This window comes from Enoplosus armatus, chromosome 4 (assembly GCF_043641665.1).
Source record: "Enoplosus armatus isolate fEnoArm2 chromosome 4, fEnoArm2.hap1, whole genome shotgun sequence".
In the NCBI taxonomy this organism is placed as follows: Eukaryota; Metazoa; Chordata; class Actinopteri; order Centrarchiformes; family Enoplosidae; genus Enoplosus; species Enoplosus armatus.
This window is the reverse complement of record NC_092183.1, coordinates 16,398,188-16,470,276: the sequence shown is the minus strand read 5'-3', so window position 1 is coordinate 16,470,276 and position 72,089 is coordinate 16,398,188. Positions and strand designations below refer to the sequence as shown.

The window sequence follows — 72,089 nt, the reverse complement described above, 5'->3', positions numbered from 1 at the left end:
AAGGAGTCATTTTGCAGTTTTTTGTCTGCCATTTGATGTGTATCTAGTTCAACATCTCTATGGAAAGTAATGAATGGTTAACTATGGGATATACTACATTTGTTTACAGGTGCATTGTGACTATTGATACTGATGCATCGCTTAATGCAGACCCAGAAAGCATTCATATTTTCAGTAGGGATTTCAGACACAAGATCACATCAGTCTCTCTCTCTCTTCTTTCTATAGCTGTGGCCTTTAGTTGCCTCTGCAGTTCATGTCCTTAGCTTTACCTTATCTCTGGTCACTGTATTCACTTCCTTCCCGATCTCCATCCTCATTTCCATATCTGATTCTGTCTCTTCCTCAACTTGCTTCTCACACCCCACCTTGACGTCATGTCCAGCCAGGCCCTTGACCTAAGCACCTAGCTCATCTTCATCCCTATAATCCTCTAACTGACTCAGTACTCACTTCCTAAGATAATTAAAGTAATCTTTCACTTTGCTGGAGCATTAGCTGCACTGGTACATGTGGCCTCCTTATGAGTCAACCAGCAACTGTGAGCTACACAGAATCTCTGGATATTTTAATGCAAATTTTAATTTTTTTTCCACTCTCCATTTGCTTCCAATTTCAGAGAACCTGTTATAGTGTGAAACCCATACATCTAGTACATTCAACACAGTATGAACTGTGCTCAAACAGGACACTACCTCCCTTAACAAAAGGGAAACGCCTCAGGTTTTAAAGATATGCTTGGTTTCAAATGTGCTAATTTTCCAGCAAAGTGAACTATCACTTTAAGAGTTTGGACCAGCAGCTGAAGAGAGCCTTAATAAGATTAGCCCTGCCACTTGACAGCCACAGCATAAGAGGCACCTCTACTGACCTGTGTGCCTCTATCCAGCTGAGAGTGTGTATGTGTATTTGTTTGTGCATGTTTGTGCGTGATTTTGAAATTGTGTTTGTTAAAGGGGGGAGCCTGTTTGTTTGCGCCTGTGTATATGCCTGTATGTTTTTTTTTTTTTGTGTGTATGTTTGTCTTTATGTGTCTATACATGAACTTGGGCACATGCCTGTGCAACCTCAGTCCCCTCACATCAGAATGCAGACACTATATTATGACTTCCATGGCTGACTGCCTCCGCTATGCACAGTTTGTCTTTATCACAGAAGATTTGTGCCACTCAAGAATTTAGAGCATTCACTCAACCCTTCAACCTCTCAAAACCTTGTCTATCCTCAGACGGTCTCATGTCTTAGGCTGTGATTTTGGATGAAACAGGTTTAAAACTACAGGCATGGATTTTAAACCAACAAGAAAACAATGAAAGTGTTTCCTACTTAGCACTCAGAGATGTTTAACTACTGTTGGCACTTGAGGCCATGCCAAGAAAACCTTAGCCATAAGAAAGCTGGGTTAACTTAAAATGGGTATGAGCTGATGGTGGCAGATGTGCTGTTGTCAGCGGTGGTTGGGTGTGCCGGATGCCACATGACTCTAAATTGGCCGTTTTGGCAGTCTGAGGGCAGCTAGTTAGGGACAGTTAATATGCAGCACTGTGTTCTTGTTCATCCCAGGCACCGCTTTGCAAAAGCCAGGCACCTCACTGTGACACATTTAAGTTGGCATTAATATCATAATCAGAGGTCTGTTTATTCTCAGGCGGACAGCAGGCAGTTAAACACAGAGACGAAGCAGTGATGCCTTTCTCCTTCACTCATCCCACCCTCACTCCTTCCCTTCTGTTCAGCTATTCCCACCTCTATCCAGACTTTCCCCCAGGACCTCAAGCCACTTTACATTCCCGACATATTCCACCGTCACAGCCCATCATCACCAGCACAGACTTGACCTGATCATACATCAGTATTATAGTCAGGGGGCCACTTATCTGCAGCCAGGGAGTCAGACTCACGAACTGACCGACGTTCCACATTCTGTGGCAATGAGGGGATAATACCTGGTGACAGGTATGTTGACAGAAAGTGTTTTAACTCTTATCTCTCTTAACTCTGTTTGGGATGTTGGACACACTTTAATAGCTCATAAATTTAAATCATACCTCATTCTGCTTCATGACGTTTTCTCATTTTATGAAGGCAGCTTATAGATATGATTTCTGCTAGATGGCTGATGTTTTAAAAGTACACAATAAATTACATATGCATTCAGAATCATGATTAGAGACAATTCATTTGCATATTCTGACTCAATATTACCTCTCCCTGTACACACCTCACACATACCTTTAAGGTCAAATTCATATTTTATATATTTTATAAAACAATTGCTGCCTTGACTTTTCACTAAATGTGGTCATTAGATAAAAAGAAGAACAAATAATTGTGAATTTTAAAATAAAAAAATGGCTAATTGGTTCATTTTATTGCACAGTACAGTTTGGAGGTCTCTGGTTCGCCAAAATCATGCAGAAATGAAGGCAATACCAACAAAACATGAGGGTTAGTTACCTGGTATAATTAAAAATGGTCTTCTACATGAAAGAAATGAAGCCTACCTATCTGTTATCTGTTACAAGGCATAAAACATAAGGATATATGTCTGCACAAATCAACATTTAAGAAATAGTACATTCAATAGCTTCTGACTAATGTGCTGAGCCTTTTCCTCCATTGTAGTTTTTTTCTTTTTCTGTGGAGAGCAGTTGAGTGATATGTCTTCATTAGGATATAATGAGGCCACAACAGCTGGTCACACACACAGTTGTCCAACTGAATGTAGATAAGACAATCTACTGATAACTTAGCAAGTAAACAATATCCCCAGCCTCTCTCTCTCGCACTCTGTCTGTCTGTCTGTCTCTTTCTGTACTTTCTCTCAGGCCTTATCTAGCGTTGAATGTTTTTCACTTAAACTCACACTCTGCTAACATGTCCATCACCCATCGCCAAATAGGCCGGCTGTTACAAAACACACTCTGTTTCATGCCAGGGTGCCGGCTCTGGCAACACATCTCTGCCACCTCTCCATGTCAAAGTGTGTGTGTGTGTGTGTGTGTGTGTATGTGTGTCTGTGAGAAACAGAGAGAGGCAGATTAAGAGTGGGAAGTCAGAGATTGCCATAGATGTATGTGTATTTCTGTGCATTTGTGAGTTTTTCACTGTTTTTCTACCACTGATCTTTTAGGAATGCCAGATTTCCCACAAACTCGTTTGACTTAAGCCTCCAGTCATATCGTTCTCACCCTTGACCTTTGACCTCTGAATTTTCTTTCCAAAGATTCAAACTTGTTTTTGCATTTTTTCGTGTCCCTCTGCAAAACAAAAATGCGTGCCAAAAGTCATCCTGCCAAAGAAAGCTAATAGTCTCATACTGTAGGTCTACATACATACATGTGGTATGTAATGTTTGTTTATGTGTGTGCGTGTGTGTGTGCGTGTCAGGGCTGAAGGTAGAATTTAATCTTTGATACTGTTATCAGTTCCATGGTGCTAGAGGACTGTTTGGAAGACCCACTGCAGCTCTGACCTACTTGTGTCAGTGTACGGGGCTGCATGTAGACTGTTTTTCTTTGAGTGTGTGTTGCATGTGTGTGTGTTTATTAGAGCTTGGGACGGTGTGTGTTTGAGGCGAACTCTCTGTGGATGCGGGGAGTGTGAGAAGCTGCGTGTTTTGACAGCTTTAGAACAGTTCCAGTACAGTGCTGGGGCAGGGGGTGTGTGGGCCTGTTGGGTATTTGGGCGAGCTGTAGGGGTGAGAATAGGGTCAGTGTAGGAGTGGACAGGAGGGGATGACATGAGGCGAAGAGTTTCATTCCAAGATTCTCTACGGCCATACAAATGATACCTGATAGCTATTGCTTAACATTAAATAAACTCACGATGTCATCTGAAGTCTGAGCCCTAATGTATTCACTTGCACCATAATGTAAGCATGTAGAAAATTTTACTGAAACACCAGCGGTTATTTGGTTAGAACTGGTGTCACATTATTAAAATGGTGGGCGGTTGATTGCAAAATGAAGCCCTTCCTGAATGTGTGATAAAAAGTGAGATGAAGGCATTTGCAGAGGTAAAATGAAAGTATTGTAAAAGGGAAAAGGGTATCCTCAGGATACCAAATAATACATTCAATCTTCTGATTTTTCTTCGAATGTACTACTGAAGAGTTAATACTTGTTAACTGAAATTGTGATTTACTGAAGTTGAACGAAATGTTTTCATCTCAATAAAGGAATGTAAACGTGTCAATCCTTCAGTAAAACTTGAGGAACATTGGATGGCGTTGAATATACTGCCGACTAAACTGAGTATTTGTCCGAACAGCAGGACCCTCCTAGTTGAAATAGTCATGCCAAAGAATGATCTCAGCTCATTCTCCCAACTTTAATCTCACCAAAGTGTAAACGCTATGGGAGTAGACTTCCCACACACTTAATAAAAGAGCGATAAAGCTCGTAAACAAAGCCACACAGTCCTTTTCGCATAACTGTAGCTGAAAAGGCCAGACATCACCTCAGCCTGTGCTGCTTGAGAGTTCTCTCACAAGTACACCTCTCCAACAAAGGGGCTGCCTCTCCACATTTCTAAGCCCTCTCAGTGCCAGTGCTGTTGAACCCCTGCTTTCCCCAGCAGCATTCCAGCCCATCTTTCATGCTGTTTCATTCTGGCCATGCCAGCCAGGTCAGGGGGCAGTGTTTTCTCAGGGCTTCAAGACAACTCTGGACAAATAGATATAAAAAAAATCTCCACTAGTTGCACATTGAACTCCTGTCCGCTTAATTGTGTTGTTGGTGTTGTGTTATTGCATGTTGTGTGCAACAACGTACATGAAAACACACATCTTTATGAGTCTGCAGGGACATAGGTATAGACTGAGGAGCACAAGGGCCAAGTAATAGATGTTTGGTTTGCTATAGCGTAATCCTGCTTCATTAAACACTTTCAGTCCATGCATATAGTCTGAGAGCCACTGCTGATCTACACTGGGATCTTTCACAAAGATGTAAGCTCTGGGTGCAGTGGCCCTGTGTGATAGCACTGACATAATGTTGCAGCGAGAGTTTATACCTACTTTGTTTCAGAGAGGTCAGTACCATATTCTACCAGTAGATGTCCATCTTCAGTCTTCCACGGTCATGAGAGAAAATTGGTAGATTAGACTGTCCAGGTTCCCTACATGGCCAAATGCTGCAAAATGTCCCCAAGGAATTGTTAGATAAAATGTGATCTAATAGAAATTCCACTTTCACCTATTATCTTGAATTGCAGGCTATATTGCTATAATGAAAGACAGAAGGATCCTGTCTTAAAAACATGTCTGGGCAAAGTCTTCAGTTGGGTAACGTCACAAAGCAATTTAAGTATATATCAAAAATAGTCTTGCTGCCAGAATAGCAAGGCATTTTTGCCTCTTGGCGACATGGCAGAATTCTTCTTCTCTGGTACAGCTTAACATTCCAGAAATGAATTCCCAGACATCAAGATCTTGGAAAAAAATATGAGGGTAAAAGGCTGGGTACTTTCCACAGGAATCCATGATCTGACTTTTTTTTTTCTTGGCTCATGTATTGGCTTTTGTAGAAATACTCAAGTGTTGCTATGTGATAGCTAGTTGCTATGCCTGAACACCCAGAATAACCATAGACGAAAAATTCTCTCCATTGTCCATGAGTAATAACTACACTATTGCATTGTTTATCTGGATTTTAGCTTTGACAGGGGATGCTTTATATGTATGAGTAGGGATTAAAGGAGAAATTAAGCTTAAACCAGATGGATATTTATAATGTTTCACAGTTAATAAGTGTTTTTTATTCATTTTGGTAAATGTTTCCCATGCTTTTTTAAAAAAGTGCCTTATCCCTCGTCTCTGAGTAATAATGAGAGCTGAGGGTCATAATGGGACTGAGAGTCTACAACCAGCACAGCGGTGGATGCGAGTGCTCCACCAACTAAAGGCAGCATGCTCTGCGGGATGTTTTGAGTTAACAGGATGGAAAGAGCACAGTTTCGGGGCGGGTCTACTACCAGTTTTGCAGGATTTGATTGGCTCTTGTGTTCTAATCTCTGGCGACACCTTAAATTGCTTCTCATCAGCTCCAACATCCTACATCTAAAGTCTGAAATGTCTGAAATGGAGTATCCAGCCGCTTTTGCTTTGTAATATTCATGGTGAAGAAAGCTATTTGATGGCCGTTCTTAATTTTAGAAGTCACACAGCACAGCAAAACTGAAGAGAAAATGCTAACGCCACTGGTCGGATTTGATTAAAATTAATGAATCAGTTAACGCACAACACAAACGTTGTATGATATCAATTATTTTTTTTACCATGAATTTCTTTTATGTTTGTAGGCTAATCCCAAATATATCACAGCAGTGCAGCTGGGGTATCGATTACGGTGATTGCAGTTTAGGGGCGCCGTTCTGCTCCAAAGTTTCTCTTTTTATGACAGCACCTGAACGCAGCACAAGATGAGTTTGGTGACTTGTGTCGTGACGCGCAGTCGTGGAGGCGTGCCTCACATGAAATCAGCTGGGGAAACAACAACAGAAAGGGGGGTGGCTCAGACTAGAAACATCTTTATGCCAGATATGTTTAGATTTCATCCTAAAAAGCGTCCGTTTAAAACCAGAAGCGCAGTATATCAGGTCTGCAGCAGCGAGCCGAGACTTGTTGAGGACTGCGAGGCGCTGGATTAAGGAGGCAGCGAGGGGAAGTGAGAGGAGGATGTGACAGGGCAGAGGTCCCGTGCGACGCTCGCAGTTATATGTGCTCTTTGACAAACAACGGGACCACCGCGAGCACGTCTTCATTCTCCGCGCGCCTTTGTCCGGTTTGAGTGACCGGCTGGACCACAAGCAGAGTGGCATGTGGGTCAATTCCGGAACCGTCGGAAGGTAGGGACCCCTCCTGCAGGTCTACTGGGTCACATGCTCCCAGTGCAATTCTTGCAGTGCAACGAAACAATCCACACACCGCTTTACATCCTTTACTCCAAAGATTCATCAGCTGTAGGCTCTTCACATCATGGTGACCTTATTGCACTTAATGGGGTTCTAATCTCCTCTTATCTGTGTATATCTGTGTAATGTCCCTAATAGTCCCAAAGGCTCTTATATTTCACATGCATTAAAGTATTCCAGCAAGAGATGTTACAATGAGAGATTATTGTTATTTTTAAGACTGCTGTTATTAGAGCATTTCGATTCAGTGTTGTAGTGCAGCGGATGGGCTTGGCACATTACGCAAGACTCAACAGCGCATCATTTGGGATGTAGGCTTTCACCTACCTGCCTTTTACAACATCGATAACATGTGAAAGGCATCTTACCACCGCGCTGAATGCGGTGTGTATCCTGTATTTGATCTCCCCAGACACGGATGACAATACAGTAGATTGCCTGGTTTGTTGAATCGGCTTCCCAAAAAAAAAAAAAAAAAAAATATGAATGAGCCAGGTGGTTATGAATGGCTGCGGGGAGAGGGAGCACACGAGGTGCTTTTCATTGATGAGTGTGGTGATGCTACAGTATTTACTGGAACCACATGCGGATCAAAACTGAGACAATAGATAACGTGCAGAACCTCAGTTTGTGAGAGCGCACTCGCACGCACGCACACACACACACACACACACACTGTAATGCTGATCCTGTGGCTATGACGTCACCAGAGGGCTTGTGTTACGCAGGTAGCTGTGGCTGGTGAAGAGGCCTCTCACTTCTACCTGGAAATGAATAAAGAGAGATCTGACCATATTTTCATTTTCAGTCATCAGTAATTAATCATATCTGCTGGATGTCTTTGCGTAACCAATTTGGCACACTTCTCTTCTGTATTGTAAATTATTTGTCTTTTGGCCCATATATTATTTTCCTGTAAAGATGTCTGTTAATGGGCAGCCTGTGAGAGTGGTTTTGTGGAAACTGTTATTATTATTTATTATGCTATTTAATTACTTATTATGGCATTATTAAACATTCTGTTCTATGAAAGTATCTCTCCACAGCCTGGTAAAAAATATTTATTGGTTTTGCTTTTAGACCTTCTATCACTACTGTTGAGAATCAATGATGGGGCATTATGTACCGCGTCAGATGGATCTGGAACAGAGCTACTTATTGTCCTGGTTAGGCACTATGCCCAACGCTTTGACTGTGTCATCAGCTTTGAGATAACATAGTGCAGCACTGACAGACCCACATGGAAGAGTCAGCCAGCATTTTATGACTTGCCTGAATGTTCTGACCCCTGTATCAGGCTGTAGTGGAAGGTACACAGAGGTAATAGACCTTGCATGTGTGTATATGTGTTATGCTTTACTTATGTGTGTGTGTCCTCGTCGGTCTGAAACCAGTCTGTTATAACATGGACGGTAGGGCTTTGGTGAGAAAAAGTATTTTGTACTTTTAACCATGTTCAGCACTGTTAGTGGTATGGTTGTAAACTATACAGTGTATATTAGTTTGATCATTGGGGTCCAGACTATTTTTGAGTTGTAAGGACCAAGGGTTTATATTCTAGCCCATTTTTAAAACTGATTTTACATTATGTTTAAATCCCCTGTTACATTCCCAAAGGAGATATGTGGCCTGGAATATCGTCTTCCAGACAAACCTAATCCACCTCTCCATTGACAAAGTTGCAATAATATTTGGGTCACTGACTGAGTCCTTTGGCTCAGTCTTACAGTAATTCATAATTGATTTGACTCAATTTCGGATAAAAACACAAAATACACTCGAATTTTTATAGTTCTATATACATACATATCTTGAAAATTGTATCATTGTTGCATTTTGAGTATGCAGTGGTGCTAATATGAAGCTGTATTATCAAAACAGGTGAGTTGACTTTGTATGTAAACATAGCATTTTGTGTATGAAGGTAACTACAGTGTTTAGCAAGAATGTTTTGCTCTTTGAATTAAGACTTGCACTCAAAACAGAGTCAAAGCAATCACAAATGACTGTAATGGTCAATGATGAATGGCAAAGGAATTGACAGCTCATCTGTTTATTTTATTAGAAACGAAAATAGTAAAAATGGGTGAGAAAGCGGGAGAGGTCACAGAGGAAAATGTTAAAGACAGACATACTGGGAGATGCTATATAAAAAAATATTCTATATTGTAGTGGATACTGGAAAGTATAAGGGCGTGAAATAGAAACAAGATAAAGAGAAACGATGTAAGACAGCAAGACAGATGGAGAGAAAGAGTAGGTGGAAAGTATGGACAGGGGAGGAGGAGGAGGAGGAGGAGGAGGAAGATGGGGAGGGAGCGCGGAAATGAGGGCATCAAGAGGAGCCTTCCTGTGTTTACAAAGCATTATCGCAGCAGAGAGAAGAGAGGAGGATGGCTCTCTCATGCAGGCAGACATGCTGCTCCAAAAGACCCTCTCATTCATTAGGATAGATGCGTACACCGTCTGCCACGGGCTGTGCAGTAACACCAGCACCATCTGTGGTGGGTGAGGCAAGTACGTGCCGGCATGCATGTGTGTATGCATGTCTGCGCTAGTGTGTGTGTGAGTCTGAGGTCTACTGTCAGCCATCCAGGGAGCCAAGCAGAGGCTACAGACCAGATTATGTAACCAGTCTGTGCCAGCTGCGCCTGTGGCAGTCGCTGTCTCAAACACCCACATAACACACACACACTTTCACTCCCACACACACACACAAGAGCATACACACTTGAAAAGCATGCACAAGTACGAATGAGTAGACATTCTCTTTCATGAGAGCAAAAAATAGTTTATAACGAATTAGGTTGCATACATCATTGCACATGTGGCCATCATGGACACTTAAACTATGCAGTCAAGCCTGTGACAGTGTAGACCCCATAGCTCTGTGTGAGTGTTGGCCCATGTATAAATGGGTGGTTATTGGGGTCATTCTTTTTTTACAGGGCTGGGTGGGGGAGCAGAGAGGCAGGCGGCTTCATTATGATGTTGGGGTGAACTCTAGCCCCAAGGAAGAGGACAAAAAAAGAGGCGGATGGGGGCTATGGAGGGTTTTGGGATGAGCAGTTGCTGCCAGTGGATCGCTAAAGGTGTTACATAACAGACAGAGGGAGACAGAGGGGGAACTGGGTGTGGGAGGGCTGTCTGCTTAATGCTGCTCCTTGATTGCTATCCAGAAAAGTGTGAGGCCATAGATAGATGGATAGATAATAAAAGGAGTGGAGGGGGCTTGATGTCAGATGTGAGAGAAAAACTGGGAGAGGACATGGAAGAGGGACGGTGGAGAGAGGTTACTAAAAGACACTGAGTGAAGTGAAGTGAAGGATGGAATAACTGAGCTGGAGCATTACATTTGGAGAATGAATACTGAATGGGAAAGTGAGTGAGGGAGTTTGTCAGCAGGTCAGAAGGTGTGGTCGAGTCGGCACAGCTGGGACCAAACCAGACAGCTAGACAGACAGAGGGATAAATGAAAGGATTTAGAAAGGAAGCAACGAGTGTGTATAAAAAAACAAGAGGTAAAGATGCCAATGACTCTGTAATGAGATCTGTAATCCATCTCCTTATGAAACCCCCCTCTGGCCTTAAAGCAAAGCCATACTGTGAGACGCGCACGCTGTCCAAATTATGCATGAGCTTCTTTGTCTGTCTGGTCCTCCTGCACCGAACACACACACACACTGACTCAATCTGTGACATTCCAGAGTAAACCAGAAGGTCGGGGTTTGTGTGTTGAGTGGGTGTTTGAGTTCCTGTCACAGTGTTCCTATCACTGTGGTCTTGCCTACATCCATCAATATGTCACAATACTACATGCACAAAAACTGGGGCAGAATCTCATTCTCTCTTTCACACACAAATTTTATTGTTACAGTCCAACACTTCTTTGTCCTTGCAGCCTCATTCGCTGCCTTGTTGGGAAGATGACGCTGGCCAGCAGATGAAGTGTAGACGTCTGCGTGCAGTTCACTATAGGTCGTTGTCTAAAAATGAAACCTGAGCTTCACAGCTTCTCTTTCCGCTCCTCTGAGCTGCACTGCTCTGCTCTCACAGTCTCCGGCTTCTGCTCATCCTGGAGTCATGCAATTATAAATAATTGTTGAAGTTTGCAAAAACTCATGCAGTTTAAATGTAAACCTTAGAGCAGGTGCACATCTATCAAGTGCAGTGATGTGTTAGGAGACAGCTTTGTTATGCGCGTTGACCGACGCATGACCAGTCTCTCGCTCGGAGCCCGATGCAGAGCCTCAGATGGAGGATGATGTCTGGGAGCCGGGTACTCTTGATCCCCCTGAGAAAATGTCCACACCACCACCAACGCCGCCTCCTGGTTACATCACTGCTCGCATCATTCCAGGCCTCACAGACTGGCCCTAAGCTCATTACCACACGCACAAGCATGCACGCTCACATGCACATACATGCACTGACTTCTATTCTCCCATGGGTCAGAAGTAGAGGATCTTAAACTGTACTCTGGTCGCTACCTTGTCCTTTTCTCTTAGAGAACCTCACATTTGACAGTAGAGAGAAGCATCAGCAGGAAAATCTGTGCCGCCTTGGTTATTGTTGGTCTTGCCCTCTTGATCCCTGTGGCATGACTGAGCGATTCTAATGCTGGGCTGATAGTCCCTCTCTTTCTCTCTAAGACTCTAATAATCCCCTTCCTGCCATGTCTCTCTTGCAATCCCTTTTGCTTATCTACTGTTGCATTGGAAATGCTGGGAATAAACAATGCATCCTCTCCCCCTCTCCTTCTGTCTGTCTATGTCATTTTTGTCTGGTTCTGCTCATATGTCCTTTGCCACATATTGTGGATGTTGCAGAACCACTTGTGTAGTATGTCAGGCGTCACACTCGGCCCTTCATCCCTCTTTTCCTAATATAGCACTAAGAGGACTGCTGCTTTGGCAGCTGCCATAACCATTAGGCAGATAGCTGTTAGATAAGTACAAGGTTGTGGCAACTTTTTATTGCTTCTTCTATCTCACTCCTCTACCTGTAGTACGTGCCTCTGAAGGTGTCGCAGTCAGACAGGTGGCAAGGGAAAAAAAAGGGTATTTATAACTCTGAAAGGCACAGTTCTATCTGTTCCATATGGACCATTCAGGAAACAGCCTCTTTGACAGATACTTTTCTTCAACTCAGATAGACAAAAGGTAGGCTCTCTGTGCTGTGCTTTTTTGACAGGAAAGATGTTTTTGTTGTTGTTGACAAGGGAAATCAACGTCTGGTTTCTCTGGGGAAGAAATACGTTCTGTATAGCAGCAGTGGTATCATGAACAGGCTGGAGGTGTGTTAGGATATGGAGAGAAGGTCATGGCTGAATAGCAGGGTGCACACATGGCTCATGTGTCCGATGAATAGATGCCATTTTTAGCTGCTGGTGTCTGTCAGTGCTGGATTGAAGCGTTGCACTGGCATCCATGTCAATGGAAAAACAAGTGAAGGTCTTAATGAATGTTTCAGATGCTCTATTTACGTGGGCCTTGGGGTGGGTCTTTGAACTAGTTGCAAGGGCGGATGGACTGATTAGCTGACTACAGGTCTAACTGTGTGTTTGTGTGTGTGGGGGCTGGTTATGCAATAGAGCAGATTCTTCTAGGAATATTTAAAAAAAAAAGGGCATTAACATGTGTTTTGACATGTCAGAAATGTTTGTAAGCAGTTTATGGAAAGGGGATTTTGATAAGCCTTTCACAGTGATGTGTAGTTTTAAAAGAGGAAGTCTGTTGAGCTGTGTACAAAACCACCTCCATCTTGTGCTAAGGTTAACTCCGGAGTTCACAGTTGGTCAAACATGCAACCTCACTATTTTTTCTCCCTCTGTGTAAGCCTACAGTAAATATGTTTGACCCCAAAAGATGATGCACAGTCCCCTGTGGGCTCCTGACTGACCTAAAAAGTTAATTACAAATGCCTTTATGAAGGATTTTATTGTCTATCTTTTTGTGCTGCCAAGGTAGATGTTTCATCATGTTGCATTATGCCTTCTCTGAAGCGAAGATGCTATCAATGCATCAAAAGGGGAACAGATAGGGGGAATGACAGACAAGGGGAGAAAAGGACAGTGAGCTCAAGGGAAGTGTCTCTTTGTGTCTCTCTGTCTTTCTCTCTCTCTCTCTCTCTCTCTCTCTCTCTCTGTGCTGTTACAGAAATAGCTCTGCGGTCCCTCTATTCCTCAGCCTGCGAACCATGTGTTCTGTTGAGGAGTTTGGCAGAAGCCTCTGTACACTGGTCAGTATAGCTACGGGGGCTTAGAGCCTTAACAAAGCTTATCTAGCCTAGACAGGGTGAAAGTTAGAAGCTACTGTGCCTGATGCCAGTTGCTTTCGTTGTCAAAATGCAGTGTCATTCCTCCTGGGATGCTTTATCAATGTGATTTTAATTTTTCCATGAATATTAAATTAACCTCTTCTCTCTCTCTCTCTCTCTCTCTCTCTCTCTCTCTCTCAGGGCTCTCTCCATGGATATAGACACAGACTATGAGCGGCCCAATGTGGAAACCATTAAATGTGTGGTGGTAGGGGATAATGCAGTAGGCAAGACCAGGCTAATCTGTGCCCGGGCCTGCAATGCCACCCTCACACAGTATCAGCTGCTTGCCACCCACGTGCCAACCGTCTGGGCCATCGACCAGTACCGTGTATGCCAGGAGGTGGGCACACACACATACACATATACACATAGGCACACACAGTTTGGAAAGAGCCACATATAGACATTTTTGGGCATGATACTGAGGCTAATTCTATTTATTTTGCATTTGTAATATAGGTAAAAACATGTCTTTTTAGGCCTATGAAAAACAACTTATTCCTAAAACTGTTGACCATGCAGTTTGATGTTTTTTTCCCTTTAGCCTAGTGATTGCATAATCCTTCAATTCCACTAAAAACACAAACATCACAATGAAGTTACGACCTTTTGACCTGATTACAGGGATATGTGTCTGTGTTGCAGGTGTTAGAGAGATCTCGTGATGTAGTGGATGAGGTCAGTGTGTCCCTGAGGCTCTGGGACACATTCGGGGATCATCACAAAGACAGACGATTTGCCTATGGCAGGTGAGTAGATATGTATACAGAAACAGGCACACACACACAGTTTCAGACATTCTAGCTGCCAGAACCTAGTTACTGACCCAGTAACACAATTAGGCTGCTGGCTGACCACAAGGTTAACTACCTTGCAACATGTTCCATTTTCACAATTGGTGCAGCCAAGAGATTGCTTTGTTTTGGCTGCAGAATTTATGAGGCATTGACACGATTTTCTGGGACCAAATTCATCGTTGGCCAGTTCAGGAGAACGTAACTTACAATGAGAATGTAACTAATCTGTCACACCCACATAAACATGCCCACATAACATTTACTTACCCAAAAGTTGTTTCTTGTGTAATCCAGTTGCCACGCTTTCTAGTTGAACTCTGCCCTCAAGCTGTTACATCCTTCCTCCACCGGACATGATTGGATCACCGCTCTATCCTCTTACTCCCCATCCCTCTATCAAAGCTGCTTTATTGGCATGAAATGCAAAAGTACTTATTGCTAAAGCAAAATCAGCAAACATTAATTCAAATGACAGTGACCAAGAAAAGTTAAGACAGATACATTCTGTATATAGATTCATTATTAATCCACATATTTATCTAAATACACACATTTTTTTCAATTTGTGTTTTATTTTTTCACTTTTGTGACACAATGCTGAGACATTTGTCACCACTCTGGAATGAACTGTAATTATATGTATCTTTCTCTCCACCCATCCATGTTGCAATTTTATCTATTTTATTCACATCTTTCATCAGTTAATGTGTCCCTTATATTGTCCTAAGCCACAACCAGGCACTAAGACTTCACACAGATGCATGTACACATCGCACTGTGCAATCTGTGAGTTATCTCAAGGGTGGGTGGCTGCACCTTGTGTAAGATGTCACCCTGTCACCTTTTTGCAAGTGTATCTGTCTGACAGACTGTGGGGTTTGTTGCTCATATTTCCTCCCTTCTGTTGTGGTCTTCCACTCTCTCAATCTGTACATTATTTGCACGGCGATCTGCTTCTGTTTGTGTGTGTTTTGTTGTTGTGTGTACGTGTCTGTCAGAGAGTCCTGTATGCTTTGTCAGCCTGCAGTCAGCTGATAAAGACACAGTGCCAGCTCAGCTGTTTTCTGCCTGCCTGCCTGCCTCCCTGGCGTCTACGGCTCCAGGCATCAACCTCCCCTCCTACTCCTCCCCCTCCTCTTCCAGCTCTGTTCATCCGCTCGTTCATCTGTGCCGTGCCCTCTCCTCCAACTCCAATCCAGACTCCTCTCCTCACCCCCTCTGCCTCACCTCCCCTCTCCCTCATTACCCTGTTACTCAACTCCCATCACCATTCTCCTCTATGAGCTTATCCTTCACCCTCTCCACACCTTCCCTCCCCCCTGTAGCCTTTTGTTGATATCAAAACTCAAAACATCACATTGTCAGACAATACCCAGACTGTCACATGCTTTGTTAAGAGAGGAACAGTCTGGTTGGGAAAACAATCTCAGCCTGAAAATAGGCTAAGCCAAACTTAACCTGAGCCAACCTCAACTTAATTTTTTTTTCAGTCAGCAGAAATTCATTTGATAATAATCTAATTTTGCTCTTTGACTAAATAAGCAAAACAATGTCGTATTGACATGTAAGCATTGTTCTTGTTAGCAGTTTTAGTAGCACGTTATCAACTTTTGTAATACTGTTGTGACAGACTTAATGACTGATGAGAGGTGTCGTGCCAGGCTGTGTGATTGCAGAGTGATACATGTGCCTGCATGAGACCAATTCATTCCTTTATTGCAACAGAACATCTTATGATTTGGGGCATCCCTGCTGTGTTTGTGTATGTGAGTGCCTGTGTGTCTCGTCTTACATAATCTGGCACTGATGACCTTTGTGGTTTGGATCCACCACACACACACACACACACACACACACACACACACACACACACACACACACACACACACACACACACACACACACACAGAAAACACTAAATAACCAATCACTGGTGGAGCCAGTTATTATACATTAGTGGTAAATTATTAGTGATGCCACAGTAGACTTGTTTGACTTATCATTTGACTCACATGTGCTTTCTCATTCAGATGTACATACATACACACTGGCTGGTGCTCCAAACTTCAATGCACAGTTCCTATTCATTATATTCGTTAAGCAATGCACATTATGTTTTCAGTGTTGCAAACATCTAATGCCAGGCCAAACAGGTTATCCTGACCCACATGCACAGAAGTGCAATGGTAAAGACATCGCACTCTGTATGCTCATGCACAAGTAAACAAGTGGAATGAGACTACTTTAAATAATACTATTAATAATTCTCATTTTGTATAACTTCTCCCTCGCCCTGGTGTCACAGAACAACCATGTATACTTGAGTACAATATGTAGGTCATCTGGGTTGACCTGCAGGTTAAACCTTTAAATAGCTCAGCACAAAGCAGCAGTACTAATGGGTTATTCTGGTTCTAATTCTTAATGTTCACCTTCCCTCACTGACTTTAAAATAGCTGCTTTTGAAAGATAGGTCAAGACAGGTTCAAAACCTTTGGGGCTCATATATGCATCCCCTCACTCTCTACAATGTTGTGACGAGTACAGTGTTACGCTAATATAAAGGTATACTGGCCCAAACAATGGCAGTAAGCCTATGTTGTAAAAAAAAATATTTTCCTCTAACCACGAGAGCAAAGGCACGTAACACATAACGTGACCTCAAACAGACTAAGCCATGGTAATGATCCTTTGACAAAGTGCTAATGGGAATTCCTATGTGTGTGTGTGTGTGTGTATGTGTGTGTGTGTGTGTATGTGTGTGTGTGCGTGTGTGAGCTGTGATGTAATGCTTTGATCATGTATATATTGTCCTTGGGAGTATGGGAGCTTTTCAGAGATTACATTAGTGAAAGTAAAGATGGACTATGGAACCTGTGTCTACACTGCAAAAAATGTCCTTTGTAGAAAGTCATTGGATGTAGTGCTGTGTGCTTTCATAAATAATTCAACTTTTTTAAGATTTTAACACTTGAAACGGTTGAAATTTCATTCATAACAGGTGGAATTACCTCTCTTTGCTGACCTATTTAATTGATTTGCACAAAGTAAAGTCAGACTTTAAGGTTAAATACTAGATAAAACAAGTAGATAAGATTGATTTTTCTTTTTTTACTGTGCAGCATTTTTCTGCTCAGTAAATAGGCTGTGTTTGCTGCAGCACAGGTATTTTGCCCCAGGGAAATAAGAGTTTAAGTGGTGTGTAATGCTGCAGGATGTGGTTTACCACTTCACCTCTTCTGGTGAAAATGGTATGCCTGACAAATGTCAAAAACAGGAATGTGTATTTCATTATCTGCAGGCATTTCATTATCAACAATGGCTAATTTAGCATGCAAGTTACATAAGTTGTGCTAGTGCAGAATAGGCCTGGTCTTGTGCTGCTGGGGTCAAAAAGTGACCTGTGTTGTTTTAAGAAGTAGATCATTTAGGAATTGCAGATTCTTGCGCTGTCAGCATTGTACTGGTGCTAAATGATCCATCTCACTGACATGGAGAAACACACACACATGCACTAACATGCCACAGAAATATCAGCAACAGAGAACAGCTGTAAGTGCTGCTGTCTGCCGGCTCAAACACATCGGTTGAGGAAATGAATTTGTGTGTGTATCCTGATCTATTCTTAGCCTTCTCTTTGTGGTCCATAGCCTTGGAGGGCTTAGGGAGATTTACGTAAGAGAGAGAGAGAGAGAGAGAGAGAGAGAGAGAGAGAGAGAGATGGGCCACGCAGATCACCAGCCCAGAGGCTCAGACTCATACACACACACACACACACACGCGTCTTGTGACCCCAGCTTTCTCGATGGCACTGTCCATACACCCACAATGCCTTGCAGCAGCTCAACAAGCGTCTTCCATACACATATCACACATGTTTTAACATAAACTGACAAGATGTTCAGTGACTCAGCACTGACCCCTTTTTTCTTTCTCTCTTTTCTGCCTCCTTCACTCCATCAAAGACCGCATGTCTTCTCTCTGCTCACATCTCTCGCTCTCTTACTGACACAACAAATCAACTCTCCTCTGCCATCTTTTTCCCATCTTATCTATGATCTCTGTTATGTCGTAAGTACATGAAATGAAGACGTTTTCCCTCCTCCTTTCCCTGTAGGTCTGACGTGGTGGTGCTTTGCTTCTCTCTGGCTAATCCCAATTCTCTGCGCCATGTACGCACCATGTGGTTCCCGGAGATCAAGCACTTTTGTCCCCGGACGCCCATCATTCTGGTTGGCTGCCAGCTGGATCTGCGCTATGCCGACCTGGATGCAGTTAACCGTGCACGACGACCCCTGGCCAAGTGAGACACCTTCTACATCAGACTTTCACAGACAATTCAGATAGAACATGCACCACGGTGGCTTTTAGTGAGGGTTGCATGTGGGGTTAATCCAGTGATCAGTAATAGCAACGTAATGGTAGCTGAATTACTGTAAATAAGGCATTGACAATTGCTCTACCTATCATTGATGTTGTGAAGAAAAACCTGTAAAGTGTTTAGAGTCATTTTTGGCTGCTATACATTTCATTCATTAACTGTAATCTCAATTGTTCCTTCATAGTGCAGATAAATGAAGACATTGCAGTTTAGCAATTTCTAGAAGTATTGAGATACTCAACTTTCTACTTCCTCTTTACTCATCTGAACACTGTCATCATTAACATCATTACCTCTTCCTGTCCCACAGACCCATCAAACCTACAGATATCCTTCCCCCAGAGAGAGGACACGAGGTGGCAAAGGAACTTGGGATTCCCTACTATGAGACCAGCATTGTTGCCCAGTTTGGAGTCAAAGATGTTTTTGACAATGCCATCCGAGCCGCCCTAATCTCCCGTCGTCACCTGCAGTTCTGGAAGTCCCACCTGAAAAAGGTCCAGAGGCCCCTTCTCCAGGCACCTTTCCTGCCTCCTCGCCCACCTCGCCCCATAGTGGGCATCCCAGACCCCCCTCCCACAGACGGCGAGGGCCCTGATTCCCTTTTCTGCCAGCCACTGTGTGCAGATGTTCTTTTCCTTCTGCAGGGTGGTACCACTCGCGTCTTTGCACACAAAGTCTATCTGGCTACTTCCTGCTCCAAGTTCTATGACCTCTTCACCCTTGATCTTGGTGGATCATGTCTGGGGCCACGTTGGGAGGAACAGGAGAATAAGGAAAACTTGGAGAGTGGGGAGGAAGATGAGCAGAGCAGGAGAGGAGCCAGGGAGCAAGCTGGGCGCACTAAGAGCCTGGACATTGATAAAGATGGGGTTGATGGAGGAGTGCGGGGCCTGAATCGACCCCAGCTTCTCCAGCAGGGCTCTTTGAGGACTTCCCAGAGTGATAATGCACTCCCCTCTCGAGCCCTGTACTCCCTGGGACCACTAGGGACTGGTCGAGCACTTTCAGGATGGGGAAGGGGGTTCCTGAGTGTGTGTCTGGAGCATGTTGATGATCCCATGACAGGACGACCACGCCTCATGACTGTTGTAGCCATGGATGCGCTTATACAAGAAGAACCATTCAAGGTGAGGGACTTAAAAGCAACAAGTTTACTAAAAAATATATTTCACAGGGGAAAATAACATAATTCTGTTGATGGGAATATTAGAAATGTTCTGCATCATTACTGCAGGCTACAATCTTAGCATCATTTGAAAAATAGCTTTTTGGTTGTCATAGTTGTTCCAAAGTCGTATGTTGACCTCTCGGTTTGCTCTGGTTTCAGGCGGTGCTTCAGTACCTGTACACAGGCAGTCTGGACGAGGGCCGAGGGGATCTGATGCAGGTGGCCACTATTGCAGAGCTACTGGAGGTGTTCGACCTGCGGATGATGGTGGCCAATGTTCTCAACAGAGAGAGCTTCATGAACCAGGAGATCACCAAGGCTTTCCACGTCCGTAGAGCCAACCGCATCAAGGAGGGTCTCAATAAGGGGACCTTTGCTGGTAAACCACTGTGCCAACCATTCAGTGCCTCAACACTTTCAATAGCATTGGCGTCATTGTAGATGTTTTCCATATATGCATAAGTAGTCTGTAAGTGTGTGCATGTGTGTGTGGGTGTATGTTTGTGTATGTGAGAGTGGGAGTAGTAGAGGATGAGTTGGTGAGGAGAATGTGTGAGTAATTTCCAGCATTTCTCTTTCAGTCTCTGGAAATGTACACTCTGTGTACATTTGATCATATACTTGCGATTGAATATTTGCTATAAAATATGCATTTTGTATGTTGTGGTTTATCTGTTTTCTGAAGTCCTTTTAAAGTCATCAATTGATTTGATGGCTGTCGTTTCAGTGTGCTTGGTTGTCTTGTGTTCGCTCTTGTGTGCTTCCTGTTTCTTGTGTTTGTGTGGTGTTGTGTGTCCCCCTAAGCTGTTTTGTATGCATGCTGTCACAGCATTTTGCAGCCAGCGCCAGACATCTGCTGTCCCTGAACAAAGCCTGTCTCACATTCACTCCTTTCTATACTTTCTCTGTTGTCCTCGTGATTAAAACAATGGGAATATTTCTTAAAAATGCTTATAAGAAATTATATTGACACATTGTATAAACAGATCTGCTTCATCCCATTTATTAGTCAAGATTGAATTAAAGATAGATGAAATGCTGTGCTTTCAGATGTAGTCCATTACAACATTATTATACCAACATAGTTGTTGTGTTCCCTATCAACACTTTCTCTACCAAAGTCAGAGTCCACACAGGATTTACTCCATGATCTTCTACCTTGCGTCTGCTCTCCTTCCCTTACTCTGTGTCAAACGCTGTTCTGTCCTTCTGTCAATTTATCTCTCTGTCTGTCTACCTGTGTCTATGTCTCTGTGTGTGTCTGTCTGGAACTTCTGTCTGCCTGTGTGTGTGTGTGTCTGGGCGTCTGCCTTGTCTGTCTTTCCCCCTCTGTAGCTTGGGCTTCTGTGGCACTCCACGAGATGAATGCTCTTTTCCCACCCCGGTTTTAGATGTGGTGTTCCGACTGGACGATGGCTGCCTCCCGGCCCACAAGCCCCTGCTCATCTCCAGCTGCAACTGGATGGCTGCCATGTTCCGTGGCTCTTTCATGGAAAGCTATATTGAGGAGGTGAGTGAAGACATGCAGGGAAGAGCTTAAGGATGGAGTTGCCTTTAAGTTTTGACTTTTAGTTTCTGTGCCCTGAATTCTTGGAAATTTACAACAGTTAACTCAGGTCAGCCTTCAGGGGCAACCTAATCGCACATCTGTACTCAATGTCAACAACAGCAGTAACATCTGATAAAAGAATCAATAAATGAGGTAAAGATAAATGATTTACTTGGATAAGGTTTATTACTTTGGAGATCACTGTGTGCTAGTATGTGAAGGTTCACAGCTCATGATGCTTGAGGCCTGTTATCAGATTGACCTACAAACTTGTTTGCCACCCATGTGCAAATGTGGTTGAATCTCTGCAATTACCAGACCCCTGGAGGCCTTGCTCTCATAATGAGCACATATAGAATGTACCTGCATGAAAATGTACAGGCACACACAAACACACACACACACACACACACACACACACACACACACACACACACACGATGAGGATGTTTCACTAACCTGTCTCTGTACTGAAAGTAAGCCCTGATGAGTCACTCTTTCGAGGTCAGCCTTCCCAAAGTGGCGGGTCTGGTTACTTCAGGTGTGCTCTCACCTGAGGTTCAGTTTCTGGTCGCTTGGTGCGCCTCCGGGGGTAGGGCATGTGCACTGGACCTGACCTTACCAGAGAGGAAGTTCATGCCTCTGGCCGTCTTTAAGTCGACGCTCCCCGGACTGTGTTGCAGAACCAGATCCCCTGGGTTACGGTTACTTTCAAGGTCAGCAGGGTTAGGTTACGTAGATTCAGGCCCTCAGAAGGATTGGAGGTAATCCATAGAAATGAACAGAGAGAGATAGACAAGGAATAAAAAATGTGCATTCACTTTGTGTGTAAAGCTTAAAGTTATAAAGGTTATGTTATATGAAAACTAATGTAAAAAAGAAAACCATTTCGTTTTTTTGTGTTTACATGCGGACAGCCTGGATTTTATTCCACAACACACCATATGAGTGGGTGTGAAAAAAGCCATCGCAGCTATTGTGGACGATGGTGAAAACAGGACATCAGCATCACTGAGGGGGCACAGTGTTTGCTGCTGGTGGGCTGCCGGTGTCTATGGTTACTCTAAACGGTTCATGTTAGTGACTATTGTGGCATTGTTTATGGCATGAAGCTGGCACAGCAAAGAAGGCAGGTGCCCTGGAGACAAAGACTCAAAGGCTGACTGCACAATGAAGCTGTCAGCATTTATGTTTATGAGTGTATTTATATTTGCATGTAAATGCATTTTCTTGCTGAAAAGCCTTGCAGCCCTAATTGGTGAATTTGATTTTATGCGTTAAGGGGAAGCTGCAGTTTCCAGATTGTCTGCTAGCTTTCAAAGTTACTCCTTTTCTCCTCGGACAGGAAAAGATGTAGCCAGTAAAGCGTTGCTAATGTACAGATTGCATTTTCAGAATTGCCATGCCATTGGCTGACTATATATCTTATTCACTTTGAGGCACACATCTTCATGGATAAATGCTAGTTTGAGAAGCTGTGTCAGTAGAAGTGAGCTGAAATGCTTGCTAAAACACTTACCACTGGTCTTTTAATAGAAGCAGAGCTTTTCCAGCAGGACACAATAACACAATTGCACAACCTTGACACAACAGAGGGTCTAGTTCTATTCCATTAATCTAAAAGTGAATCAATACTGGAGAAAGTATTGTAGACAGTATAGAGTAGTACAGGGGAACATTCTTAGACCTATTCAAAATATACTAATACATTGATTCCCACAAAATTGATCAAATTTCACTGAGAAATTTCATTTTCGGTCATTTCAGGACACAACAACATGGAAATGAAAAAAAATGGTTCATGGGTTATGTATATAAACAGACTATATCATCATATTACAACTGTTGTCTTAGGTTTGGGAAGAACAAAATATAAATCCATTATATGATAATTCATGGAACCTGTAACTATAACTGTGAGAGGAGCATGTGATCAGCCAATGCTGTTCTATTTTCATGCTCATGTCACACTTCCTTCTCAGTATTTTTAGGCTGCATGCTGTTGTGTGATAGCGTGACTATTCTACTTTTTCCTGCAGAACAGTATTAAGATATGTTTTTCAAACCTATTTATTAATATTATTTGTAGTATTGTTGATGTTAGCAACATTACAGGCATTTCATACAATAAGCATGTTAGTGAAAAACTCTACCATCAAATGTACCATCAGTCATAGTTAAAAAGGTTTTATCTATAGTGTAGTAAACAAAAGCCATGAGTCAAAAGACCTGTCTTAAGTGTTGCTGTCTGTGCAGGCAGTTATACAAACTTACTGCCGAGTGTGTCATGGTACACCCCTGGATTGGGTTCTAGATGTGTGTCTGTGGTTTTGTGTTCGCCAAGTGAGTGTGAGCATTCAAGTGGAGTATTACACGTTGTGAAGCCCAGCCTGTAAAATGTGAGAGCCTGTTAAGGTCCAGCCTCACTTACAAAAAAAGCAGAAATTATTATTTTCAGAAAGCTTTTTTCACTGTAGAGGAAGAATGACCTCAATTTTCTTACTTTTCTGTTAAACTTTTTTAAGTGACTCACTGCTTTTTCTTCACCCACACATTATTTTGAGTTTTGACTATAATGTATTTTACACTCATTACGTCTTTACGTTTTCAATTCCCTTGAGGTGAGGTGTTTTTTAAGCCCTTCGGGGACTGATATCTCATTACATGCTTTAGTTATTGCAGCAATATTTCTTTTCCTTTTAACCACCAAGATTTTATCATTGTTTTTCACTCTGACTCTAATCTTTATGTGTTTGCAAATAACATAAACTAAACTAAACTATGAATTGACCTCTAGGACGGTAGACTGAGGAAGCAAAAGAACACCTGTCAGTCCATATATATATCCATAAATGTCCTGTCACTGTGAATGTGTCCACTCATTAATGCTTCCTGGCTCCAGCTGGGGCTTTAAGCTTTAGAGACCACCCTTGTCTTGGTGTTGTGACTTTTTAGTCATAACGAGAGGTCGCACCAAGCTGACATTCTGCTAATTGGTTACGGGAGTGGAGGTTGAAGAGCGCCTCAGTGGGTACACTCAGAGAGCTCCTGAAGGGGTCAGGTCATCTCTCTCATCATCGTTTGCCTTCCTTCCGTCCTTCCTGGGCTTAGACTGCACTACCTGCCGCTGAATTGCTGTTGGTCTGACTAACAGTAATTAGGACCACAAAAAGGTCTTTCTTACTTATATAAATTTATTCATTTAACTACCCAAAGTGGAGTGCTGGGCTACACTGAAAAGCAGCATGACCAGTGCCTTTGGTGTAGCTACAGTCTAATTGATGATATGGCGACATCTAGAGGCCGTTGCAGGTGATTGTTTTTTATAGTGGACTTTGGTTTAGCAATAAAGTTTTGCCCCACTATAAAACATTACAAACATGTTTAATTGTGTATGTCAGAGTGGTCCAGCCATCACTAATCCTAAACTTGTTGAGTGTATTTGTAATGATGTCCTACATTCATAGATTATTTGATTATAGGAGTATATTGTGTATAATGTGATGCACTACCTGAGTGTTTCATTTGTCAAAAGGGTATGAATCTGTATGTTGCCCTGATGCACATTAAGGTTGGGCTTGCCTCTCACTGTGCTTCAGGGTCTTTAGTGTTAGCTATATTGCTCACATCACTAGTCCTCAGACAGCACTTTCATCTGGGCCTACATCAAAGAGAATGGCCAGAACAGCATGTCCTCTGCCCTTTACCTAAAAATACCCACTGTACTGCTTTCAATGATATTACTGTCTTTTTTGGACCCCACCCATTTCTAGCCATTACACTTTATATAGAATATATGAATTTGGAAACATATTATTTTGCATCTCAACAGAAGTGTGAAAGTGCAGGAGAAGATACACACATGCAATGTTTATTCATGTAGATCCATAACGATGTTCAAAAACGTTCAACATTTTCATGAAAATGAATGCTTGTATTTAAGTCTATTCATTTTCTTTCATTCATTCATCAGCTCCTCGTTTCTCATGTTTTTTTTTTTCTCTTGATCTGGTCATTTTCCAGGTATCCATTCCTAACACCAGCACGGCCTGCATGCGCGGGGTGTTGGAGTTCCTGTACTGCGGCCTGCTGACACCCTGTCCTGGTCTGGAGCCCATGGAACTAATTGTTCTGGCCAACCGTCTCTGTTTGCCACGCCTTGTCGCCCTCACAGGTAGAGACTCTCTCTGCGGTGTTAGAAATGTTGCTAAGAGAACTACATATTTACTTGAATGAATATGTGGCAGAATGTGGTTTTGACAGTGTTTTATCTGGACACAAACTGCCTTTTTATCAATGACTCAGGTGCAAGGTGCAATCAAGATTGTAGGTGCAGTGAGTTGTGTTTAATGCAGACTGCCAGACAGACTAAGAATTCAAGACTGGGAGATAGAAATGCGGGCCCATGTCAGTGGTGCATGTAACCAGTAAATACTGACATGACTATGTACATTTTGTGCATCTTCAGAACAGCACGCAGTGGATGAGCTTCTCCTGTTGGCAGTGAAAGGAGGTGACATCGATGGACAGGTGTTGGCTTACCTCGAGCTTGCACAGGTCGGTCCTTGCATTGTCTTTGTCCTTTAAATAACAATTTATGTATAATTTATTAATGATTAATTCCAAGTTGTATTTTTTTAAATGAGGAGTAGTTGTACACCATAGCTTCATTTGCTAAAAGTTGATGTTAATCTGTTATTTTTTGTCTCTTATCTCACCTTTTAACTTTTATCTTGCCTGTTCTTTCACAGCTGCAATATCTTCTCATTTCTCCATTGTTTTTACTTTTGCAGTTCCACAATGCCAAGCAACTTTCAACTTGGTGTCTCCATCACATCTGCACTAATTATAATAGCATCTGCCGCAAGTTTCCCAAAGACATGAAGGTCATGTCTCAAGGTACAGACACCTCGCCTCTCTCAAACCCCTTTCCTACATGCAACTTTGCTTTGCAGTACTAGTTTGAACAAAAACAACAAGATGTTCTCTGGTTGAAGCACACTACTAAGGAATTGTAGCGTGCTGCGACTTGTTCAGAGCAAGTATTTGGTTAGAGTGGAAGGGCTTAATTTATTTTTTGTCTGGAAAAACAGACTATACAGATAATAGTAGGAGAAACACATGAGCCCTTCATGGGCATCATGTACATTAAAAGCAACATCCATCCTCACCTTTCATAAAGGTGTGAATACATTTTACACACATCTTATAAATAGTAGGTTGTAATGTGACCACAGGAAACCACAACTGCTTCTAGAAAGTTTGACACTATGATCTCATGGGTTTTATGTGTAAAATAACCACAGGGACATCTCTTGCTTCATTTCCTCGCTCACTCTTCACACCTTTATTGCTGTTGGCTGTTTCCTTTTGTCACCTTTTTAATGAAATTATTATTCCACAATCTGAATATTGTCTTTGTTGATTCGTCCTGTTTAAAAAAAACGTGGCTCTCTCGTGCACTCTTTCATTGCCTAAGTGCTTATCTGAAAGGACATCTGAAATGTTTCAGCTTTTGGCATTTGAAATCTTTCATCTTCTTTTTTTATCCCGTTTTCTGTGCATTTCTTTGTCTCCCTCTTTGTAGAAAACCAGAGGCACTTTGAGAAGCAGCGCTGGCCTCCTGTGTGGTTCCTGAAGGAGGAGGACCGCTATCTGCGCTCTCAGAAGGAGCGCGAGCGTGAGGAGGAGATCCTGCGCAAGCAACACACCAAACGGGGCTGGTGTTTCTGGAGACACCCGTCCTCCTCTCCGCACGTCTCCTAAAGGGTTCCCTCCACTGACTTCTTCCTCCTGACCTGGGTCATCCCAGCCAGGATAACTAACCCCCCCCCCCGTAACACATATAGAGGAGGTCGGCTTTGAGCCCTCTATTAGTGGAGGAATGACTCTCAGTGCTTCTATGCCTGAATGTCAGCATGTTTGGGGGAATGTATGTGCCTCTTTATAACTGTGGGTGACTTCATGAGTGCATTTTGGTATGCTTGTGTGACAAGTGTGGACTTAACTGAAGGGTATGTGCGTGGATGTGTGAGTGTATGTTTTCGTTTATTATGATTGAGAGATGCTTCCGAGTTGAGTGCTTCCCAGACGCCCTGATCTATAAGGGCCTGTGGCGTTGCAGTGCAGCCCCTTGTCCCCTCCACAAGAGCTCTGTCCCTCCACCAGCACTCACAGTGTCCCAGCCTTTGAGTGATTGGACTGGGAGCAAGGGCTCTCTATCTCTCTCAGTCTCCATCCTTCGCATTGACCTTAATGACTATTACACGTTGACCACTGCAGCTCCTCTCGGGGAGCTTACCTCTGCCTTCACTTCTACGCAGACTGTTAGCTTGCCCACACAGACCCGTGCAAAAGATCCACCCCTCTAAAACCAGCACTGGATTCCCAGGAACTGACACTTATAATGTAATTATTATTATCTTGATATTATTTGACCTTTTTATATATTTCTTGCGCCTTTTGGGACACTCTTATCAGGGGAAATGGCGCACATTACTCCCAGGAAGTGTTGAGGACCTTGATTGCCATTGGAACCACAAAGATGGGACTGTTATTGTAGAGCCCTGGTTTGAGTATAAGGGCAACCTTAAAACCGTCAACAAGTTAGGATCATAGCTATTAGCCTCCAGTCTAGTACTGACGTGGTCCTTGGTGTCCATCATCCGCCCCTGCACCTCCCACCGCCTCCTCCTGCACACCACAGGTGCGACAAAAGCAAAATGAGTTGGATTAACCAAGCTGCACTTCAGAGACATTCAAAGTGACCACTCAATAGCAATCATGGGGGTAAAGAGGGCTAGCCTTACTTGATACCTCTTCCATAGAGGAATGATGGATACAGTATTAAACAAATGAGCTTGTAACGTCCATGACCACCGGGTGGCGTTGAAGCACCTCAGCCAGCCTGCCTTTACACCCCTACACCAATAGGGGCAGCACTGCTCAGGGCCCCTGCACTAACCTTCACTCTAACAGGAGTTTTTATGCCTGTGGTTTCTTCACTCTATTTTCAATTATTAAAATCATCAGTATAACTTAACAGTGTTAGAAGAAAGCTAAAGCACATGAACAGTGTTATTAGTGCATTTAAAAACTGACTATTGATTTCCACCTAATTCTGAATACCAAAGCTGTGATTCTTTTGATCTCTTTCTTCCTCACTTTCTTCATTTCTGCTTCCTGGCTTCCGTTAGTGGCAAGGTGGAGGAGAAAAAATAAAGCGGCTTGTAGGAGAAGGATGCAGTGTGATATTATAATTGAATCCCTCCTCGTGGTGGTGTTTTCAGTCTGTGGTGTCAGGAGAAAAGTGTCATTGCCTTCCATTCCTCTTGCTGGAATTGAAAATGGTGCTTAAGACACAATAAGACAGTGTCCACATGAACACACAGACACACACGTGCGATTTTATGTTCACGGTTCAAGCGTCCGTCTAGTTATTTAGTATTTACCTGCGATGAACGTGCAGAAATGCAATGACGCATTTTTAAACCTTAATTTTTCTTCTTTAAGAGGTCATAATAGGTCATTGCTTTTAGAATGTGTAGATTTCGGATTTTACATACAGTGGTTACAACCTTGTCATGTCTTTTGCTGCTTTTGTATTAAAAAAACAGTGTGATCTCTTTGGCTTCCTTGTTAACCAGGAAAATAATATTACTTTAGATTGAATTTGCAGTCGTGAGTGTTGTCTCAACGGTGTGATATATAACTGCGTATGAGCACAAATCTGATTTTCTCGTTAAGGGTGCTAATTTCTTTGGGCTTTCAGACCGAATGTGAAAACGAGACTTTGTGGTGATGAGTTTCTATTAGCACCTTGTTCTATTTGTGGGTCTGCGCCCCTCAGCTTTACCCAGGCAACTATAAGAGAGGGATGGATTGTGTGAGACATGTGGTGTGTTCTGCCGTTCTCCACGGGAGGCGTGTTAAAGTCATTGTCAGCTACCGAAATAGAAGTCAGATAGGATCTCACGAGACCCAAGTGAGAATTGAGCTGATTCCTCTCTAAAAAGAGTGAAAGTGGAGTAAAAGTGAACAAGTCTCAGTCAGCATTACGTGCAACCTACATATTTTGGAATGACATCACGGATATTTAAACCCATCCCAGTGCAGGGCTTTGGGAATTTGGAAATGAGACCTACAGAGGAAAAAGTTGGAGGACAGTTTTTGATGGACTTCCATGGCCTCTTTTTTAGTTCCCCATAGAAGGGATGGCTATTAGATTTGTCTTATTAATGGTTGGTGTGACCCATTAATCTTCTTCTCTTGGTCCGTGTGCCTTATAGTTGGACAAAACTAAAAAGTAGTTTGGGATTTTAGCAACATCTTAGGTCAAGACTGCAGACAGGTTCTGCAGTGGTTGACATGGTGGATACAGCAGACAATGACTATGATGATGTTCTAACTGTAAAATGGGTTATGGTGTTGCTTTATGCACTCACAGCCATTATCCTTCTTGAGGGGATTTTTGAGCCAACTCTAGCCATGCCTGTGGAGAATCTTTAGGCCTACTGCTTGTTTTTATGCTGACAAATTGCCTTGAATTTAACTCTTTATAGAGTGTATTACAGTAGGTTGGTCTAATTGTATGGCCTTTGGTTAGTATGTCTTCTAGATTGGTAATTATTTGGATGTAGAAGGACTCGGATCATCGCTACCTCTCAGTCACTGACCAAGTGGTGGTGAGAGGTAGCGATAAAACGTTGATTCCTGTATTGTGACTTCAAAACCACTGATTTTGAGTAAGCAAAGCGTTTTAATGAGCACTGGCTGGCCTGTGTGCTGGGAGGGTGCAACCACTTTTGGAATGTGGTTCATTTGCATGGTGGCTTTGTCATTATAATGACACTTGGTGTTGGAATGCACTTTCTTCTTTTTTGTCTCTGACTATCCCTTTCTGTGCTTAGCATGAATTGTTCCTTATGTAAGATTGTTTTTAAACCTGATGATTGTAGCACGATATTTTTTTCCCCACAACTTGCTCAGTGAGGAGCTGAATAACATGACTTGCTTCTTGTGTAAGGTCTAGTTGGCACTGAACCCCACAGTAGCTCTCTTCTTGCTATGTGGCTTTATGCACAATTCAGTTTTACTATATTAGCTCAGCACAGCTTAAGGTAGCATCACTAAATATACAACTTTGAGTAATATGCTGGGACACTCTACAGACATTTGCTTGAAAACTAATGCAGAGGATGTATTGCTGCTGTGCAGTGTTACAGCTGTCCCTTTTATGCTGTAGTTAATGCAATCAATCAAACTTATTCTTGTGATTTTTCAGATATTGGGTACAGGGCATAAAACTGAAAAGCATAAAAAGCTAAATTTCAACTGAAATCAAGTATTGAAATGCATATATTTTAAGAATGTCCAAAATGGCTGGAAGCCAAGTGTTAATGTTTGGGTTTAACCTGCGTGTAATGATGGAGGAATTGGGTACAGCATGATGCATGCTTCTGTATATATGGCAGAGTTTCTTAACCTTGGGGTCCGGACCCTCTCTGGGGTCACTTGGTATGCATATGGCGTCGTGGGAAATTTCTAAAACTGAAATAATTATATAAGATAAATGAAATACCATAGGTTTCAAATGTTTGTTATGATCGCTGTGATATTCATTTGGATATTTGGATACCTCCAATTCACGACAACTTGAGTATTTTCTAGTTGTTGGGGTGAAAATTCAGAATCGCAGGAAATAGGAATGGAGTCTCGGGCAAGAAAAGGTTGAGAAACCCTGATATACAGAGAGGGAGAGATGGAGATGCAAAACTTGTTAGCTTTATTCAGCCCTTAATTTTTGCTCCACACTGACCTCCAAAGTTACATCTGCTCACATTCTGATGTTGGATGTAGGGTTGTGGTATTCATTTGGATTGTCTTGTTCTATCACATCCTTTTTACTGTGACATTCTCCTCATTTATTTTACGGAGAGCTTTTTTTCCTTGGCCTGATCTTCCTTTTTAAACGTGGGGCCTCGTGACTGAGAGAACACCTTGTTTTTAGTCTTTGGTCTCCTCTCCCGTGCCTTCAGTGAAATCTCACTCTTTTGGCACTGCACCTGCAGCCTTCTGGGCTCAAAAGAAATAAACAAGAGATACACACATGTGAGCACAGAAATAAAAGTAGGCAGCTTTCTTTTATGTACAGTATCTTAGCATAGTTACTGGCTGTTGTGGTCATAATGATAACTTCCATTTATAACGTAGATCAGAGCTTTACTAGTTCGGTATGTAAAAAGCTACGCAACAGACTTAAATTATGAAATGACCAAGAAACCCAGCAAACCAGCAGTTTTAAAATAATGTTTTCGCACTCTTTCAGGTGCCTGCACTTTCTATTATGTAGCCTAATACAACTTTTTTGATAAGTACGCTTTATATTTACCAGTTTTCTTGATCAAAATTAAAATATCTTATTACTTTTCCTCTTTCTCATGACCTCTTTTTCTCTAAGCCAAATTCAATAGTAAACCCTATTGCTTCCACTATATAGCTGCAATTTACTGCCTTGCAATCATGCATAAAGTCAGTGTATTCTAAGTTGGGGAACAGCATCTGTGAACTACTGGTTGGATATTAGCTATGACAACTATATATATTATGCTTTAATGAAGATAGTTGTTATCCAAAGTACAGTACAGTGTTGTAAATTTGATATGAGTCCCAGCTGGAATTAACCTCTCACCTTATAACTGTTTACCACACTGTATCTATTCACTAAGCTGGTGTATACATAGTTCATAGGATTGTATGCACAGAGAGGCCCAGGACAGGGGGAGTGTTTATATAGACAGACATCGTGTGATTAACCCCTGGTCTATTCTGTAATTTTTAGGTGGATCATATATACTGTATAGTATTGTTATGCACTTTTGTTTCCATTGACTCATGTGAGTTTTATTAACATTTACTGGTCATGTTATTGTGTGTATTTCAATAAAAGGCAAAAGAAAGAGCACACCACACTCACAAACTATTAAGGGCTTTCAAGCAAATATAAAACAATCAGAATGTTTTGCTGCTGTTGCAAAAAATGTTTTGAAACTAAAAATTTGTAATATTTTTGAACCACTGTGATTTGTACAAAATTTCAAAAAACAAAAGTAGAAAAAAAGTTTTTTTTTTCTTTTTTGCCATTTCAGTATTTGGATGTTTGACATGGATTTTATTAAAACTGTTAATCTTTTGAACTTGTCTCTCATGTTTGTTATTGTGTGTTATTTTCTTTGTAATTCACTTTTCTGATATCTGATTTTGTTCTTTGTTCCACTTGATGTTACTCAATTTCAAAATACAACGCCAGGTAGGAAGAATCCAAAATAGGAAGAAGGATGCAGCTGCCCATTAAAACTACTTTTAACATCTAGATGCACATTATAATGTTATTTAATTGTTTTGTATTTATTTAATCTATTCAGTCATCTTATTTGAATCACCAGTTTGAAACTAAGGAGAAGGAGGAAATCCAAGGAGGATTACCCCATAACCAGCATCAAATAATCTGATTATTATGCATGAGGTTTGGTGGTGGGATGGGAGTCACAGCAAATTAAGTATAACTCACACTGCACTCACTTTATTGCCTTTGAAATGCAAAGAGATGGTCACCTAGTTTGAAATCATTAAGGAGAAAATATCCACTGAAAGTTCTGCGTGAAAAAGTAATTAAATAAGATCTGCAAAATATCAATGTTCTATATAAATATTTGAAGAACTAATTTGCAGAAACAGATAAATGGCACTCTTAATCATGTTTTTTAAAAGATTTAAGAAAATTGAGATATCTGTTTTTGCAAATTAACTATTTGAATGTAAACTGAGATTAGTTACAGAGCAACCAACACAGAAAATGTGGCTTTTAACAAGTCAAAATATTAAAGTCTAAAGAATGAAAACGAAAACAAAAAAAACACAGTTGATTCCATTCTGTCTGTGTTTTTCTTTTGTCTTTCTCACCCCTTTGTCTTACACAATGCATGCAAACTCGCTCACACTGCAAGTTTGATGCAGCTGTGCCACCTAGTGGAAAAAACAACTGTGCAACCTTACAGTGTGAAATACAGAAATGAATTGAATTGAAGCACAGACAAACTATCTCTTTATTTTGTTTTTGTGATTAAAAGTAATCACGTATCATACAGAATTGAAGACAGGCTTCGCTACCCTGGGTCCAGCAGCACAGGTCCTATGGCAGAGGTAGAGTGGGGCCCCTGGACACGCCAAGGATCATAGATATTTACTGTTTTAGGGCCACAACTGAGCTGCTGTCAGGAGGTCCCTGCACTAACTCCTGCTGAGCAGCGAACTGAAATTTGCATGTACCGGTTCTGTCAACCAGGATGACCCCAGCAAACTGTGAACTCAATGCACTGCAATATAATGCTGAGTTGAAGTTAGTAGACTCAGTAACTCTGTTGCACCGTGTCAAAAAGAATTGAACATTAGAAGCTAACATTTACTTCAGGACAGTATTAGAATGCATCACATGTGCAGCTGTTGACAGCTGAGACACTAATAGAAAATACACCCTAAACTTTTGTCTTGATTGGAATTCCAATGAAACACCCCCTCAGCTTTTACTAAACATCATCATCTTCTGTCACATCATTAATGCTTTATATAAAAAGTCTTCCACGTCATACGTATATTTTCTATTTACATTTTCTTGAAACTTTGGATGAAGAGAGACTGAGTCAGCAGCTCTCGCCATGTGGCTCCCTGAGCAAACGCATCATCAAGATCAACATGCTGTGAGCTGAGACTTTTCATAGAGTAAGTCTGGTAAAGGATCACAGAAAGCCACAGAACATGGGGGGGGAGTGTTGCCATGGTGATGTTTAGTGATGTGGCTGATGATGTGTAACATTAGAAGAGTGACGAGGGAAGGTGGCGGTTGCGGGTTGTAGAATATCTGTGTGCATATGCCATCTTGACGTATGTGTGCGTGTGTGTTACATTCACACTTTTCTAGGAAAACACACCAGTAAAGCTACCAACCAAGAAACTCTTAACAACCAATGACGTACACCAGTTTTCCTTTCATTCTCTAGTAAAAGGAGGAATTTACTAGCATGTGTTTGTAGCAGCAACCTCAGCGGCATCCATGGTCACAAGCAAGGGTTTGAACACTGATTACAGACCTTTATGCTGCGTCAGCTACTTGCTCCGTGGGCTGTGTTCAGACCATCCTTGCCCCTGCTCTCGCACCGCAGCCTCGCACAAAATGACTTGAGAGTCACAGACACGCGCTGACATCACCACATCTGGCTCTCATTTTCCAGGGTTCTCTCGGAAGCAGATAAGACGATCCGATTTTGAAAGCAAAAAGATAAAACACTGTCCTACAGTTTAGAATAGCACGATGTGAATGCGTTGGGGACCATACAGGTATTCTTAGAAGCTGAAATAGTTGGCTAGATTAATCTTTCTGATGATTGAGGCCTTGAAGAATATGACAGAGGAGTGGGAGGAAGCTTTAAATGTCGGACTTGATCAAACCTTCGGCAGCACTTTTTAGTGTCCACAGTCTAAGCTGATCAAGGGCAAGAATGTATTTTCAGAGCTGCAAAGCTTTTAAGGATACAGCAACACACGCACATATAAGCATGCACATGCCATAGACATTTATATAGAAATGTGGACCAAACGTTCAAAGGAGGTCCATTGGTTGAGAGGTGACAGCACATTCCTCTGTATATTTCACCCTCCTCTAAGTATGTCTCATCTACATGTTGTTGGTCCAGACCTCCCCAAGGTCTGCTTTATAAACAAAACTGTCTGCCCCCCCCCACACGCACACATACATACACCTCTAAATCAGGCCCTCTCGAAGCAAAGTTTATGAATACTTTATCATCCTGACACCATGGTCTAATTTAAGGGCTATTTTGTATGGGAAAGCAGACGCAGAGCTCCTTTTTTAACAGAGGTTTGTGGTCTCTTTTTATTTCCTCATAACCTTGCCATTTGTTTATGCTTGTCATATTTCACTGAAGCAAGGCAACCTCAAAACAAGGAGGAAAAAAGCTTATTTTTATTCAGTTTGAATGACTCAAAGGGAGACAAAGCAGAGAGAGAGAGAGAGAGAGAGAGAGAGACGCAGCAATTTTGAAAACCTTGTCTTTCAGTACTCGTGTTTGTGTTTACAGAGGTAAGAATGTGATTTAAAATTGCACACAGAGACTCACACACACACACACACACACACACACACACACACACGCACACGCTCATGTACACACTGAAGCTCCAGGGGAAGATATCTCAGGGTTGAAGGCGCATAGCTGAGCAGTGACCTCACCTGGAAGCCTGATGAGAAGACACCCAGATTCACAGAGAATGTGTAGATCTCTCTCTCTCTCTCACGCACACACACACACGCACACACACACACACACACACACACACACACACACACACACACGCACACAAGCAAAGGGTATGTTTGACTATGATGTGCATGTATCTTTTCTTTCTCTTTCCAACCACTGCCTTTTGTTTCCAACTTTGCCACATATCTCTGATGTTTCTTCCTCTTATCACGTCTGTGTGGCACCTCGATTTACTTCAATTGTCTTTTCATGCTCAGCCATGAAAGACCAGCTGCTGGTATGTTTGAGAGTTCAGCTGTCAGATATTATATGTGTACGCCACTGCCGTATCACTTGTGACTAACTTCCACTGAGTTGTATCATTGCCACTAGTGAGCCTCTCCCACATGCACCTCATTATCTACCTCCAGGAGAGCAATAACACGACTCCTCCACTGAGCTCAGCATTACCATGACAGGAAGAGGTGAGACGGAGATGGCACAGTGTCTTAAGTCTGCTGATGTAAAAAACACATGTATTCTGTCTTTGAAACAAGTAATATAGAAAATTGAAAATGCACTTAAGGCGTCTGTAACAGTCCACGTGGACACCAAAAATACTGTTGCAGCTGTGAAACATTTGTCAGACAAGAACGCAGCGTCTTAGATACGTTACATTGTAAACACCAGACATTTGTCTTCTGTCCAAATATTGAAACATCTGCCATAAAAATAATGCCCTTCCTAAAACACAGCTCAGTTTTGTGGTTGAAATCATTTCAAAACAGAAATGAAAGATTTAATTTAATATCACCATATAATGAACAATAAAACATGAAATGGTCTTCAATCTCACCTAAATCACATAACTACCAATCTTTTTTCTTCAGGGAGACCATTACAGCAGCTCATACTGTAAAACAATAAATTCACAACACAGTGGGATAGTGTCATAGAAAAAGCTATATTTATGACAACATGAACAGAAGATTACAACCATTGCCAACTGTTCGTACACGCACAAATATGACAACACATGCTCACACATAAGGAGGCAGGTAAGTCCTGGCCTCTCAAAGCATGCAGAGAAGAGCAAAGGAAAACATATTGTTAGTGGAGTGCAGGACAACAGGAGGACAAAGCTCAAGCTGTGACCCCTGAGCCCAAACACATCTCTGACCTTTTAACACCACTCATCAGGTCTGGGAACACACAAACCTGCCAGGCAAGCCTTGATACGCCCCCCAGGAAAACAGGATTTGAACAAATCCATGCCTACAAGGAAGTGGTTTGTTTGGTGGCTGAATGTGTTATACAAAGCCTCACATCATCAGATGGTGAGAACAGTCACATGTACAAGGACTTGTTCAAAAATCAATGAATTAGCTAAGAGACTTGAATGGATTCAGAATTTAAGAGGTGCTCTAGGAGACGCACTCTTAAAGAGGATGTTGCATGTGACTGGACCCCTCAACACTCTGTCACCCACACGCTGTTAGTTTAGACTATGTCAGGAAGGCAGGAAGCTGAACAAAAAGCTTGTGACAATTAGAGAAGGAGTTTAAGTAAGAGAAAATCCCCATTAGCGCACACACACACACACACATGTCCAAATCCCCACTGGACATACAATCATTCCCACATTTAGACCCCATCTCCAACAACAGCTGCCACCGCACCCCAGCAGAGGAAATGCCAAAGTCCTCTGAAGTGGAGCATAACAGCACTGCAGTTCACATCCACAGCGAAGGGCTGAGAGGCTGGAAGGGCAGGAGAGCCTCTAATAGCAGGAAGTTGTAAGAATAATAATGGCATGGGGATGTCATGCCCCCTGTCCTTCTGGCATGCAAGCTTTTGGCCAAAACTGTGTGTCTTGCCTGCTTGATTATACAACCAATGCAACATTTCTTCACACAACTTACAGTTGGTCTACCAGATGTGGGCTTTTTGGGGAGAAATGTACACTTTTCCAAACATAAATTGATTCAGTGAGGATTAACAGTTACACAGTATATTGCCAGTTTTGTGTCACTACTTTTTAGTACGTTTTTAAATTATGGCAAAGCTTTTTAAACGCCGGAGACATCCTTTATTTTTCAGTGCCTCGCTCTCCTCTAATCTAAATACTGAGTGTTGAATTATTAAAAACTGCTTTGTATTTGCAGCGCGACCTATTAATTACTTCCCTGACTCTGGCGTCATTTAAAAACAGCTGCAACCCTGACAGTGAAAAATGGACCCAAGGAAGAGGAACACAACGATGGAGATGGAAACTCTTTGCCTTAATAGGAAGTGGTTATTTTCACGAGTGATTGTGTCGGGTGACTGTGTCAATCCAATATTCACCAGAGGATTACTCATTAGCAACTGTGAACTGTTTCCAGGACAAATCTTAGCGGTGAAAAGCATGGCATGGCGTATTAAATGTTAGGAAAAGTGACCTGCAAATCAAATTTCATGAGGTCAAATCCAGCCTGAGCTTGACGCATCAGAAAATAAAAACCTGTGACTTTTATCCTCTACATCTGTCCTGGATTATCTAAGAATGGCTGCTAAGTAAATTACAGAGCTCAGGAACATTCCCATAATCCAAGATCTTAACCCCCGTGCCACTGACCCACAGTCAAATACCAGTGCATGTGTGTGTATGTGTGAATTGCATGTCTGGAGGGAGTTTGTCAAGAGTTCACAGCTTGTGTGTGAGCCTGTGCATGGCAGTGTTTGTGTGTGTGCATGATGGTGTGGTCAGTGTGTGTGTGTGTGTACCAGTGTTGGGCAGCCATTGAACAGACCCCCAGCCGTCCTTAAACACTGAAACAGCCTCCCCTGCTCTTTTTTTATGTGCTGCCTGCTTCAGACTCAGTTCCCATGAAATTGGTCCTTCTTTGGCTCGTTCAGAGATCGCCTGCACTGTAAATGGCTTCTCTGGAGTCTGCCAAGGGCCAGTGGGGGCCCATTCAAAGACAAAAAGAGACAAAAGAGAGACTGACAGATCTAAAGCTGCCGCACTTCCACTGTAGCCCCTCTGAACCACATCAACAATTCCTATTCTGGATTTTTGCTCAAAAGAGAGTTCAGCCATCACAATTATTTAAAAAAAAATAACAATAAGTTCCAAAATAAATAATTTTATTGGATTGTTCTGTGCTGTTGGCCCTCAGCTATCATTCATTTGCTGTCAGTATTGTGTAAATAGTGATGTGGCGCAATAACTCAACTATTCTGATTTGTTTTAACACAGAAAAGTGTCTGTTAATTCCAGTGTGAGACAATTGAAGGGCGGGTAAGTTGCCATATAGAAGACAAGTGTTACCAAGTGAATATCAAGATAAGGAGGATGCACAAGACCCTTGTGATCTGTAGGCTACGTGTAGCTGAGTGGTTTCTTCCAAGTGACCCAGCTAGTGAAGTCATTATGCTTTCCACTCTCTCAACGGGAGGTGGGGCTTTTTAGTGAAAACTTATTCTACCCCGCTGCACAAAGACCAGTGTGCAGTCGCAGTCTCCTCCACGCTGTGAGTGCGCAGCGCCCGCACAGATCTCCTCAATTTGGAACTTAAACCCACACTGCATGAACCCGCGTACTTTTGCTGCTGTTTTCTCGGCCGTCAACGACCCTCAGTGCTCCGCTGTGGCTGTTCTCCAGCAGATACTCGAGCCCGAAAAGCGTCGGGACCAGTGAAGAGAGAAGCTGCGGGAGTGGTCTGGAAACTTTTGCCATCATGAGCACGCGAACGGTCAACCTTGATACCTACAGCTTGTCACTGCTCACGGCCAAAGAGGACATCCTCAACCCCCGTTCCTCCACCAACTGGTAACATAGTGCTCTTAATATTGCATCTGCCTGTCACAGCAGACTCCTTTTGTCTGCATCATAACATAAAGGATTAAATATCTCCTCTATAAGTCTTATGATGATGAGAAAATTACGAAGACAAGTAGAATCAGTAACTTTCATGAAACTTTGATGTTCTCCATCTTGTTTTACTGAGTCGTAGCCGTTTGCGCAGACCCAGGATGGCTGTTGCGTAAGCCGAGGCTTGATTTTAATTAATCCAATGAGGGAGGTGGGCCCACACAGGGACAGCACGCGACCTGGACTATATTTATTACAGGTCCAGCAATGACAAATGCATGCAGGCTAGCTCAGTGACACAGGGATGTATTGACTGTATTGAGCAGAGATGTGAGGTGTGGATTGCCGTCCATTCCGCACGTCAGGCGGCTGGTGTGGCTCAGAGCGCGGCACCTGGCCGGCGGCCCGCTGCCCTCACCTCTTTGCTATTCTCCAGAAGCATTCTTTGTGCTGAGGATCGTGTTTCTGATCTCTGATAGGGGCTGTCTTTCGGGGAGAGGCTCTTTAATCTGACAGACAGCATAGTAGGCATGCATGAGTACCATCCACAAGACTAACCAATAACAATAATTCAAATGTTGAGCAATAAGATGTGTACAATAAATAGATATTAGAAACAAAATATTAAAGACCAACCTGCAGAGTGGCCTTGAAACATGAATACAGAACCAGTATTCAGACTACAATTCAAGTATAAGCCAACACCAGAACAACTAGCTCATGATTCTTTAACACATTGGAGTAACACGTTGAAATGATTTGTTTCATTCATTCTGCTCTGGCATATGTGAGACCAGTCATGCTGTAACCCGACCACGCGACACTTGGCTCTTTATGTCCTTTTGTCACAGGGTTTGCTTAGTCTGTAACTATGGTGACCCATCCATCTTTTCCAAACAATACCTATCTACAACTCTGTCTGCCTGTCTCATCTTCTTTCTCCCTTTTCTTTACTGTGTGTGTGTGTGTGTGTGTGTGGTATTGTCATCTCCAGCTACAGACATGCTGTCAGGGAAAATTAGATATACTATGACCCTGCTCTTTCCATGTATCCACACTATGAAGTGAAGTTTAGAGAAGCAGACCAAGGCCCAAGCCCACACGTGCTCATGTGGAAGTAGAGGACTGATTCTGTCCATCTCTGTTTCATCTTCCTCCACCTCACGTGTCTCTCTGCCTCCAGGTTTTCCTGCCCACTTTATCCCTACCTTCTTCCTGGCTTTCCATGACGCCATGCAGACTTGAGGAAATGAGATTCAGAACAGTATGAGTTAACCTTGACAAAGTGAAATCTGACATGTTCATGAATGGGGTGGAAAGAAGTCCCCCATCCCAGCAGAACATGTTCAGTTTCCAGTCTTTCTTGCATTAGGAAAATCTCTAAAAGTTTCCATGTTCACTATCACTATGGAGGTTTTGTCCCATGGCAACACCTCCATAGTGATACTTCACTGATCCAGCAGTTTCTCATTGGAGAGCAGATGCATCTATCCACAACATGCACAAGTTTGGTTGTGCGTTGTGCTTACAATAAAAAGGAGAAAGAGAGAGAGAAATCCCCCCAGCTTCCATTGAGCCCACTTAGAAGGCTAAATAACTCTGCTGTGACTGAATAGAGAGGTTGGAGGGGGACAGGATGATGTCATGATTCCCACTGTCAAACCACAGAAACAGACACCCACCTCGCACGTGTGTGTTGAAGGGATTGTATGTGCCTGCATGTGAATATATTTGTCTTTGGGTGTGCCTATGCATCCTGCAGAGACTATAAAAGTGAGTCGGGGGTGTTGAGAAGTTTGCATGGAGAGGGGTAGGAGGCTTGTTTTGTTGGACGATCCCGCCCCTACTGTGAGGCCTTGAGGTCTCCTGTGTGCATTATCTAATGACCTTGTGTCCTGAATGGGAAACAGACCCTTTGTGGGTGAGACTCTGGAGAAAAGAGGAGCAATTTCAATGCATCCTTCATTCAGGCGTCTCTGCTCAACATACAGCCTTGGAGGTCTCTCCTCAGTCTCTCACTGGTAGGCTGGAAACCTGCACTGTCTGCATGTGTTTTGTGTTTGTGTGTGAGAGACAGAAAGAAAGAGAAACAGTGAAAATGCATGTACCCAAGGACTTTGACTAATCCTCTGAATGGGAGATACTTGAAATCGGGATTTAAGTCCAGTTTACCTCAAAATAAAATTGGCACTGTAGGTAAGGTCACTTGCTATTGCGGCCACGCACAAATGGAAATTGCTCTTCATTCTGTATGAAAGGATGAGTTGTAGTTCTAGCTCAAACTCAAAAAATCCCCCTGCCCCCCCCCCCCCTTTTTTTTAACAGTTCAATAAAATACCTCAGTCAGTGGTTTGTTTTACACATTTTCAACTCGAAGCCAATAAAACCGTGTAAATAAGAGCAATTCTCCAAAGCAGCATGCATTACCAGAGGTGTCTTCCTGCCAAGTATTGCAGAGTGCAGCACCAGCTTAGCCAAGCATGTAGAAGAGGGGCAGAAATCAGTTTAGAAAATGTTTACAGCATTGTTTCAGCCTTGCAAAGCATATCAGATGGGAATTCCTATTGCGCTGTGGAGCAGTTTGACCTCTATTCATCAGAATTGGGCGTTGGCCGTATCCAGACATCTGTGGGCCCTGGTGACTTCGAACACACCTTCTTCATAGACTTCTTTCTTGCTGTCCACACTTTGATACTGTGTGCTGTGCTTGTGTTAAATGTTTCACTATGTTCTCTTGCAGGGATTATAACAGTCAGCAGGCAGTGACGCATTAAGCAAATATCTGATTTCACTGTAGTAACAGAGTGATTGAGTTTAGATTGAATATTGAGAGATCAATCAATCTTGTCTTCATTCATTCCGAGTTGAAAGTCTAGTTCGAGACTTAGGGCAGATATTTTATTTACATGTATGAATGAAACATGTAGACACATTTCCAGGAAGAAAACAAGCTGCTTAGAAATTGACCTTACATTATATTATTATATAAGATGGTAAATACTGTAATTGAATTGTTCCTAGATTGGTGAACAGACATACAAAATGCATGAATCCTGTTTTAGGGTGTTTTCTTTTACTGGCCCAGATTTAACTTTACCAGGTCAAGACAGTTCCTCATTGATTTGTAGTGTGTAAGAATTCAGAAGAAATCAAATGGTAATGGACATTGAATTAGACAGATATGAAGTTTCAGTTTTGAAATTCACTTCTGGAAACTCTTTACAAATGATGTCCAAGCTGTTGTTCTTTTGCAGCTGTTAGAAAACCTTCCTCCAGTACTGTAATATAACATGTCATTTAACCTACTTAAATTCATTAATTACCTGTATATGAATTATTTATTTTTACTTTTACTTTAATTCATCTTTTCTTTAATTATTGCAGTCTGTGGGAAACCTAAGTAATCAATCTTACCCATTTCCATTTAAGAAGCAACACATTATCCTCTCGTCTCCAGGCCTCTGATCTCTTGTGAAGGGACTCTCCCGCTGATGATAAATGGAAGAGCCTTTATTTCTGCATCGGCCCGGGGTGTTTGTGTTGCTGCTACTTGCCAGAATTTCCACAGGCTCATGCATGATTAACCGAGACCAGAAGAGTTCCTGGGTCTAAAGTTACGCGCTACATGGAATACACCTGTGGGTGTGGGGAGAGGATGGGAGGGAGGAAGGTGAAACGCAGGGCTGCCATTGTGTTCGAATGCAAATGCTGAAGTGCTTCTGCTTGTGTATAGGTGTACAGTATTTTGTGAGTCCAGAGAGAGATTATATGTGCAAGTGCAGCAAGTCAGTTATCTTACTTGTAAGGATAAAGAAACATTACCTGTTATCAAGAAATTACTCACTGCCTGGACTTCCCTGCACAGGTTCTGCTTTTTGTTCAGTTCCTTAATTATGTACAAAGACCCAACTGTCAAAAAGATACTGAAAGGCATATTAATGCTAGCTGTCGACACATGGACTGTTGTGTAGCTTCCTACGCTGAAACAAATCCTTCTGATCACCTGACTGTGGAATCCCACAGAATGAAAACAAGCAGTCTGGTTGGTTTCCTCTGGCTGTTCAGGATAAGGCTGCAAAGGCAGCACACAGTGGTGCTATCAGGCTGAATGATAACAGGACATGTTTGATCGATCCTTCATATAAATAGCAGTATATACAAATAGGAAGTCAAAGGACAGTAACACTGGACCAATGCCCAGTCCACTCTCTCTCTCTCTCTCTCTGTCGAACTATCGCTCTCTATCTCTGCTTCCTGTATAATACTTTGATGTAGCTATCTGTTTGAGATATATCTCCACTGGTCTCCGAAGAAGCATGCATCCTATCTCTTATCACACTGTTGCTGCAGCTGTGAAAACCTTGCAACACCAGTTTTGGTGTATTTCAGTTGTTAACTGAAGTAACACACGAGCCCTTAAATCAAATATCATGGCTGCCTTTCATACCGTGGTGACTGTAAGGGGCAGCGGTGAAAATGACAAAGGATTCAGGATTAGGAATAATTTTACCCTAAGGTCACACCACAATCACAAGAGCTAGTATGACGGGAACTTGGCCCACCCAGAGGGGCTTTAATTCTCGGCTGAACACTGGGGCACTTGAGCACTAACTTGTACTGAACGGAGTGGTACTTGTGGCCATTCAAGTGCTTCTGGTGTGACAGTAGGGCACAACATAAGCATGCAAGTGTCCCATGAGGGCATAGACATATCCTGGTTAAATAAATTTTTATAAAGCCATTACACACAACCAACATGGTTCCCGTTTCAAGGATACAAGTGTTCTGCAAAAGAGTGCCCTCAGCTCACCTAGCTGCTTGTGTGAGCATGTCGGTGGGTGGCATGTTGGAAGATGATGACAATGATGGCTGTAATGGCTGTTATATGTGTCTGTGTTTAGATGAACTTAGAGAATGATTCTGACAGTAATCACGAAACAACTGCTTACTACTCACTTAAACATTATTTAGATTCATCAGGGATCTAAGATGAAGCTGCAGGGTAATAGTAGGTCTCAGGCATGATGAGACATGACTGCACGAGGTTATACTGTATGTGTGTGTCTGTGTATGTTTGGATTTCTTAGCGTGCAAACTGTTGGGCGCAAGACCACAAATTGACACCGTGTTGAAGTGTGACTTGTAATTGCCCCATAGAAGATGCAAGAGGTTGGTAATTAATGTTTCATGACTTGGTGGCACTGCAGTGCTGTTATTCTTTTGGGTGTCAATTTTCTATTGGGAACAAAATAAGTTAAAGAACACAAAAGAGCTGCTACCTTGAAGACGACATTGTATCCTGCTGGTGTGGCATCTTTGTTTTTATTGTCATAAAGTTTGTAGTGAACAATAACCCTCAAAAGTATTTTGTCATACGTCCTCACACCTGACCTTTCCATCAAATCCTCCTTTTGTGTCACAGAGCAGTTGACCTTAATCCAGATGCCCTCTGCACATTGTTTCCACTGGAAATCTGTCCTTTTCATGCCTACAGCAGTGAACACAACAAATGTGTTATTGTTTCCCTTTTGCCGTTCAAGACCAAGGCAGAGTGTCTACTCTGCTGGAAAACTTTGGCTGTTCCTTTGTGAAACCAGATGGAGTTTTCATGCAAATGCCATGAAAAATAGAAGCTGGATTAAGGTGAATTTTTTGTTTAATCTAACTAATGGGCCTTGAGTGTAGCAGACATAGTGGGATTTCCAAGGGTGTGTCAGATAGCTGTCGAAAAACATCTGCATTTCAGTGTTTCTCCAAACACTGGCAAGAGGATGAATAGTGAAGGATGAAAATGCGTGGTGTGTGTATCCTGATCCCAGCTGAGGCACTTTTAGGGTATGTCTGAGCAACAATATGATATCACAGAAATAGATTCTTCTGTTGATGTGTCTGAGCTGTAGAGTTTGACAAAGATATAATCTGTGAAACCAGGCCGTTGGCACTCAACTACTTTGGAACTCATGTTCTAGTATTGCAGATATGAGAGTGACCTACCTGTCTTAATGTTGTTGCCACGCTTGGATTACAAAGTGCTGAAGCAGGAGATAGTGAGACACAATGTTTTGCTTGTGTTGCTTCCACATCCCCCAGAGTAGCTCCCACACAGCTGTCTAATTGCTAAAGAATTAACTCATAGGAAAGATCTTTAAGGTCCTTGTTGGAGAGATAACAGGTGTTTTGCTTTCAGGAAATTAACCAAATATGTGATATCTGGAAAATGCTCTACTTCTTAAAAAACATTAGGATATGCTCTAAAGTCCATCTCTTCTTTCTGGCATCTAGCTACTGATTTAGCCAGAATGTTGTGAAAGGAGGAACCAAGTGCATGCTGAAATGTCTCGTCATGTTCTGTGTTGCCGCGGCTCGTCTTGTTGTGAGCACGCCAAGCACAACACCAGCAGAGTCTGACAGCCACCAATCTTTTTACAGACGATAACATATTTATTGTTATTTTGCTCTTAATTACACAGTTATGAGATCATCAGACACACGCACTGACACTTTCATACATATTTTATACACATGCAAATACATATACACACAGGCAGACACTGGGCCAACTGAATTAGGATACACCCTTCTGTTATTCCTATAGCTGTCTTGAGGTATCATCAACTGTGTTTGCTGAGTTGCTTAAGCCTAATCTCCCTCTTCACCATGGTTACAAAGGACCACCATGGTTATGATCATGACAGTGTGAGGGTTAACTACTAGCACCTTGCAGCAAAGTCACGCTGGATGCAGGGCCTTTACTGGGAACTCAACTTTCCTTTCTTCTGTCTTGTTTGTTCACTTGCTGGTGGTGGGATTGGGTTGTGGGTGGATGAGGAGAGTCGGGGGGCTCCGTTGTCCTGACGACCCTGGTGGGAAAGCTAGGTTGTTTGTTAAGAGAGACTGAATGAAGCGGGGGGAGATGAGTGGAGAGGGACTGAGGAGGCTGGGAGGGGGGTGCAGATGAATGTGCAAGGACAGTAGGTAAGAAATATGGAGGGATAACGAGATGAGAAAGGAAAACAAGTGAGAGGAAAGAGGAAGGATTTGCGGTGAGTGAAGAAGTTCAGCAGGGTGGTCTTGACAAGAGGTTATTGAAAAGCAGAATCAGAAAATGATTGAAGTGTGGGAGCTAAGAAAAGGGAAAGATGAGAGGACAGATGGAGGGGTGAGGAGGAATGAGAGAAAGATCAAAGCATTACGAGAGGCAGCAGAGAAGACGAAGCTGAATGAGGTCTGAGTGGATATGTGATACTTGAGAGAGTTTGCTTTGTGAAGGAAATGGTTGGAGATAAGATGTTTTTAATGGTCCCATAATAACTGTGATATAGAGACAGGAGGCTATTCCTGTGTGTGTGTGTGTGTGTGTATGTGTGTGTGTATGTGTGTGTGTGTGTGTGTGTGTGTAGCTGTGCGGGACAGCATGCACAGGAAATGCCAGAGTGATCCCAGTGGACCACGATTTTAGAGGGTTTATCATCACGTCTCTCCTCTCCTCTCCTCTCCATGTATTCCTTCCCATGTCAGGTGTAGGAAAAATAAATTCTGTTCCCATCCACACCCCTGCAGCTCTCTAAACAAACCGTTTACCTCCCTCTAAGAGTCATAACAATTTACCCCATAGAGACCTGTGACAATTCCCCTGTAATACTTCCATCAAGACACTTGCCCCCAATAACCACATACTCTTCTACCACCTTGGAAACCTCCTATACACTCTGGCTGTTTCCCATTGTGTGCCATTGTTAAATGTGCCCCTCTTGGCCTACCCATTTAAACCTATCTACATCCCCTGGTGCTTTTCATCGTTTTCCCCTGTGTGAACCCAATCTTTGAGTGACTATTCTCCAAACCCTCCCTCTGGTTCACCCTCTCCATGTGCCCCATCACTCTTAAGCACACAGCCTCATGACATTGATCTTCATGAACCCATCTTCCATTAAAGCCTAAACAATGATTCCACCATTTTTAACCCTTACCCTTTACAAGTACGGAAATTGGGCAAGACTGAAAATGCTTTAGCTTACTTTAGCTGCATGTTTGAGTAAAAAAAATACTGCACAGCTTGTGCATATGGAGTGACACCTCCACACTGAAGACAATACTCAATACATACTCTTTTTATTCTAAGGGTGGGAAACAGCTTTTACTGTACAGCAATATAAAATAAAACTCCAAATGCTGCATTCTCTGCCGATGATCTGTTGGAAATTATGTTGAAAATACAACAGCTACACATCAGTAAGTGTATGTGGATATACATTTGACAAGTATATGAAGTATTTGATCTACAACTGTTAACTGTTACATTTGTATTTAGAGCTGAGTTGTACCTTTGAGTGTGTTATCAATTCTTACATATGTAACACACAACAGGGGAGGTCTAGACTGTTTCCTCTTGCTGAATTGAGTTATGTCGTATGGCTTTGGAAAAGAAGGATACAGTTTCTGTGAATCTCTTCAAAACCAGCAAGACTGAGCTGCTTCCAAGCTCCAGCCTGTCCCAAGGTTTAAAACATAGTGTGACATGTCATGGTTCGCTTATAAATATCGCTCTCACATTCTTACTTGAAAAAACATTTGCTGAAACAAACAAGCAGACACACACACACACACACACACACACACACGCACCTACAGCCGACACACTCTTGCCTTTCTTGATGACGCAGATTGTATTACACAGAGAGAAATGTGGCGGCTAAGTAATTAGTGTGTGCGCAGCTCTATTTACACAATGACTGGCAAATGTTATCAGTGGATTAACTCGGGACTGTAAGACGATACCAACTGTTGTCCATGCAGTCCACCACTACACGCACCGCCTCACAGTTCATCACCTGACAATTTCGTTTTCACTACTGTTCAGCTGTGTCACACACCAGTCTAAGTGTTAATGATGTGTTTTGTCTGTTTGTTGTTTCCAGACATTTTGAATCAACATCCACCGTACAGCAGCATACTTTTTGTCTCTCTTTCTCTCTTTGTCCATCCCCCGCTCTTTTCCATCTGCCTCCGCACACAGAGGGCTGTTTTCTCTCACTGGTCCTTGGCAGTGATTTAATTACTTATTTGTTTAGTTTGTCATATTCTAAACTTCTCTGGCTCTGTGTTTTGCTGAGAACAAAAATGTTCCTCCCTCCCCTCCTCCTGTCAGCATTCCATCCAGTCTCTGCCCCTCACTGCCTCACCCCCCACTGACTGATATTGTGTGTGCTCTGTTTTCCTACATTTCATTTAGCTACACTTTCTGTTCTTTCTTATAATTTTGCTCTCCGTTGCCTCTGTCATTTCTCCCACTATTTACCATTATCTGCAGGCCAAATTACTTCAATGGCCTGTAATAGTCTCCAGGGGAGTCTGCTGTGTCCTCCACCCAGTCAAATACTGTACAGATCAGTCAGTGTTACTCAGTGGGTGGATCTGAGCAAATACTCTTATGGGTCAAATAGGCAGCCAACTTATTCTTCAAATTGACTTGCACAGCTTAAAGGGGAGTTGAACATGATCTATCATCAGTGAGCAGTACTCCATCATGAATACAAAAGCAAAGAAATACTCTCACGACGACAAAGCGCAGGTCACTTTAAGTTGTCTTTCTCAGTACATGTAGAAACTGATCATTTTAGACTCAAACTTTTATTCATTTTTGCATGAATAGCCTAAACAAGATGAGAAACAGTTAAGAAAACCCAAACAACGGTTTTGACTTTGTACTAACATGAGGTCTCACTTCCACCCCCCATCATGTCTCAACATCCTGTAGCCTGACTGTCAAAGTTTTTGAAAGTATTTGAAGCATGCAAAGCAAGCTGCAGTTCTTGCATTACTTTGTTTTCTCTGTAGTCACTGGAGCCCTGCAAGTTTACTCCATTGGTAGTTTTCTATTGATTCAGCTAGACTTCATTAAATATTCAACAAAAAAAAAGTTAAAAGTAAAAATGTAGTAAATTAGCTCAATAGCAGAGCTTCACATGGGACATGTGTTACATTTCTGTGCTATCAATTCAAATCTATTGATATGGATTCATGTTTGATCCAACAGTTTTGTGTTGATGTGAATTGTCAGAGCATAAGGTGAAGCTTTTCAACAAGGTTTCTGTTTGTTGCCATTATGGTAAGATTACTGCAGGCGGCTGGATTAAACATGAGCTGAAGATCAGGTTTTTTAGTGGTGAAATGTCACTGAAGCATAGTGGGTTTTACAGATGCATTGTTCCTGGTGTAGTATCATTTTCATGGTTAAAATGGGGAGTGTTTATTCTCAGAATATAAGCCTTTCATCTACAGTAACACTACTATCATTTATTAAACCTAATTTTAGGTATTTTACTGAATCTGAAGCATTGACGAAATCAAACTATTGGATCAAGGTTTCTGTGCTAGGCACTACCATCACATCATAACCCAATTGGAGAGCCTCCCCTGAGCCAGCTTTACTCCTGACACAAAAACACAAGTGGGATAGACCAGACACGATATGGTGGACTGGAGTTTAACAGTCTATGTTTTATAATAAAAATATGTTTCTGCTTTTTATAGTGATGTTGTTATACGCTGCCCTTCTCTTGGGGCATTACTTAAATCTCATCTCAGTAGGAGAGGGGCATGTTAAGTATTATCTTCAGTTGTAGTGACAGCAAAGGGATATTACACCTTACTTCATAAACCACATACTGCTTGAGGATGTTTGGCTTGTTCATATGTGACTTCACCCCACATCTTTGTGGGGATCCACAAACATCCCTTGAGCTATTGTCTTTGGTTTCGGTCTGCTCTATGCTTTGGGACTTTATCAGCACATCAACATTTCTTTTCAATGAGTAACACATTCAAATGTGAATTACATTTCTCTCTTCAATTAATAATCAAGACGCATTTAATTTGTGGCAAGTTGAAGAATATTGCTTCACTGAAGTTTTCCTCTGGGAGTTTGGTGCCTGCTCAGCAACTCTTATTAAGGGGCCCTGTTGCTTAGTCTGTGGGGATTACAGTGGTTCCAGCCCACTGTCTGCAGGGCACCTGACTGAATCCTCTGCAGCAAGCCATGAGTATGAGCACCACGACTATTCCGTCTTTGTTTTCTTTGCAACTTTCCTCTTTCCTTACCTGCCTCTCAAGAGACACTGTCACATCCTTTCCCTCCCTTCCTCCTTCCTACCTCTGTCTCTGTTGTTCTTTCTGGCACTCTTTCTCCGAGTGGATCTGGGTCAACTCTGTTGTGGGATATTTAATAAGCACAGAGAGGTGTTCACATAAACACCGTCCTTCAACAGCAGTCTACATCATTTTGACATCCACGTTTCATCACTCAATGAAGGGCCAAAGAGAAAAACACTGCTTGGGTCACTGGAGTTTTAAGTACTTTTTTAAAAGACAGTCTTCATACCTTGTTTAGGTTTTTGTTAAACCGAAATAAAATCTGTGTGTGTTCGCTCCCTAGAAATATCTTACACCACAGTACAATTCGAATGTCCTTGTGGTTTACCAATGCCACGTTTTTCAGTCATGATGTTTACAGTGATGCATCACCTTAGAGCACACTGAACCACTCTGTAGACCTCTACAAGACAGACAAATGTAGTGTCTTTCTCTCTTTTTCCGATTCTCCTCTTATTTGGCTTCAGTTAGTCTCTTGTTCCGTCACTTCCTCTCTCTTACTTACATTTCTCAACCTCTACCCATAAACCTTCACGTGTGTCTGCAGTCCAGACGGACGGAGGAATGCGTATACCACTGGGGTCGCCGCATGGACACAATATGAGTAACATGCTGGACAGGGTGGGGGGGTGGGGGGTGACTTTTTCAGCAGTTGAGTCTGGCTGGACTTTTTTTGCCCATGTTTGGCGAGAGGAAATGAGCGCTGTGTGCTGTGGGGACGTCTCTGAGTTCCCCGCTCCAACACAGACAGAGAGGTAGACAGAGAGACAGGCTAAAAATAGCACTGGGAGTCCAGGTCAGCTTTGAGAGTAAGAAGTTGGGGGGCTGAACAAAAAGAGGCTTGTGGGAAAAGGTAGCTGTAGTGAAAATACAAATTTGAAAGAAGTTAGAGAATGAAATGAGCATTCAAAAGACTGCGCTGATCTTAAAATCACAGGTCTTGACAAATGTCGGTTGGTGGGACCACTGGGGATGTGTGTGCAGTATGTGGAAGGGAAAAGCAAGAGGAAAAGGAGCAAAAGAATGATTTGATGGAGAGCTTAATCTGGGCCGTGAATTCTGGTGGGAGCTCCAACCTTCTCATCCATTTTTCTCATATCTCTCTCTTCATGCGCAGTTTATCATATTGCAACAGCGTGCATAACCACAAATCTCTCATATCTCCCCCGCTGGCAAAGATGGAATGAATAAATGACCTATGAGCCCACAAGATCTTTCTGTCAGAGAGACACAGAGGGTAGGAAGTGCAGAGTCGAGAGAGAACTGATGAGGATGAGATATTGCCTCAGTTTGTGAAAGAGGTATGTTGTGCTACAGGATTTAAAGTAGGAGGGAAGGAAATATGTGTTGTATGAGACGGGGGTCAGAATAATGAATTTGGAGTAGTAATGATGGTGCGATATCAGCAGAATATATGGAGAGAGTAAGGACGGTGAAGTGAACAAGGAATATGAGAAATGGTTATTGGTTCTGGGGCCTAAAGTATCATATCACAAATCTCATAGGTTCATTTCTCTCTTTCTTATTGTATAACAATACACAAGCGCAATGAAATGCATTCCCCGAGAGCATCAAAACAAAATTGGATGAGAGTACAAGGGAAGAAAATCTCCCTGAGCCTCTTTTGAAATTACAATATGAGAGGAGTGTGTACATTGTGTTCAAGTATTTCCTGCACATTACCACACTGAAATGGTTCAGTGTTTAGCCTGGTGTAGTGGAACGCCCGGATCAGTGAAAACAAGGCCTTCTCCAGCACAGCTCACCATCTGCTTCTGTTATGTTCATCTTGAAATGGTAGAGCTCAGCATGTTTGGAGGTATTACAGGGGCTCTGGTAGTCCAAAACAAACCATCCCTATTGTTACTGGCTCAGGCTTACAGTATATTGTGTGCGCGCCTGTGCTTGTGTGTGTGTGCGTGTCGTGTTTATGCACTCTATGTATGCCTCTGTATACTCTGAGATAAATGGCTTTTTATTTGTTTTATAGCTGCACTGAGTGGCTAGCTGTGGTAATGATGCACTAATTTCATTTCTCGTTGGTAATTACTTTAAAAAAAGATTTCAGATTTTGCCATCATTGTTTTTTCTTCTCCTTGCCTCACCCTCTCCCCTTTTCTTGCCCCTCACTCCCCTTAATGATGGCCTCTTTCTCTACATTTACATGTCTCTTCTGTTCTCTTCTCCACCCTCTGTCCCTCCCTCTCTCAGAGATGAGGTCATAACTGGCTGCGTTTGGAGGTGGGCTGGAGTACAGACATAAGAGAGTCTGTTTTTCTCATCAGTCAGTGTAGCTCTCAAGAAACCAACATGTGTGAAGGAATGGGGGTCTATCTGCTCTGTTAGTTGGGAAAGTTGGGAGGCTGCATTACAGTAACAAAGCTGATCAAGTGGTGCAGACAAAAAGAGAGAGAGAGAAAGGCATCCAAACGGCTGACTTGAAGTCTAGAGGGAGAACTGTCCCTCTGCACTACACTGCTGGTATATCCCGTTTATCAATCAGAGGTTTGACGTTATACTCTGTTACAGTAAGTAGTAGTGTAGCAGAAGCACAGTTTTAAAAACATGTCATATCCAGAACTGTGAACTTTTGCAGGCCTTGTCGTCAAAGATAATCCCTTCATTTCATGTTTTACATCCTTTGGCGTATTCACTGAACCAAAGAAATACTGTCATAGCAGATTACATTTAAATTTCAACCATGTAGATAATCTTCCGATAAAACCAGCAGAGGGTTTAACAGTTCTTAAAATGAGACTTTCAGAAAAAGTAGAGAAAATGTTCAGGATGGTAACTTGATAGACTTTATTGTGCCGGTGCACTTCATAGACATGTGTCCTTCCTCAAGGCAGACAAGAAGAGAATGATGGATCTTCCAAATGCTTTAGCAAAATAAAGTTCATTAAAGGGATCAGGTCCTGAGCCTATTTATACTTTTCTAAAACAGATTTCATATATTTCATAGATTTCAACCATTTCTTATTTTGGTTGCTTTTCTAAAGTCATGCCATTTGTAAACCTTTTGGCCTTGTTAGTATCCAAGACAAGGATTAAGTAAAGTCCTGGGGAGAAAAATGCCTGAAAATAGGATCTTTGCAAACTCCATCGTAGTGAAAGCTCTGGTAGAACAAAGAGTCTCCCACAGCACAGTGTATCCTCATGTGCAAGCCTGTTCCCTGTGGGTGGAGAATTTGCACATGCAATTAAGACTCCTTCAGAAGCACAGTGACCTTTGACCTTGACTGCTCTTGAATGGTGACCTTTAGGAATGCCATGAGGACCAAGGATCAGTAAATGTGGATTTGTGACCAAGCTCTGGATGCTAGTAAGACTAATGAGGGAGTGGAGTTTGTTGTTTTTATAGTTATTGTTCCTAAACTGATCCCTGAGGAGACATGAATGATGCGGGTGACACAAAGCTCACGTAATCCTGGAGAATGTTTCCACAGATTGCATTATATTCGGATGAAATCTTATTTCATAATACTTGGTTTTGCTTGATGACATGATAGATATGCGGTAAACGCTTGTCAGCATTATCAGCACAATAAGAAAATGAGAGAGCAGTATCAGCCTGCCTCCTCTCACATGCAAGGCTAGCATGCAGCTTGCTCAATAGGGCGCACAATATGGTTATTGTGTCCTCAGCACACTCACACACACATACTGATTGACTTTAGACGCTCTTTGTTCTTTGGACAAACAGAGACTTGTATCAGGAAAAATAACAGAGTGATTCAGTGATGCTAACTGAGTTAGCTGGCCTGGTGACAGCCTGTATGCCAAACTGCTGTTGTTTTTACTAGTTTCTGTGTAGTACATGGACAACATGTTTTTGAAAAATACTCTCTTTTTCTCTGTCTCTGTGTCCCATTCTCACTGTCTCTCTCTCCCTCCCTCCTCCCGACACACATCCACAAACACGCACACAAAGACCATTCACCTTTGGCCCGTTGTAATAGCTGCTCATGGCCTTACACTCTTGCTACCCAGCTCCAGATGTCATAGACACACCCCCAGGAGTCCTACAGAGATAAATGTACACAGACACACAGTCAGACACAGCACACACACACACACACACACACACACACACACACACACACACACACACACACACACACAGTCCTATACGGCACTGACGATTCATCTCTCTGCAGGCCACCTCGTGAAGTCACTTACACTCACACACACATCTACCCCCAGTTGTGCTTCAAACACACACACATGAATCAGGATTGTGTTATAAGCATGTCATGTCAGATAGCACATGGGTATCATTTTGGACTCTGAACTTGTGTTACAGATGACAGCCAGGAAGATGTGTAGCATAATAAGTACCACAGTAAGAATATCATTTGTCTTTTGGTTTGTTTCTGTTGGGTTGATTATGAAGTCACACATTTCTGTCTTGGAGATTCTGCAACAAAGCTAACAAACACTGAAATCTAGCCAACTCAAAACACTAAGTCACTCTGCACTTAGTTTGTTCAGTGGAGTTGTATCTCAGTGGTCTCATGGAAACACATCATTGTGAGTTGTTGAGTTGCCACAGTGACCTGCAGTTTTACACACTGAAGGGTGCGGTAGGACATGTTTTCACCTGCAAAATGTCAAAAACCATGTAGCTGGGAAACAGCACTGGCTGCATTTATTTCACATTCAAGAGCCATCCATCTACGAGGAAAACACTATGAATGAAAGTTATTGTGCTGCTGGGTGCCTTCTTGTTTTACATACAGTATGTACTGTAAATGCCTCTGGGAAACAAGGGCAGGAAGGGAGATGGAAAGGAAAAAAGTGTGTCACAGTTGAAGAGAATTCATTTTTGTTGGTGCATTGTAGAGATACTTTGCACTGCAGGGAAGCTTTTTATGATTTAGACAAAGCATGTGCAGTAAAACATCTGGCTATGCTATGTGTGCGTGCCTGTGTGTGTCCCCTGTGCACAATGAAAGACTGAACACATGGCGTAGCCAGCTGTCCACATGCCCATGCTTGGGTATGAAAGGTTTGGATGAGCTATTACTCTTGGGCATACAGAAATCCAACAAGTAGTCGTTTAGTCCAGAATATTTAACCAGCATTTTGTTGACACTCAACATTACAAATCTGTCTGTCATGTCTTTGTCACCCACTTTGTGTGTGTCTGCATGTCCACAGGGCAATATTCACATATGATGGAGTCACCAACAAGCTCAAACTGGCTGACTCAGGAGGTAAGGCGGACTGTCATGTGGTATGTTCCTTCGAAATGCACATTTTAAATTTCTAAGCCCTACAAAGAATGAAACTTGTCTGCTTCTTCACTTCTTCAACTCTCCATCTCTCTGCTTTTTCCTTTGTTCCCTCCAACTTCTCCCTGTCTCTGTCTGTTTTCTAACAGCGGGCGGTGTGGCAGAGCTGGCAGGGAAGTTTCACATCTCCAAGCCTCAATACGGACTGTGCAAAGTGGGAAACATGGAGACAGGAGGCCCCCGGATCGCTCTGATCAGCTGGGTGAGTGGCAGACAGACTCAGTGGGGCTTAGCTTATGTAAGCACGGGCCTATCATGTTAAAGAAACACACATAGCAGCACAAATGACCGAAACACGCATGTATGCTTTGCACATATGTGAAAATATAGATAATGGGTTTAACATCTTAAGTGGTCACATACAGAAAAAAAACTATGCACTCATTAATCTGTAAATGCTCTGGAGAAAATCCTGAAGTACTTGGCTTATTCACATTCTATGGTCGTGTTTTCACACAGGCTTATTTGGCGTCTGACATGTGGGGAAACGCTGCGAGAGTGTGTTATTACGTCATTGTAGTACAAAAGTTTATGAATCACAGGGCAAGCAGAGCGTATGAATACTCAAATGCTTATTTGGACATCTGATATTTGTCAGACAGTTGTTAAATGACTCAGAATGTTTTTCTTACACAGAGTTGTTGTCCTGTAATAAACTGGCAGGTTGCCATGGCCTCTGATTGGTTGAAAATCCACCTTTTCCTCAACATAGATAGAATCTCATATCCAACCATAGAAAGCCATATATACGCACATGTTCTGGTTATGAATTAGTCCAAGAAACAGATGCTGAGAGATGGTCTACAAAGAAAATCACAGTACACATACATTATTTGCATATTTATAAGATGATGCAGCATAGTTCTATGATGATATGCTGTAAATTGTGCTTCATAATGGCTTAATATATCAGCATTTATGTTTTCAGTGTATCAGCTACAGTTAGTTAGACTCAACTACAGCAATGCGAATCCTGTTGTTCCTCAGCCTCTCTTCCTCCTCTTTTTTTAGTCCCCACTGAGAGAGGCATGATATGAATGTAAGTGTCTACATCCTGTGTTTGTCTGCAGGTCGGCCAAAATGTGGAGGACTACCGGAGGACAGAATGTGCCAGCCACCTTCCAGCCATCAAAAGCTTCTTCAAGGTGCAGTAGATCAAGAAGCTTAATCACTCATCACTAACCTTTGGACATATCCTAATGTGTACTTCACCCAGTGGTTTGTCTGTTTGTTTGGTTTCCCCACTAAACTGTGCATTAAAGATGGCAATCATTCCAGCTCTGACATTTTTAGCATTGAGGAGGGGCTGAAGAATTACAGTACATAAAGATTATAATCATAATACCTGGTACTCTTTTTATTTTCCCAAATGCCTGCTATAGAGAAAAGGTTGTGTCCCGTTCTGTTATCCCTGGACTCTAGACTTTGTGCTCACAAACTCTATATTTACACACACTAGTTTACTTTGTATTGTTGTGAGAGTTTCCTGTCCTCAGTCCACTTCCTGTTCTATTGAAGTGTTGGTCCTGCGTTCGATTGGCCGATCTGCCATGTCGCTACAGGGGGAGACAGCTGAGTTTGGGGTTGAAAATCTCCATTGTTTGTGGTGCAACCCGAAGTCACATCACAAAGTCAAGCGGTGACAGGAGAGACGGGAAATAGAGGGAATAGAGAACTTATGTATATTTTTATGATTCTGACGTGTGTGTGTGTACAATATATGAGAAACTCATATATTACACCATGTTGGTTGCGACTTCTCCTCTCCATCTGTGCCCCTCAAACTGTGTTTATTTAGCGTTTCAGTCTAACAAGGAGGTTCAACTGACCCCTAGGTTTACTAGTTTCCATATAAAGGCATCACCCGGCCAACTGCAGAAGCATCTGTGGAATGTTTGTTGTTTTTTGTCTCTTTTTTCTTGAAGTGAATGTTGAGTTTGGGATTTTGTGAGCCACTGTCTGAAAGCCCCTAACCCCTCGATGAGACGTGTGTGAGTGTGTGTTTGAGTGTTTGTGAGCACCCTTGGGCCTCTGTACATTTTCATATGGGATTTCAAAATTGTAGAGAAATGATTACATGGTCAATAGAGTCTCTCCATCTGTGAATTGTGGGAGAATTGTGACCTCTAACCTTAGCAAATACACACACACACATTTACATTAACGGCCAGACCTGTGGCATGATAATGCAATTAACCTGCGGTCACTACGGTGACTGCCAACCCACTTCTCCGTGAATACGACAAGAAAGGGAACTGAGGCAGTTTATTTTAAATCAAGACCAAACTGTTATTCTGACAGCTGACACTGTAAAAAGAAGGTACATTTAATTTTCCATTAGTCAGCAGCACAAACTTAGATTTATTAGTTAAAGGTAGTTCAGATGAAAAGAGAACATACCGTATCACCTTCCACCATGGACGTCATGGCCAAGCATGTGGATTGCATTTGCAGAAATATCCTGACCTAAAGACTGTGGTGATGATACATAACTCTGCTATCCCGTCCTCTGTTCATTCTAACTTTGCCAGCAGATGTGACCTCATTCGTAATCGTTTTTAATCACATTTTCCCATCACATACGTGGTTCATGAACAAAACAGCTCTGTGAAAACTTGCTTCATATGCTGGCAAATAATAATTCAAACATCATGGGAAGCTTGTAAAACAGCACAACAGTCTGCGTCATACCTCTTGTCTGGGAAATCATCTGGGGTTGGTGTGTGATAAATTCTTTAAAAATGATTTGTCAACCGGTTTGTTTTATAGTTGTATGTCAGTCTCCAGTTGTCGGGGAATGTGGCATTTCACAGCCACCTGGCAAAAATGAGCAGTCCAAGAAGTGACACTATAGAAGTTAATATTTATACCAACTGATACCAGTGTTTGTATTGTATTTGACCTCACAAATGTCTGTTGCTTCAGAGATGACAAATCACTTCTATCGCATGCTCCATACATTGATTCAGCAGAAAATCTGTCAGCAACAATTTTTGGGTTTGGGTTTACTACATTGAGTAAAGGACATGCAAAACAAAGACAAAGTCAAAGACATGGCATTACATGATGTATTGATGAATTAGGATATGTAGGATAGTTGCCAATATTAATTATATCATCCACAACCTTGCATTGTTGTATTTTACTGTTGTCCACATTTAGCAGAAAATAAACAGATGCTGCAGCCTTCAACAAACCTGAGCTAAATTCCTACTTGACCTTGTCATGACCAAGAAACAAAACTACTAAGATAACTGACATGCGTTGATTGATGATAATAACTTGGGGCTCAATTTGCTTGTTTTCTTAGAGTCTTGGCTTTCATTGTCTTGGATAGAGTTAGTTAGAATTTCCCTTGGCGTTTTGTTAGTTTGTTATTTGCTTCCTACCTTCTCTCTTTCCTAGTTTTTTTTTTTTGTCTCTGTCTCTCTGGCTTGCTATGCTGCATGTCCCAGCTGGCAGTGAGAGGGTTTTGTTAAGGCGAGTCTGCAGCAGCAGATTTGAGTGTGCTACATACCGTACTCCAGTGTACAGGCATACAGTGTTATGAAAAGTAAAATATGAATAGGGTGCAGATGTTCCCATTGTTCTACATTTCCACTGAAATAATAGCAGAATAAAGTTGAGTCAGAATGGCTGTGTGTGTGTTGAGGGGCACTGGATGTTGATACTGTGAAGGTAGATATGAGAGTATCTGATATACAGTAGTCAGATATGAGAGAGCGCTGTAAAAATGGAAATGAAGACATAGGAGAAGTTGAATAAGTAATAATAATATGTTTTAATTTTATAAAATGCATCTTTAATTAATAAAATATATTATAAGCATAACCATATTTGGCCACATGACAGCCTTGCACAAGGCCAAATGTCTTTTAAGGTGGAGCAGGAGGATTGGATTGCAAACAAGAAAAGTACTTCTACTGTAAATAATAAAGCAACATGTTCGGGTGAAAGCACTAAACCCTGAAGCACTTTAGATCAAATCTTTCACCTCGCCCTGACACACACTTGAGAACAGAGGCTTTAGTTTCATGTCAACCAACATAGCCCTCTATTGCTCCTTCTATCTTATTTCAACTTACATTATTTTTTACATTTAAAGGAAAGTAAAAGTTTTCAAAACAGTAAGTGTGTAACAAAATCTAAATTCATAATTACATTATACATATTTACCACAAATGACCCATCAATCAACCGTGTCAAACTTCTGCACTTGAGTATCCCCACATCCACCTACTGCTTCTCACAGTCTGAACAACTCCTGAGTAGCAGAGGTGCAGTATGAAGCAGTTCGGTTCCACAGCACACAGTTTGTGCAGAGTTGAGTTCAAATTATATCGAGCTGGTAACTCTCAACCTGTCACATCACCTTGTGCTCCTTTTCCTCCCAGAGAGGGTCTATTCTTACACCCATAGCTTTGGGATTTTCAATGTTGCCATGGTCATGAATGCCACGAATCCTGAAAACATGGTTGGTTCACATGCAACATCCCACTTGGCCGTTATACTGAGATTTCCCTATGAAAACATGTAGGGCACGGATAGAGGTGATTATGACACATTTGCCTACATAGAGCAGCTTACTATTGAAGCTACTTACTTGAAGTAAGTTTCATATAGAAAAAATGCTTTCGGATTGCCACTTCATTACATTTACAGCAAAGCATGTAATGGGGTTGAAAAAGGGTGAAAAGAACAAGGGGAAGGTGAGAGACTGAGAGGAGGGTAGGTTATTTAATCTCAAACACATATGATTTACATCTTAAACAAGATGATAAAAAAGGTTTTGCTGTGATATATGAAAGTCTCCCGGCCATGTTATATTATAGAAAGAGTTATGAAAAGGGTGTGATTTGTGAGCAAACTGTTCTTCTGCCTGCTTTATATGAACTACCACACAGTACTGTGAGCACATTTATTTTGAGTATTAGTGAGACTAACCCTGGCAGTTTTTGTACCTCCTGTACTCGATGAATTACAGTACATAAGGATGCAGGGCTGGTGTCAGTAATGGGCAAACATGGTGATTTTCTACTTGCACTTTGTAGAACAGTGCGCTATGCTAGTGGGAGCTTTTGCTCTAGATTGTGGTTCTGTCTGTTTCCATGATTTTCCCAGCATCCCTGGCAGCACTGTGGACTGCTTGTGTGTGTGTGTGTGTGTGTGTGTGTGTGTGTGTGTGTGTGTGTGTGCAGTTGGCAGTGACAGCTGGAGTGATATGGATTATACACTGCACTGACATGTATTATGGGGCACATTGAATGCTCTGTTCAGTGTCAGTGTCAGTGTTGTCACTCAGATAAAGCTGTGGTTTCCTGTCGGAGGCTGACAGACCTGGCCCGCCGTCAACAAGCCTGGACTTACTCTCCGTGGAAATCATTCTGAGGTCCTGGCCACATACGCATACATGCATGAGTTCAGCCCATGTTTAACACCTGTCTGTCCCATAGAAATAGCAGCAGTGGAACACTATGTTTTGGTCTGTGGTTGTTGAATATGATCAGTCAATAGGCTCTGAATCTCCCTTAAGCTTCCAGGTATTGAGCAACTTTTCCCCATCTCCCCCTTTGCTATCTGTACCCATCCAAACCAATGCATTCCTCTCTTCATGCTAAAGCCAGGGAGTATTTTTGTTCTCACAATACTTTACAGTAACTGAAGCAGTTGCACAACTGTTTGGCTCCAAGTTTGCATAACTCCAAGTCAGACCAAGAGAAAACCACTAGAGGTGGTGTGTGTACTTGTGTATGACTTTGTAGTCTTTGTGTGTGGTTGTGTGTGTGTGTGTGTGTGTGTGTGTGTGGTTGTGTGTGTGTGTGTGTGTGTGTGTGTGTGGCTACAGTACAATTTGTAAGGGTGGATTAAATTCACATCTGTCTTACTCTACTTGCCATCTCTTTTTCATTCCCTGCCTTCCATGCTTCAGGAAGCACATGCGTTCATTAGTGCAGAGAAGGTGGATGATGTGACAGAGGAGAAGGTAAAAGCAGAGCTCAGCAAGGCCCAGGCCCAAACTTCCACACAGTGGGTGAGAAGGAGCTCCAGGTCTGCGGAAAAGGAGGAAATAGTGGTGAGTCTCCTGAAATACCTCATATGTCCATCAGATGGAGACAGAGTCTTTCACATACACACTGCCAGAATTTGAGGTAGAAACTCGGTTTTGCAGGTTTTCCTCACAGTGACTTTAGTGTTTTACTTTCGCTTCCATTATGTTTATTCAGTCATGCGCATTTAATTAAATAATATGGCGTTTGAAACGGTTTTAAGTTTAGTTAGTGAAAATGATACATTATAATACAGTGACATAAAATGGCTCTTCATGCATTATAGGAAAGTTTAACAATTTGTGTTGTGTCTGTATTTACTATTCATTTGCTTTTCTTACAGGGCACAAACTACAGAAAAACTAATGCCGCAATGGAGATGAGACTAATAAACAGAGACTCCTTCTGGGCACGTGCAGAGGTATGCCTATGAGAAGTAGCCTTCTCTCTGTTTTGCCACAGTTGAATGTTTACTGCCATTTAGAGAGCTATTTCTTTTATTTGAAAGTGAAATGAAAGTATAATATACTCTCCCATTGTTTCCCGTTTCCAGCGTGAAGAGGAAGACAGGAAGGAAGAGGAGAAGAGACGAGTAGCAGAGGAGAGACGCCGACTTGAAAGAGAAAGAGTTTTAAAGGAACGGAGGGATGCAGAAGAGAGAGACAGAAAGATGAACGAGAAGCTACAGATGATTGAGGAGCAGAGGTTGGAACAATGTCTGTTTTACTGTCAAGAGTGCCCTCTAGTGGCTGTATTTTGTATAAATTGGAAGAACAAAGTCGATTGCAGTAGATTACAGTGAGATGTGCACAGTAAATACACTGTATTTTGGACAATGATTTTTGGATAATAATAATAAGTTGTACTGCTTTATTTGTTTTTTGTCTCACAGAAGAAAACAGGCAGAGCAAGAAGAAGAGCTGCGCAGAAAAGAGAAAGCAAGATGGGTGAGTGAAATTATGTGTATATCTTGCTAGAATGTAAAAGGAAATGGTCAAGCCATGTTTTGGAGTTTGGTCAGACTGACAGATTAATGTCAGGCTGTGTGAGGTCAGATCCTGAAACTGTAATTGTTTCTGAGGACATTATAACTGACCCTTTGATTCATGTAGGGGCCACCCTTGTCTGCCACAACATCTACTGATGTGCAGAGACTAATGGATTTGCTGCTACATGAACAAAGCAAACAAATGCTACATGGACTGATTTACATTTGCAAGGAAAAGTGGACTATGTACCCGCTGCTGATCATTCAGTGTATAATGACATATTTAAGGGGCTATACAATTGATGAGAACTTAATCGTGTTACACTTAAAGCCAAACAAAGGAACCTGTCACTGAATCCTTGTCACGCACTCTGAAAGGTTGCCATATAAATTGCTTAAAATAGCAAGACATGACAGACTTCTTGACATGCAGTTATACAGTATGCGAAATGTGCAAATTTTAGCTTATATATCAGATGTTATTGTAAACGAGAGGAAGAGAAAAATGCGTTCCTCACGAGGGTTAAAAGTTAGCTCTGGCCTTTACGTGAGGCTGTCTCAGAGCTTGGTGATGAGTGCAGACTGCTTACAATGTGCATATATTTGTGAGAGGTGAGTATAAGGGTGGTTATACTTGTGTGTAGTGAGGGGTCTGCAGATGTCAGGGATGCCTAAGAGAAAAGCTAAATAGTACTTGCAAGGTATTTCTCTGTGTCAGAGCTTACTGGTTACTGGTGGTCGCCATATTCGAAATGGGCACAGATTTCTGTATCATTAATTAGAGCAAAATGTTTCACAAGTCTCAAGTGTCTCAAATACTTCAATTGTAAATGAAGAGATTAAAAGCATTAAAATGTGTGTGTGTGTGTGAATATGTAAATATGATTGCTGCTGTGTTTGTGCACTGACAGGAGCAGCAGCAGAGGGAGCATGAGGAACATATGAGGGCTCGTCTTAGAAGGAGTGAGTCCATAGAGAAAGCAGCAGTAAGTGAATCTTAGACTACCAACAATACAGCTAACATTATTTAATATCGCTTCGAACTAGCGCTTCGAAGAAAGAAAGAACTGAGTGAGCTACATATTTATCATTAAAATGCTGGATTTTTGCTCCAAAATCTCAGTTAGCTAAGTCTGTTTTAACCTCCTAAGACCCAAGCTCTATCTTAATTTCTCTTTGCTATTTGGGCTTATTGGGACCTGATAAGTATAAAAACTAAGCATCATCTGTTGACATGATGTGGTTCCGCATACGGGGACAATTTTGAATTTCCATATAAGCAGAATTAAGTATTATGGTATAACCCAAAATGTGATGTCCACGCATGTGGATGCCAGGTCTTAGGAGGTTAAACATTTAAATTTCTTGCTTATGTACGTTACTTGACCTGCAGGAGGCAGCCGCATTAGTGTCCCAACGCTCCATGAACCCTCGGGAGTTCTTCAGGCAGCTGTCATCATCGTCACAAAGTCCCACCAGCCCTGGATCTTCCCGCACTGGTATGTACACTGTGTGAGCTTGAACAGAGAGTGATGCTACCATATTCACATTCACTCGAAGGTCCAGACGAGGCTCATTGAAACGCAAGGATCAGCCTTGGATTGCAGTGCATGCAGTTTGAAGTTTTTGGTTGTACAAATGTGTATTCTTTCCGTTTCTGAGCTACTCACAAATGGTTGTTTTCTTTCTCTCCAGGCAAACCATTAAGACGATACCAACGCAGCCTGACAGACACAGCCTTCATCTTCTCTAAAGCAGAAGAGAGCGCGACAGCCTCTCCTCGCAGTTCTCCCCTGGTATCCCCCTTCTCCTGGGCTCCTCCCTCCCCCGTCTTCCGTGCCACGTCTCCCCCCACGAGCCCTGTTTTCCGCCCTGTCACATCTCCGCAAAGGCCCAGAGCGCCCATGTCACCGCCCACATCACCTCTTCGCCCTGCCCCTCCAGTCTCGGCCCTGCCCAGCGTTCCACAAACTAACAACCAAGCTCAGGCTGTTGTTGAGCCCAAACCCCCATCACCCACTGAACCTTCTGCACCTCCGGCCTCCCCTAGTCTCTTGGCTTCCTTGTCCCCCAGTTTAGTAAAAAACAACCCCTCTCAGTCACATCCAGAGGCCCTGCCTGCATCACCCCCAAATACCCCAAACCAGCCAGAGCACTCAATGTTCTGCTTCGAGTCTCCACTGGTTCCTACAGCTGCTCTTCCAGAGAGACCACAGCTAAACACAGGTAGGGTAGAACAGGACACAAAGAATTATATTGGGATCTGATTATACAATGGTATTATATTCTTTCTTTTTGAAGTAATATGCGGAGAAGCTCTCATTATCGCAAAAACAACAAAAAGGCCCATTCATGGTGATGATGCAGTGTGAAGAAGAGCATATTACTCTGCTTATTACTCGTTTGTTTGCCAAAGACATTAATCGTTTGACATTAAATATTGGTTGTTAAATATTTTATTACAGGCTAAAGTGACTTAGATGCTTTTGCCAAAAACTACTCCACATACTTCAGACTGTGTAAAGCAGGCCAGGGACTATGAATCAGAGGCCTGTTATACAGAAATGACAGAGCTCAGAATATTTTTACAGTCCAGTCACAATTAAATATTCCTAAAGTAACCACATGTACTCGTAGTCGTGCCAGGCTTAAATGTAATGTGCACCCAGAGAACCATTCTTTATAGTTCAGTTTTTCTACCCCAGACATACAAAGTCTTCATGGACACTTTTACAACATGTAAGCTTATCAAATGCACAGTTGTGTTTTTAATGATATATTATTTTCCAATTATTTTATATTTTCCAATCAACAGACCTCAACACAGCTGCTCACGTGCACACTGAGCTGGTCACTGACACCGGCTACAAAGTACAGGCTGTACTGGTGGAGGAGGATGAGGATGAGGATGTGGAGGAGCACGAGGAAGATGTAGCTGAAACACAACCACAGCCTTGTGCTGTTACTGCAGAACCAGTCAAGACTGAGGCAGAGGAGCAGGAGCGAGAGGAGGAGGACAAGGAGGAGGACAAGAAGGAGGACAAGGAGGAAGAGGAAGAGGGATTAAAACAGGAAGCTGAGCCTGCATCACTGGTGGAGCCAGTGGAGGTGGTGCAGGAAGAAGAGGGGGCAAAGGAAGATGGAGAGGCGAATGACCAATCAGCAGACAGTCAGCAACCTGCAGAGCCTGCAGAGAAAGAGGGAGAGTCAGCAGTCATAGGTAGCCCTCTTGTTCTTGTATCTTGTTATTGTGACTTACATTTTATAAGGAGTATTGTTGCATTAATTAATTATTAACAATTAATTATGTTACACAGATTACAACCAAGTCACTGTTTCAGAAGCCGAACCAATTTGTCATGAAATCAAACACGAGACAGTCGTCCTGTCAACCAATGGCATCACAAATGGAGAGGACACACAGGAACACAATGGCATAGGTTTGACATCAGTTTAAACAATATTATACAATATTCGGATTATTCATTTAAAATATATTCATTCATTCTCTGTGCTGGGTGGACTGTGAAAAATGCTTTTCACACACAGAGCGATCTTTGAGTCCATCTGACACAGAGCTCAGCTCACCGGAGCTGGCTGTGTGCTACGATCTTCACGGCACGGCAGAGGAGCATGACGTCGTTGAGGATAAGGAACAGGAGATCTCAGAAAATGGACAAGAGGTATGTATTATATTATATTTTTCTTATTGTCGACAAATCCCCCGAAAAGACTAAAACCAATGATGTGTTTGTCTGTCTTTCAGTACTCTCTGACATCCCTACCCTGTCCGTAGCTCTCAGCCCCAAGCCCATTGGTTCCTAATGAAGATGTAGATCTGGGTCACAAACATATTGTTTCATTTTTAAAAATGGCTCAGTAATTTTCTAAACATGTTGGGTACTGTAGTTTTCAGCAAACTTTACTCAAACAGGAGTATATGGTGCGTTTGTTGGGGACTATTTTCAGCAATGGATTTATACACATTCGGTTTACTAGTGAGTATTTGCAGCAGCGGGACAGTGTATGTGGGATTTAGAATAAACTATAATGCCCATGTTCATAGTAATGAAAGAACATGTCACCCAGGTTAAAGGTGTCGCTCAGCGATGTGTTTTTAACAATTGACGTTTGTGGCACAGATTAATAAAATATATCAGGCTTTGTCACCAGCCTTATCTTTTAAAATTTAATTTCATATGAAGGAAGTTTCCAATGATTGAGAATGATTTCTATTCTGCCTTGTGAATTTAAATTAAACAAGACGTGTATTTCATGATTACAGTCTTTCTCTGACTCCATTTTTTCTCCTCTTCAGGTTTTAGCCGAGCGACAAATGTGCGTCCGAGCTCTGTATGACTACCAAGCAGGTAAGCTGCCATTTAGACGATAATCACCACACATGTGCACATAAAGTGCATCCACTTACAGTAATTACACTGTGATTAGTGGGTGTTCACCATGTTATCTTGCGGTTCCCACAGAGGATGAATCCGAGATCTCCTTTGAACCCGGTGACATCATCAGGGACGTGGAAACAGTGGACAAGGCCTGGTGGAGGGGGTGGAGCAAAGATGGCCGCCAAGGCTTGTTCCCTGCCAATTATGTGGAGACCATATAGGCAGGCAGAGACACACTAGCACACACAGACACACATACACACACACACACACACACACACACACACACACACTCAGGGACACCATCTCCCCTCACTTTTGTGCATGTTTTTACCTTAATCCTCCCACTGAAACTTTGTACTCTCTATTTTGTAGGAAGGATAAAGAAAAATGTGACTCCCTATTTTGTAGACAGAATAAAGAAAAGTGTGACTCTCTATTTTGATATTTTTTTTTGAAAAGAACTAAGTACTCTCACAAGTGTGCAGAAATTACCCAGCCTCATTTTCTTGGATAAAATAGCGGAGACCTTTTCCTGGACCAAAATAACTTATTTCCTTTTGAGATACAGCAGGAATGTTGGTGGGAGGGATCAGATCACGATGACAAATGATCACAAACTTGCTTTTCTTGTAAGAAACACAAACAGATTTTTATAGTGTATAGTCATCTTTTTGATCCGCACATATAACAAGCGTTCCATTCTGCCCACCGTTTGCTTTGTGTGTTACTTTGCTAAAAAATAATTTACTGCTCTTGACTGGTATATATAATCAAGATACATGTATCAGACATCATCTTATAATCATCTTCCTGTATTTCCTGAGTTATTTTGTTGCACGATATTTGTTACTGACAGTCTCACAGCATATTTTAATTACCCAAACCAGAAAAGCAGCATAACAAAAGATAAACAGACAGAGGAAATCGGCACTGTATTGACACGTGTATTTTCTTCATATGGTGATGTCCTTCCACACATTTTGTGATTATTAAGTTTTCCTAGACTTAAAGAAATTAAAGCATTATGTCGATACACATATGATATGAAAATAAAAATCTTCCAATTTTAATCTTCTGTAGTATCTTAATACTCTACACTGTATATAAGAATGTATAAAAAAAAAGGTCAAAGATCTTTTCTTTTTCTGTACTTGGCTTGTATGTTGTATGCTTGTTTAATGGTATGTATGTTCTTTGTATTTACCCCAAACTTACAAATATATAGCATCTACAAATTCAAACTCCTTTAAAATGTTTGTCTCCTGCTTTATTCTTCACATTTACAGTTTTCAACAACCAAACCGAAACTCACAATTGATATTGTCATTACCGACAGCTGTATTTTTGGTGTCCATGCTCTTTCAAATATTCATTTATAGCATCTCTAATGGAAAACATTTAATTGTCTTCCTTTTAAGGGAAGCACAGTGTTTCTAAATAACAACAAATGTCCTGTCAGACATTTTGCAGGAACTCTAAAAGTGTCCTACATTGTACAAAATAAACATTAAATAAGTTAGGTACGTTAGATATTTACTACTTTTAAATAAAGCAATAGAAAAATAAGAAATATAATTTTCACAGCACACTCAGCCATCGGGTAGTATTCCTACAGACACACTAAACAACAAATTTGATTGATTGGATTGTAGTGCTGCACTTGCACCTATAGGTGGAGACATTGCCTTTTCCAATTTGTCAGTGACAACATTATTGAGAGAGAGCGCACTGAAATGAGCAGATTCCTCAGGACAAAAGGCAAAATATTTTGACAAGCAGAGAGGAGGCTCATTGTTACACACATTTTAGAAGCAGGATATCCAGACATTTCCAAAGCTAAAAATTGCTAATGCTGCTACACCTCAAACAGGATTTTCCCCTAGGGTAATAATGATTGATTGAATATGACATTAATATTTCTTAACCACACACCTTTGGTATTTACGGGGGGACAAGGTTACGCTCTTGTAGTGCCAGTTCAATAACAGTGTTTGGCAGATGCGCCTCTGTTCTGAAATAGAGAGGTAATGTTTGACATGGGTCTCATCCTGCCTGAACTGATGCCTGTTGACAGACCGACTAAATCTATCCAGGATACTATTCTGTTGAGTTTATCCCAGAAGGCTAATCATCAGTGATATGTGTGAAAAGGTGATGAGTTTCTTACGAAACACTAATTGGGTTGCAAGGAGAAGACCGTAAAAAGCTCAAATGAGCAAGATTGAGAGATAAAAAAAAAAGCCTTAAATTTTAAACGGGCGGAGAAAAAAAAAGGAAAAGTCAACATTAATCTTACAACACCAGCGTATGTAATTTTACACTGGTGTGCATGAGAAAGACAGACAGCCATACAGTGAGTGATAAATTGAGCGAGAGAGGAAGTGCACAGAGAATGTGAAGGCAAATTGGTCTCGACAGTTGTGTCCCCCCTTTGCTTGTATTGCCATATCCCCGTTCCCATGGTCATCCCCACAACTCAAGAGATCCCTTGTCTCTTCAGATTAAGCAGAGTGATAGGGAGACACCGGCTAATATGCCAGTCAACTTTTCCTTCCCCTTCCCCTTTTGTCTTTAGGCTATCCCTTCCTTCTGTGACCCTCATCAATAACAAAAACCCTTCAACCAGGGTGTTAAACTAACAGAGAAGACCCCCCCCCCCTCCTGATTTTCCCTTTATCTCTTATTCAACTGACAGACCCTATCTGGCTGGTGGAGGACTGACAAGTGTGGGACGGCCGAGGTAAAGTGGCGGTAGGGAAGTGCCACTCACTGTAGTGTTATCAGCACAAAGGCCAACGACAGACACCTAATCTGACCTGGCTGCTGATGGCTCGTGGCTTATTGGCTTGGTTTCTGCTCGGAAGCAGATTCTGGAAAACCGAGATACTTGGGGGGGGGGGGGGGGGGGGGGGGGGGCTAAGCACAGACGTACAAATGTATGCACATGGGCGCAGTCACATGAAACACACATACATGTCCACACAACCGCAGACGCCCACTATTTTCAGCCCCCATTTTTGGAAGCAACCTCATTCTCCTTGCCACTCCTCAAGCCCTGCCTGTCATCGTCTAACTAATAGTTTGCTGCAACTTTTTGTGATTAATTATGTGTTTGGGAGAGGTGTCAGTTTACACAAGACAAAAATCTTACACAGCAGTCTCATAAATCTGTGTTTAGCCTTCCATCTTTATCGTACTTTAGCTGCAAGCACCTATGTGTAAGTGCGAGCGAATGGGACTTGTTTTGTTTTTGGCTCATTGTTCTGCAGAAGGAAACATGGGTCACACCATCTGTCCTCAAGGCTTCACGATACCTTACCAATATTTGTGCCAGAGGACTGCCCGGTTGGCTCTTCCCCACTCCAAAGTGCTATGAAACTTACAGTACCCAGCTTTGGCAGAGCTCAGGCATGGAGTGTTATTCTTAAAATACTTTAAGAAGCTCCTGTTTTTCTCTTCCCTTGCTGAAATGAAGATCAGTTTTTGCAAGCACCTGCATGTAAGAGCACTCACTGAGAAAATGGGTCTCATTTTCTTTCTGGCTCTTTGTTCTGCAGGGGGAAACAGTTACCGCAGGCAACATTTCATCCACTGGATCAAACATTAGCCACCGGCAATAGAAACTCCATTGCAACCCTTGGTGGAGTATCAAAATGTGAATCCACCAGTGATGCTGTTTGCTTGCGAGACAATCTCAAGGCTACAACTGTTATCTGGGAAGAATTTCTCTAAACTATTATGCTTCCTCAACATAAATCAGCTTTAGCTTGGTGTTAATTCCATCTGGTATAAGTCTTGATTAAACCTTTGCTTTTAGACATCTCTCTTGTTCTTGATATTGTCATTTTCTGTTTTCCCTTTAAAGATAATCTTCAAAACCGCTGAAGTAGATAACGCCTCGGAAGCTCCTGATGGCTCCAGCCAAGATTTCACTGTCAGCATAGAAACCGGCCCATTAACTTCTGAAGCCCTCTTTGGCAAAGCTCCCTTTCCCCTCCTTTGCCATCAAAAAGCTATTTCCCTCGGCCAGTCCCACACAACCCTAACAATGAACAGAGGATTAGAACATATCTCTGTCTTGAAGCAAAAAAAATGGATTTAAAAAAAATCTCTTTTTACGAGTCATTGGTGAAGACTAGTTGGCAGCATTCCTGGGATTTTTCCTGACATGATTCCCAAGAGGCGGTTTTTGCTTTTACGATACAATTCCTGCGCTTGCAATCAGCCAACATGTGGCATTGTGATCCAATCACGAGATTTTTTTCCTCTTCAGTTCGTAAATGGTTAAGTCTCTCAGTCTATTGTGAAGGAATCTTCAAAGTGGTTTGAAACCACAGGGGAACATTGGTAGTTGTTAATTAATGCAACAAACTCTGTACAAATGCTTTATTTTCCTGCTTCTTAGGATGAAAACAAAAAAATCATGCTTTGAATATAGCAACAGGCGCGTCCAAATCTGTTACCTCATCTTCAAGCGTTATCCTGGACAATGAAATGCTGTTGTTTCTCTGAAAACCATAAGTGATTTTTATTAACTCGGCTGTGGTTCCAGAAGAAATCTCTCTCTCTGGTTTAGGTTTATTGGATTTTTGTTCATACCGATCATTTATGTTTCCATTCAGTAAATTGACGTAAAATGTGTTTTGCTAAAATGATCTTTTCTGGTCTTTATGACTATCATTGAATTTGAAAGAAATGGGAAACATGACAGAGGCTGTGGTAACCGCTGAAAAGCAACTAAAGCAAAATTGTCCAAGATAAATGACGGATAATAGGGTTTAATCTTAAGATTTTCTAAATTGCTTTCAATCCAGTAAATTACTTTAAACGTTTTGGATTGCTTGTGATTGTACACATTTTCATATTTTTTAATAAACAGTAATAGTAAAAAAATATAT

At 42.0% G+C, this 72,089-nt stretch overlaps 2 protein-coding genes across 4 annotated transcripts; both read left to right on the top strand.

Moving 5' to 3' along the window:
- The first annotated feature begins 6,811 nt into the window (after positions 1–6,811).
- Positions 6,812–27,056, top strand: rhobtb4 (Rho related BTB domain containing 4). The gene is made up of 11 exons (XM_070904284.1): positions 6,812–6,849; positions 13,375–13,576; positions 13,882–13,985; positions 18,151–18,336; positions 18,725–19,544; positions 19,745–19,964; positions 20,977–21,095; positions 25,158–25,308; positions 25,603–25,691; positions 25,928–26,033; positions 26,722–27,056. The coding sequence occupies exons 1-11, from the start codon at positions 6,821–6,823 to the stop codon at positions 26,898–26,900; spliced, it is 2,205 nt and encodes a 734-aa protein (XP_070760385.1). The 5' UTR covers positions 6,812–6,820; the 3' UTR covers positions 26,901–27,056.
- Positions 27,057–38,935: 11,879 nt separating this feature from the next.
- On the top strand, positions 38,936–68,261 carry LOC139284562 (drebrin-like protein A). Of its 3 annotated transcripts, none has more exons than XM_070904872.1 (16): positions 38,936–39,263; positions 55,620–55,675; positions 55,843–55,955; positions 56,824–56,898; positions 61,683–61,826; positions 62,144–62,221; positions 62,354–62,505; positions 62,693–62,747; positions 63,700–63,774; positions 64,182–64,287; positions 64,484–65,014; positions 65,604–66,008; positions 66,133–66,228; positions 66,338–66,471; positions 67,107–67,158; positions 67,273–68,261. In XM_070904872.1, the coding sequence occupies exons 1-16, from the start codon at positions 39,172–39,174 to the stop codon at positions 67,407–67,409; spliced, it is 2,301 nt and encodes a 766-aa protein (XP_070760973.1). In that variant the 5' UTR covers positions 38,936–39,171; the 3' UTR covers positions 67,410–68,261. The 3 variants fall into 3 exon arrangements, with proteins under 3 accessions (XP_070760973.1, XP_070760972.1, XP_070760971.1); XM_070904871.1 differs by having other exon boundaries at positions 66,130–66,228; XM_070904870.1 differs by having other exon boundaries at positions 66,106–66,228.
- The last annotated feature ends 3,828 nt before the right edge of the window (positions 68,262–72,089 follow it).

Excerpts from the sequence above, each read along its gene's own strand:
- rhobtb4 (XM_070904284.1), top strand. The coding sequence starts at position 6,821 with ATGTGGGTCAATTCCGGAACCGTCGGAAG. Across the intron at positions 18,337-18,724 it reads GCACGACGACCCCTGGCCAA|ACCCATCAAACCTACAGATA; the intron begins GTGAGACACCTT and ends CCTGTCCCACAG. Across the intron at positions 25,309-25,602 it reads ACGCCTTGTCGCCCTCACAG|AACAGCACGCAGTGGATGAG; the intron begins GTAGAGACTCTC and ends GTGCATCTTCAG.
- LOC139284562 (XM_070904870.1), top strand. The coding sequence starts at position 39,172 with ATGAGCACGCGAACGGTCAACCTTGATACCTACAGCTTGTCACTGCTC. Across the intron at positions 62,748-63,699 it reads GAAAAGAGAAAGCAAGATGG|GAGCAGCAGCAGAGGGAGCA; the intron begins GTGAGTGAAATT and ends GTGCACTGACAG. Across the intron at positions 66,472-67,106 it reads TCTCAGAAAATGGACAAGAG|GTTTTAGCCGAGCGACAAAT; the intron begins GTATGTATTATA and ends TCTCCTCTTCAG.